General features: G+C 40.8%; 1 protein-coding gene across 2 annotated transcripts; it reads right to left on the bottom strand.

Annotated features, from left to right (window-relative positions):
* Window positions 1-20,131: 20,131 nt before the first annotated feature.
* Window positions 20,132-40,607, bottom strand: RAD21 (RAD21 cohesin complex component). Of its 2 annotated transcripts, none has more exons than XM_057367798.1 (14): window positions 40,401-40,607; window positions 34,517-34,690; window positions 33,014-33,143; window positions 30,785-30,884; window positions 29,853-29,959; window positions 28,775-28,978; window positions 28,252-28,377; window positions 27,929-28,051; window positions 26,089-26,312; window positions 25,605-25,764; window positions 25,138-25,289; window positions 23,513-23,662; window positions 23,006-23,089; window positions 20,132-21,152 (listed from the first exon to the last, which is right to left on the bottom strand). In XM_057367798.1, exons 2-14 carry the CDS (start codon window positions 34,658-34,660, stop codon window positions 20,961-20,963), a joined length of 1,896 nt encoding a protein of 631 aa, XP_057223781.1. In that variant the 5' UTR covers window positions 34,661-34,690; window positions 40,401-40,607; the 3' UTR covers window positions 20,132-20,960. The 2 variants fall into 2 exon arrangements, with proteins under 2 accessions (XP_057223781.1, XP_057223789.1); XM_057367806.1 differs by lacking the exon at window positions 40,401-40,607 and adding an exon at window positions 36,411-36,504.
* Between the last annotated feature and the right edge of the window lie 31,482 nt (window positions 40,608-72,089).

Genomic DNA, 72,089 nt, shown 5'->3' on the forward strand with positions numbered 1-72,089 from the left:
CAGACAGGTTATGGCCCCCGGGGACTCCAGGAGCTCACTAAAGCACCATTTGTAATGCAGCGTGACAAATCCCGGAGCCAGGGCGATAATCTCTGCAAACTCTGTACAAACAGTCCCTGCGCCTCAGCAAAAGTGATTAATGGGCTCTGCGGAATCAGCATACGGCCATGTGCATTAATTACTTCGCAGGGACGCTAATGGAAAGCCGGAGGTTGCGCAGGCTGTGAGGGGAAGCCGCGGGCCGGGAGGGCCAGGACTGCGAGCTGGGCTGTGCTGGGGAAGGGCAGAGGGGCAGCCCGGCTCCCTCGGGCTCCGAGCTCGGCTGTGCTGGGGAAAGGGAGCGGGGCAGCCCGGCTCCCTCGGGCTCCGAGCTCGGCTGTGCTGGGGAAGGGCAGCGGGACAGCCCGGCTCCCTCGGGCTCCGAGCTCGGCTGTGCTGGGGAAGGGCAGCGGGACAGCCCGGCTCCCCCGGGCCCAGGGCGGCTCAGGGGCAGGGCAGAGCCCGCGACACCGCTCCGCAGGAGCCGGCACAGCTTGGCCCGCCTGGGCACGGACGGGCACTGAGCCGCAGCTCTGTTCCTCAGACCCGTCCTGTGTCCAGCTCACGCCGGGTGCTGTGGATAAGAGAGARAGAACCTCCACCGAGCCCGGCTTTGGATGGGGTCAGGGACAGCAGCCGGGGCGGGACCGGGTCCTTCAGGAGAGTCAGCGGTTTGCGCTGTTACCTCTCTCTGCCGTAACTGCCGTGATTTAAAACGCACAGGCCCTTTGTAAATTATTGCAGCTCTGCTGCAACCACTGAAACTGTGCCAGTTTATCTCCAGGGAAGATCTAAGCCTAAACGTTTTACAGAGAAAGAAAGAAGATGAGGAGAGAAGCATGTATTTATCTTTCCAGTATGTTCTCTGGGCCTCATCCAAGGGGAAAACGTCTACATTTTGTCTCAAGTCCTTCAAATCCCAGCTAGGGGATTCTGGTTAGAGACCCCCACGGAAAGGTCTTAATGAATTTACCATGCATTTTTTCTAATTCATTAAAAATATGCCAAATCCAATAAAGCACACTAGCTTGCCTGTATATTTTCCCCTTCTCCCACAGAAGCCTACCCAGCCCTCTAGAGTTACTCAGCGGTGGCACAGYCCTGGTTGCTCTGCCAGATGTGATGAGTTTGTGCCCAGCTGGCTGAACCTCCAGTCCTTAGAGCGTAACAGTGATTTCAGCTGTAGGAATTCATTTGGGTAATCTGACTGTGATCCACTGACCACACAGGACTTCACTGCACTTGGGCAGGAACAATATTGGTAGCACCAAATCAGGTGTGGAGCCACCCTGACTAGGACTGGACTCTCTCGTGTCATATCCTGCACTGATGAACATCAGAAGGGGAACATTTCCCTGCCATATGTTATACACAAGAAAACAAAAGCAGAAGTATCTTTTCCACTTTACATATGAGGGATAAGAATTACAGTGTTTTGGTTTCCTTGTCTTGTGTTGATCATAATATCCTAATCCATTCTTAAAGTGCGTTCATCTGACGGTCACCCTCCTAACTAAAGTAATGCACCAAAATAGATAAACATAGGAAAAGATACCTATGGGTACACTGCACATCAGTGTGCTTAAGTAACAGAGGGGTTTGAAATGCAGGTAAATGAATAGGACAATTTTACATTTGCTCAAAGCACCCCCATCCTTCAGGTGTAATTTGGCATTATACCTGATTTCTGAAGGAACTCATCTGAGTGAGAGCTAGAAACTCAGAAGCTTGCAAATCAGCTGTAAAGATAGTATTAAAAATCCTGCAAGCTCTCTGCCAGGATATTCAAGCATCTTGAAATGTGGCTCTCTAAACTTTACCAGTGAAGCCTGAAACTAATTCTCCACAGGTAAAAGTTCACTGTTTTCCTTGCACTACTCTGTATTAACAAAAAAAGCGCTTGAAATGTTTGGAAAATAGCATGGCATCTAGTTTTACAGAGTATAGCCTCCTGAAGTTGCCTGGATAAAGACAGGGCAGCAATAAAGTCAGACACAGCAAGGAGGCTTAGTCTCTCTTCTGAGAAATAAGACAGCTTGAGTTTTAAAGGGATTTTAGATAAAATAAGCAATAAAATGAAGTCATTATTTCAAATTGTTCTTAAGTTTTGGCTAATCAGTGGGCAGAGAGGGCTGGGACAGCAGGGAGGCAGGTTTGTGTAGGGGCACTTAATCCTGAAGGTCTGAAGGGAGGGTGTGTTGTGACATCCATATGAGTGGCCTTCTGTGTGCCATAAACAATTAGATGAACATTTTATACAGGAATAGCAAATTCAGAGTCATGAGTATATAATCTAAGGAAAAGTCTCTTTAATCTCAGGTAACTTTTCCACTTCCAAAGCCACTCAGCTGGAGTCATTACTACAGGATTTGTTAAGCTCTGTGCTGGAATAGCCTTTCCACAAGGCAGATGGGTCATGAGAACAGTGCCTGGCAATTTGCTGATGGGAAGGTGCTTGAGGAGGGGAAAGAGCAGATAGCCTGAGGGCAGTGGATCSTCTTAGTAACATTTATTTTGCAACTCATGGAAGGAATCTTTTTTCATCTTCGGGAAGTTTGTCGTTTTTGTGGTATTCAGAGAGAGCAGTTAACCCAAAACCACTGGCAGCAGCTGAGCATGAAGAGGCYGTGTTGAAGAGGGACCTGTGAGAGCTCTATAAATTGGATTTCCTCAAAGTGAAACAGGATGGGATTGCAATGTCTTCTTGGCATGGCCCTGAAACTAAAATGATTCTTCATTGAATAAATAGTTTAGTGAGCTGGTTAGACTACAGCCTGCAGCCAGAGATGGCAAGGAAGCTGCCTTTTCCTTGAGTTCTGCTCCTATTTCTCACGAGAGCTAGAAACAGGACTAACACAAAGTAGTTCCTTTCACTGCCAACTCAGACTCCAGCCTGATTACTCACTGTATTAATTTACCGATTCCGTGATTCGAACCCATTGGTTTATTGATTTAGTCTTAATAGGAACACTGATGCRATCATGGGACTGTTCAGTTTTTAATTGACTTTGCAAAATCGTTACAGATTTACCCTTGCTGCTTTAAAAATGAACTCCCTTGCTTATTCTTTTGAATAAAACCCATTTCAATAAAACACACCATGCCGGTTTATTCTGTCAGACAGCTCYAGGCAAMTAGCAATAGGACAAGAGGGGACAGTTTTAGGCTGCATCAGAGGATGCTTAGGTTGGACATTASGAAGAAGTTCTTCACAGAAAGAGTCATTGKGCATTGGAATGGGCTGCCTGGGGAGGTGGTGGAGTCCCCATTCCTGAAGGTGTTTAAGAAAAGACTGGATGTGGCACYCAGTCCCATGGTCTAGTTGACAAGATGGTCATAGGTTGAACTTGATGAAGTCTCAAAGGACTTTTCCGATCTTGCTGAATCTGTGATTCTGTGGATCAGAAACACATATAGAATAAAGCATTTCCAAACTACTTGACTCTTCCTTCAGATTAGGATGAATCCCTCTTATAATACAGAGAAAGTGAGAGCCACAGAAGCTGAGTAGAGGAAAATTACCTTTTTTTTTCCATTTTATTTGTTTTTTCAGTAATATACTATTCAATCTCATAATTATTTCTAACTTAATGACTGACAGGTAKAAAAAGTTCAGAAATATGACCTATGCATGGACAAAATAACAGTTCTCACTGAGAGATGAATTTCCAGGTGTCAGACTATTCAGTAGGGGGACTTTAAATAATGGCCATAGGTCTTATTTATACCATACCTTCTGCTCTGCCTTCTGTCACATTTGATAAGGAAATAGTCCACTTAGTGTATTGAGATTTCAACTGCAAGCCTCTGCTGAGAGTAATCATACATTTTAGGGCATTTTGCATCCCAGCTATCTGGTGCTGCTATTGAACTTTGCAATTTGTTGCCCATGTTTTTTGCAGCATGATTGTATCTTTTTTTTCTTTCTCAGCACTCTTTCTGTTCTCTGTTGCTCACAGAAATCTCCAAAACTGGTGCCCAGGTGCAAAGTAAGAGAGCACAGTCCAGACCTGCAAATTTCACATCTTAGACACGGAGCTCATACATTTACTGTGTGGGCTCTCAGAAAAACTCTGCTTTTCTCTTTCAGTTTCCCGGCAGGCCCTACAGGTATCATATTTACATCTGGTGCTCTTTTTTATCTGAACCAGAGCCAAAACAATTAACCACAGGCTGAATATATGTGCCTGCAGATAAAAAGCTCTATGAATTGGTAATCCAATGTGATTTTCTGAATAAAAACATGTATGGAAAGTAGGRGGACAAGGGGTGTATTGTCTGCCTAGAAAAAATGGGATGTCTCTGAATTAAAAGATGGGTAGAAAAGAACCATAAATTGACAGAATATTGATACATTCCAATTTTAGTCTCCAAAGCTATGAGCAAGAAAATGAACTGCATCTCAATGACCTATAGAAGAAACTAGGGTTTTGACTACTATAGGCTTGAAGCTGATCTAATGAAATCATTCCAAGAGATGTGAGCAAACAGCTGGAAGAGGAAAACTGATGGTGAAAAGACCCTGGGATAAATTGCTAACCAAAGTAACAGCAACTGCAGAAATATGTCACATTTGTTCATGTTTCAAGAAGAATAGACAACTGCTGACCACTCTGGTACAARGGAAAAAGTGKCTGCCAAAAACARTCAAAGGTTATTAKCCATGAAAGATCCACAGCATCAACRAAGCAGATCCTCTCTTCTCAGCAGCTCTCACTGGGACTATTGCCCCTTCTGGGAGCTCACAGAATGGAGAAAAAWCAGTGACTGGAGGTTTTGCTGATCTTCACATTCACACAGAAGGAAGCCTCAACTGGCAAGGCTGCTCCAAGCAAGACRCTGCTGGTCCATCCCCTGTTGCAGCTGGGATGCACTGGGGAATTCTGAGACCTGCCCTRGGACTCTTCTGGTACAGCAGATAAGAGGGAGGTGTCATGGTTTAACCCCAGCTGGTAGCTCAGCCCCACACAGCCACTCAGTCATCCCCCACAGTGGGATGGTGGAAAGAAYAGGAAGTGTAAAAGTGAGAAATCTCTTGTGGRTTGARRCAAAGTTTGATAGAYAAAGCAAAAGCTGTGCACATAAGCAAAGTAGAACAAGGAGGTGATTCACTGCTTCCTATGGGCAGGTGGGTGTTCAGCCATTCCCAGGAAAGCAGGGCCCCAACACATGGAGCATTGACTTGAGAAAACAAATTCCACCATTCTGAATGTTCCCTCTTTCCTTCTGTTTCCCCCAGCTTTATACACTGATGATGACACCATGTTATGGAATATCCCTTTGGTCAGTTGGGGTCAGCTAATCCCAGCTTTGTCCCCTCCCAACTTCTTGTGCATCCCTATCCTCCTTGCTGAGTTTTATTCTCCTGTCCTTGATGTGTTACAGCAATGTTGTCAATAATTGAGAATTTTTTTTTGATGGAAAATATGCCCTACTAATGGAAATATTTATCATCATTATCATGCTTTTTGCAGTTTTCAAACTTATGCTGCTGAGATAGCTCCAAGGTAATCCTRTGTATCTTCAGAGTGGGGCAGAGCAAACAGAAAGACCACACCACTGCTTGCTCACCAACTCATCCCTTCACAAATCCATGCTTTTCCTGATAAAGTGCTTTACAAAGTAATATTATACACCAAAAAGATTAAGCTTTTGAAATGAAGGAAGTAGCTGAGTCACAGCTTGGTGAGCAGTAGGTAAACAGTAACTGGAAAAAAAACTGTTTAATATCAAATACAATATAGGATATTGTAGGAGACACTTGCATATTTTAAATACTGTGCCATGGACCACTGACACCCTATTCACATATACACACAAGTAAACTAGATGATACTTAATTATATCTYACAGAAGAGTTAGAGGCTGGATCAACTCACTCAGAAGAAACACGATTCCCAAGAGTATCCACAGCTTCAGTTCAAAGCTCAGATCAATAAGGTATTCCTGTGCCTTAGAATAAAGGCTTGTAAATGTGTACTTGCCACCTGATTCCCTTTGTAAGATAACCAGGGAGTATATCTTAACAAGTGATAATTGGAAAACACCACATGTGAGAAATCACCTTCCTCCAGAAAGGAAAAAATACAGCCAAAAATAGAACTGAGCAGACCACAGCCCAGGGCGCTCCAGGATCTTTCCACATGAATGAGAGCAAGTGAAAATGAAATGGCAGAATCAGAGCTGATGACAGCCTGTCTGCCTGCTAGTTGTGACCTGAAAATGGATTTTATAACATTTTCAACTACTATCAGAATTCAGGCTGYATATCTTTGTTACCTGCACACAGAGAAACATCTTAGAGGGAAAYGGGTGGCTCTTTTTCTGGCCATGCCTCTTAGTAGGCATGAGATATCCCCAAACCCTTTGGCTTTATCTGTAGTATCTGCTGTGCATCTTTCTTTGCCAAGCACTCCCATTTCACACTGAGCAACTCATTTTAGGAGTAATAAAACTGCCATTTCCGACAGACATGAATGCTGTGCCAGCCCTGGTTTGCTGCTGGAAAATAGGGTCCACTGTGCTGGTTGGAGCTTGGCTGGAGGAGGTGGGTGCAATGGGTTTCAAGAAAGCAGTGGGGTTTTAAAAGCAGAAGACCAAACCCAGCATCTGTTTGGTTTGGTACGTAGCTTTCAACAAGCACCAGGGCTGGGTGCCTGCAGGTTTGGGTAGGACAAGGTATCTCAGGTGTCTGGGAGTCTTCTTCCAAGAATGTGTCTGGCCATCAGACTGACYACTACACAGGTGTCTGTACATCGGGGTAGCTTATTTCAGCAACAGGAGTATTTTTGTTTTGCTTCTGATGAAGTGTGAGGAGAATCATCAGACATGGGTCAGAGACCCSCACCATACCTAGCTTACCTGCATATCTGGATCGAAGCGGGGTCCAAGGAAGCTGCAGCTTTGTCTAARCTTGTTTTAAGGAAAAACAAACATCCAATTCCTGCTCTTTGRCAGCAGCCAGATCCATTTGTCACAGGAGTTTTTCAATGCACCTGTTGAGCAGACAGCCTGACTAGAAGAAATCTGAAGCACCGGATTAGAGGACAGGCTYCTGTAACAGCACATGCCCAACTCACCTGCCTTGTCATACCAGTCACCTTGAGAGGAGAGTGAGCATGAAGATTTCAACTGGACATGGAGACAACAGGCAGACAGCAGCTACCATAGGACAGCAAAACAGGAAAACAAAATAACAAACTAGTGCTCAGTGCTGAACCCAGCAGCTGATCCTTTGCTTAAGTTTGTTCAGACAGCAGGTGGCTGAACTACCCTGAGAACTACCACCATTTTTTTCTGCCTTGTTCAAATGCAAAAATAAAGGGATAGTCTTTCTTCTCTGTACTAGGGCTTTAACTGTAATCTGGGATTTGTAGGTTTTGGTAGGCTTGTATTTCTGGGGAAAGAGATTTTTGGTGTTCCTTTCTCCAGTAGCAGTCATGGCGTGGGTGGTGGGTCAGATGAGGAGGTCCCTGCTTGGACTCCTTCCTTTGCCAGCTAAAACAAAATGGCAGCACAGCAGTTGACCAGAATAGTTAACCAAATTGGCCAATGACTTCCTAATAATAATGTTTGAATGTTACTTGTGTTCTCTCAGCATAAGSAATAAAGAGAGAGTGAAAGAGTGGCTGACATCAGTCCGGCACTATCTTCTGGGGTAACCACAGTGCTTRGCTGCAGAGGGTTGCATCTTCCCATGAGGTGATGAAGACCATCTCTTCACAAAAATACTTCTGTTTATTATGGTGCTAGAGTGAGTGGCAATGAGCAGTGACATGGCATCAGCTCCCATGGGACATGACTGCTGTGTTTTTGGCCAAGACCATGGAGTGACCCCCTGCCAACATCCCATCTTCTTGGCCCCAAACTCCAGCACCAAAGTGCCAATTTCACTTAAATCCATGGGGAATTTTTTCCCCTTCAACAGCACTGGCATTTCGGTAACTTTTTGCATCATGTGACAAAATGCCAAACTTTCACAGAGTGTTTTTTTTTGTCCCTGTAGCAAAGCTTCCACTAGTATGGACAGGCTTTCACCTGCCTTTGGCCTAGAGCGGTGAGGTCTCCATACCTGGACAAAGAAGAAGAAATATTTGTCCTGTAGTTTGAATTTAATAAAGACAAAGAGAAAGGAAATGCAAAAGCAGAAGAAATGGAGGAAGACAGGGCCCAAGCCTAGGGGACTAGGACACCTGGAATGAGAAAATCCCAAGGAGACAGAGTATTAGGAAAGCAGTAGATCAAAGCTGCACATTAAATTTATCACCAGGCTGTTATTTTTATTTAGTTGGGTCATCCATCACAGGGATGTTTTCTCTAAATGAGTGAAATGTGTGGCAAGCTGCCCTTACAGTTATGTGCACATACTGAAGTCTCCAACAACATAAGAACACAAGGAGATTTTTTTTTTCTGGCTCACTTGCTGCAGTTCCCTCTGTTTTATAATAACCCTGCATTGAAGGTGGGACATCAGTCAGATTCACAGCACGTCATTTATCAAGTTTGCAAAGATACACAGAAGACATCCCTTGAGGGATGGGAAGTTCTGATACTCAGAGAAATGAAAGTTAATATCTACTTTGCTGGTGTAATGGAAAATATTATTACTTTCAGAAACATATTTCAAGTTAGGAGACAAGAGTTTTAAGCAAATCTTTTGGAGAAAATTGTGGTTTATTGAAAATGGGAATAAAAGTAGATTAAGTTTCTTCCCGTACATTAATGCAGCATATTTTGGAGTGCTCCAAGAGGTCTGGCCAGCTTATGAAAACTCTGAGATTGTATAACTAATAGTCAAGTTTACCAGGGGACATTCTACAGGTGTTGCATTAAAGCAGCCTGAAAACTGGGAAGGGTATGTAAAACCAGGCAAAAGAAAATGAAACTAGACAATTTGAAAATCCTTTCTTACTGATAAAAATACATATGACAAAGACCCTGGTAAAAATCTCAAGTGCTGTAAAATGCTGTAGCAGCAGTAATTTTAGCAGACAAACTGGAACTGGTCTTGGAAACATAAGCCTACCCAGTTTTGCCTTCTGCTCTTTTGGCAGTGCCTAGATAAGCAGGTAAGATTTGACACCATTGCCTGATAGTTAATGTCTCAGAGAAAAATGCCATCCTCTGGTGTTAATGYTCTGCTAACTTGCCAAGCGACTTTCAAAGCAGAGAGGGCAGGATATCACCAGTGAACTTCAGCTGTGGTGAATCTCCTCCTTAGACAGGATTCTCATCACCAAGAGGGTCTAGATATCCATCTCAGGGTCAGGAAGAGATGCAAAGGTCCAGCAAAACTCTGACTTGGGCTGTAGCTGGCACTGCTGCTGAGGGGGTTGACTGTCCTGGGCGCTGCTCTGGAATGGTGACAAAGTGCATCAGACCTGCATGAGCCTCCAGTAAAAAACAGGTTGAGAAATGACAGCTTCCAAAAAGATAAATAGTCTCTTTCTAARAAATATCAGGGAGTGATGCTGTTTTTAATCTAGCACCATAAATAATAAAGTCTGCACTATGGGAAAACTGCTGCTTCCCCTCAATGTCCTTCTAAACAAATCTGTTATGCTACATATTCCCAGTGCTCACCAACATGAACTCTTCTACATATCTGTCCCAGCTCCAATGCATGTCAATGCCATGTCTTTTCCTCCATCTTTAGGTCAATCAGCATCTTCCTATACATCACACATAGCCAGTACATGAATAGCTCCCTCCCAGAAGGCTTCCAAAGCTGTATTGGAGCAAGATGTTTTCCTTTCTRCTGCTCTTAAGGCCAAAAGCACCAGGTTCTTCCAAGCGTCCCTAGGTTCCATCCTACAGACAGTATTTTGCACAAGAGAACAGCCTGTGCAATACCTTTGTTAGCAAAGACCACTCAGGGAGGCTTTCAACTTGATGTACAATAGAAAAACTGGAATGTCATTTGAACACTGCTTCCACTGAATCTAAAAGAGAAAACTAGAGGCAGTGTTTTATAAACGGAAAATGCAGGAGAGGATTATTTTGTGCTACTGGAACAGGAATTGTGATGCTTCACTAAGCTTAGCATTGCTGTGAATACAGGTTTGTGGCAGAAGTGACATGGGATAGGAATTTATGGGCATGGAGAGAGAAATTGTCAGAAATGGTGAGAATCATAGAATGACAGTCATAGAATGGTTTTTATTGGAAGGGACCTTAAAGAYCGTCTCGTTCCAACTCCCCTGCCATGGGTAAGGACATTTTCCACTCAATGCCTTGTCCAGTTTGGCCTTGATTGCTTCCAGGGATGGGGTGCCCACAACTTCTCTGGGCAATCTGTCTTACCACCCKCACARTAAATAATTTATTTCTTGTATCTCCTTCAGTAGGAAATTGGTATCTCCTGTCACTGGGAGCTGCCACTAGAGCCTGAATGTGTGGATGATCTTGGYCTCTGGGATTTCAAATGAAGACTTCAACAAGGCTAGTTAACCTAATTCCAAAATAAACAAGCAACTGGACAATTACTTTCAAAGTTTTGTCACATGTCTAAATCACATAGGAGCATTGTTTAGATGTGTWCTAAGTAGCAGGGTGAAGGGACCCCAGAAGATTCTTTTGCCTAGAAGACCTTTCAGATATGAGGATAGAAGAGAAAGGGAATARAAAGAGTCTCAAAATCTGGTTTGTATACAACTAAACCTCTCCATGGCAAAGAAAGCATATGGTATGAATGTACAAACTCATTAGTGCAGACCTTTGGGAGACACTRTGATTAAGCAAAACAGAGCCAGATGAACATTTGAGAGAAAAAACAAATTGCCAATGCTGGAGAAAAATAACTGAAAGCCAAATGACTACAGTTGCAGACTCACGAAAAGGATATTCAGGAATGTGATTTCTGGGAAAGACTTTTTCCGAGAAAGGTTTCTGGCTCTTTAAGACCAACCCAGACACAGAGGGAGTAGGTTAGCTCAGTCCTCAGTGGTGAAGCAGGGAGATATTTAGGTTGCTAGCAGGGAGCTGATGATATTTTTCTGTGGACTGTTTCCACCTCCTAGTACTTTTGAAATATTCCCTGGGTTGCTCAGATTCTCGGTCCCTCTTTTTACAATGCAGTCTTCCAAAATTAAAATACCCTTGCAGAAATGTCATGAAGACAACTTTCCTTCCCCTTGCAGAAGGAAATATGGAGTCACATCAAAAGATAAATGTGTATGACCTCACACATATCCTTCAGTCACCAGGAAATTAACTGCGTGAAATATTTTCTTGGCCTTTTGCCCATTGTTACATGGCTTTCATCAAGTACTCATACCTACCAGACTTTACTGAGCTTCTAAACCCCAAATCTGAAAAAGAAGATCTGATTTAGCTGATTGAATGAGAAAATTTACAGAGAAACTACAGTTTGTAAGGGACTATTTTAAATGCAAGCTGCTTCTATTACATTTAACTGGGATCTCTAAGCTGGTTATAGGAGATACRTTTTAAACATGTACAGACTATATTATGGTGATCGACTCAAATTATACATTCTGCAATCAAACATGTCCTTGCTACTTGTACCTTTTGGTTTAACTGGATTTCTCCAGCCTGTTTGGAACAGAATTATTTTGAACAACATGAATTAGAAGATAGAGCTTTCAAATAATACATGGTTTCTGTAGCAGGCTTGTTTAATGACCTTCAAACACTACTTTTTTGATTTAAAGTCAGACCCAAGTTTACTGTAGCATTTTAAGTTATGTCATTGGATTTAAAACCCAGTGCCAACTTAATACTTCTCCATTGGAGCAGATGGAAAAGAATCACGGATTCATTACTTACACCTGTGTAACATTCAGGTGAAACCAGCTTGATTTTTGCTTAGAAGTACTTTGCCCTGGTACTCTAGTCTAAACCCTTCCCAASTGATGAAGACTTGATTGTGCAGCAATGATTTTGGTGCAAGGACTCTGTTCTAACTGTCAGGGTCCTGGTGAGAGATGCTCTCTCCACCCTGCCCSTCACCTCTGCCACTGGCAGGTTGTGCTGTGGTGGGGAACAGAGTAGTGGCTTTCCTCTGCAGCTGGGATGTGCTTGAGGTGACAGGATGCAGGATTGGAATGTCAGGGCACACAGCTCAGTCATCTTCATAGAGTTCTCTCACACGGATTTCACCCTGGGTAGACACAATTGGGCTTTCTAGTAGGACAGGCTGAGAAACTCCTCTGCTGGAGGGGAAGGAGAGTGGAACTTCGCAGTCCAGATCGCTTGTCAAGTGCCTTTCATGGAGGAGTGTTTACACTTGTGTCCTTACACAGTGCATCCCTGAGGAAAATGTCAGCTTCTGTGGATGGAGATGGGAAACCCCAAATGCAAGGCTGCCAGGGAGCTCTTGGCAGCTCCCAGCTGACTACCAGACTTGGGGCCACTGTAGAACAGCATCCCTTTCCCCTTTGGGCAGAAGCACACTCAGGCCAAGGTTTTGACCTGTGTAGGCAGGAATGGTGTGTTTTCCAGTGGCTACATGCGGTGGTTTTGCTTGGTCCAGCTTTTTAGTGGAGGGGTATGGGACCATAAAACCACAAAAATGGCTCCTCTGATAAAGACTTCCTTCATCTTGTCCAGCAAAGGAGCCCTGCCCCCTGTGTTGTAGGGCCAATCTCTAATGGCTCTGAGGGTGATGGACAGGCTGCTGGCCACTTAGAGATATTGGTTACACCTCTATGATGACATCTGGTCTCATATTTAAGAAGAGTTCAAAACAAGTTAATTTGCAGCAGCTGCCATTAACCCTTAGCTAGAGGTAGGGAGGAAGTAAAGAGATGTGAAAAAGAAATGGAAACTCCAAGGTCAGTAGAGAAAGAGGGGGAGAAGGTGCTTTGCAAGCCATGGTGCTGACCACACCATGGGGGAGCAGGCTGTTCCTGAGGTGACTGTCTTCAGTGGGAGACCCATAGAGAGAGGCMCTGCACTTGAGATAAACATCCTCGCCTTGGAGAATGGGACTGATSATAGCCMRTGGGGGAAAGGTGCCCCCCCTGCCATGCCTGGAGGGAGTGGATACCCAGAAGAAACTGTGTKCTGGCGGAATATTTGAGAGACTGGCCTTGCTCCTGGAATGAAGGCATCCTGGCCTCAAGGAGACTGCTTCCCTTCTGGACAAGGACCCGCACCATCAGCAGGCTCCACAGACTGGYTGTTCCTGGGAAGACCCCCACAGTGATGCTGAGCAAAAGGAGCGCTTAAGCAACTGGAATAGACCTGTGGTGATGAACTGACCAGAAAACTGCCACACGCTGCCCCTGCTGCGTGCAGGAAGATGGGAGGGGTGGGGAGTGTAAGAGAACGGTGTCTTAATGGTCCATTTCTCTCCTTGTGACTCCTTCTCTTTACTCTGGGTTAATTTCTTTCTTCCCTTTCCGTGTGGTATACTTAGCAGTTTTAATARTATTTTTTTTTTTTTACAACTTAAGTTTTTCAGCCTTTTTGACCTTCATGGAGCATGAAAATCTTTCTCTCAATCCGTTAYCTTATCTAAAAGCCATAAATCTTGGTGTTAACTGGGGTTTTTCACTCCCCTCTGCCTGTCCTGGGGGTGGGGAAACATCGTGGGTTCCTTGGCATTCAGCCAGGGTTCAAAACATGACATTTTTGGTGCATTGGCTGGGAAAGGRTTCAAAGCACGACACTACACTACTGCAATCCAACCCTTCTCATACAGTGCTGCCTGCTCAACCATGCACAACCACTGACACCATGTCCCATTTTCTTCACAGATCACAAGTTCTGCTTTGCCATTTGTTCAGGCATTTTGCCACTCAACTGCTCTTACCATAAGCAAGAMAGTGTCAAGTTAAAAAAATTACTGGTTAGTTTTTAACGAAAACCACACACATTAATACAAAAATAGAAGTACCAGACTTAGGAACTAAGATCATACAACCATGAAAATCTAGGAAGAGTAGTGTTGCCTTTACTTCCAGTATGGTAAACATATTTTGATTGTGGTTTTCCACTGATGATGCCATATTTTGCATGTGAGATAAGAGTGCACTTTGCTTTGCAGTATAGAATAAGCACCTGTAGCCTTGGTTCCAGAAATCTCAGCACAGRATCAYAGSATCARTTAGGTTGGAAAAGACCTCTGAGATCATTGAATCCAACCTATGACCAAACACCACCATGTGAACTAGACCACAGCACTAYGTGCCACATACAATCTTTTCCTAAATACTTCCAGGAACCATGACTCCATCACATCCCTGGGCAGTCCATTCCAATGTTTAATTATCCTTTCTGTGCTTCAGTGGAGAAAGTCTTGGCCCTCAAATTAAGCAGAAAACTTTGTTACTGCTGAAAAAYGGGGCCTTGGGGATTTGAGGAAAGACCACAGGGACAGCATGTTCGTGTTTGGACCTGTGATCTGTTGAGCAGGTGGRTAACTTTCTCATATCCTTGTCCCAGCAGCCAAACTGCAGGTCCTATCTGTCATCCTGCTGACTCCACCTCCACAGCTGGCAGACCTTATGTCTCCACCTTGTTTGCAGTGAAAACTCTCACTTTCAGTCCAGCCTTAGGGATCTGGAGTCCTATGRTACCATCATATGTATGTCCAGCACATCAGGTTGGATTTGGTGCCTGCTGTATTTCCCTCAGGAAATGAATGGTCTGCACGTCAGTCACACTGAGCCAGAAGGGTCCTTTCCTAATAAAAATGGCAGTCCTAAGTCATAAGAATAAAGTGCCACAAATGCAAAAGCATTTCATGTAAGGCTCTATGTGCACCCCTCTTGCTGGACTTAACACTGCTCTCTGTGGACAGCTCATCCTCCCCCTCCTCAGCTCTGTCTGGTGAGAGTAACCTGCATCAGCCTCCAGGGAACAGCTCTGGGCCATYGGGTCAGGAATACAAGTGAGATCTCCTGCACAGCTGTGTGCACTGGGGCCTGAGCCGCTGGCTCAGCTGTGCCTCACCAAAAGCAGCCCCTTGGTGTCAGCAAAACCTGCCCAACACCTGCAGTGCTCCAATGGCCACGTCACCCTGCCAAGGGAATAGCATGGGAATGATGGTGGCTTTTATGCTGACATAAGGATGATTTAAATATTCCTGTTAGATTCCTCTTGCATGTGGTAGGTCTGCTCTTTTTGGATTTGGTTTTAAAACATTTTAGTATCAGCTTTGAATGGAGCCTCCCTATAATTCCACAGGCCCAGTGGTGAAGGCAAGAGATCCCAGAGACCCCAGCCCCAGCTCCCACCCTGGGGAGCAGCCTGCCACAGTTAATGAATGGGAACTGCTGCTCACAGATGTGAAGATGGAACTTTGCTCTGGAAGCACCCATGTCTCCTGCACTTATTTCAGTCTTGAGACATGATCAAGGAAAGCCTGCAGCTTGTGTTGCTAAGTAGCTGCCACCATAACAAATCTGTGTGCCTTTTCTAGCTCATTGCTGCCTCCCTCAGCATCAGCAGGACTAGGTACAAGTTTGCATTCATGTAATTACAAATGCAAAAGACGATTAGCTTATTTTCAGGGCYGCTCGTTAGTTACTTGACCAGAGAAACATTCCTAAGCATCAAATTTGGCTTTGAAATCCAAATGCTAAGCTGCTTCTCCTATTTTTTCTTGTAACATTGACTGTGGTTTCTTATTCTTTAAACATCAGCATTTCTTTTGTTTTGAGAATTAGTCCCATAGTCAAGAAATATGAGAAGCAGCTTAATTTGTACAAAGACAGATTTAGCTGAACTTTTCTGCAAAAAGGCTCAGYAGTGGAACAGTTTATGGTATTCTACTCCCTTCACTTCAGAGTTCGCAATCCAGTGCCATGTGTGGTACATGGTGCCTGTAAATTGACTCAGATTCTGGCTTCCTCTCCAGGAACGTGAGGACTGGTTATATTAACAAAATGGACAGAGAATTAGTGTGGACACATCCACTGGAAAAGGCTGGGCTTGGGCTCTATCAYAGAAATATCTGATTTGAGGGAGAACTTTGAACTTCTGCCTTGGAAAAACAGAACATTACTAAGTGGTGTGCAAGTTGATGATGAACAGGCCACTACACAGTTTTAGCCAGGGCCGGGACTCCTGAATTCAAACTGCAATTTTGTGTATAATTTTCTTAGACTGATTTAACACACATGCARAATTGGCACAGCCATCCAAAAAAGCAATCCTCACTCCTTCCCTTCTCTGTTCTCCTGCCTGGTGCTTCTTGTTATGCTGGCACAAGTTTCTGTGTGGCTGCCCGGTGCACAGGATGTAGGAATTGATCCAGCTGGAAAAAAACCCCTTTCTTTTGGTGGGTTTTACCCTGAATCAGTTTCCACTATCCCCAAACCTAGAAAACTAAATKGTACAAATAATTGCCAGCATTACCTGARCAATGCAAGCCAGGAAAGGAGAAAGTGTTTCAAGAAAGTAGCAGAACAGTTAAATTCAGAGAGGAGCTATTGCATGGAGAACACTACTGGCTTYAAACCCCCATCTGGCTCTAGGCTGCCAAGTGTCGTGAGCAACCCTGTGTTTCTCATCACATGTATTCTTGATCAGTGTCACACAACATTTATAAACATCCATGAYTGAAGGTCAACCACACATTCTCAATTCTTTAGTGTTAGTTTCAGGCTATGCTATGATGTTTAATGTTTTTACTGAAAACAAAAATAGGGCAAATAAAAAAAAGGTGGGGGATGGGGAAAGGAGAACATGTAGAGACACAGCTCGTGACAACCAAACTACCTCTTGTGTCCTTCCTGGCTGCTGGGGAGTATCTAGGGCCAAATGCAGTTGGAGGCTGTTTTCTCCCAGAAAGTTTCTGGCACTTATTCTCCTTATAATACAACATTAACATTATTGTTTGGTTAATATGAATATTTTCTCCTAGCTGAGATTTTGGATTTTTTTTATTCTGCACGAACATGTTTTGAGCTAAAACAAATATAAAACCAGCTCCTGTTGTAAGAACTAGGAAAAATCTTCCCTTCTTTCTACTTCCTAGTCTCGTCTCTCCAATGGCTTTTATTAGACATTCAGAGGTCAGCAAGAAATGCAGAGAACTATCCTTTATTCCTTATGTGTTGGGACAACCTATTTCTTAGCAGTTCAGCTTTTCTATATGTTCATGCTSCAGAAACTCACAGTATGTATTCCAGCCACTTCTTGGAGGTGAAGCAGAAGAAAGGTCTGAAAAAGCACAAAGATGAACRCAACCATTTGAGGAAAGATGTACAATCAATGAACACTTGAGAGGTTTAGAGCCAGAAAAATTTACCTTAACCCCACTCCMCTCCAGAAAGTCATATTAAGTACCATGACAGAGACTCAGGTRTAGCAGTGGGATGACAACAGGGAGTGAAAAATAACCCTTTGAAATTTGACTTCCTTGACTTGCCAGTATAGAATGTCAGCTGGAAAGACCAAAGGGGAAAAGGCAATTTTGTGCCTACAGAACATCAATGATCAACATCCTCAGCACCATATACTTCACCCTCCAGCGAAGTCCCCGAAGCAAAGTTGCACACAGCAGCTGCCAGGTCATTGCTTAACAAGCTGGTTTTCAATCATGTTTTGTCAGTTAGGAAGAATCCTCTACTCATACCTTTCCCAGAAACACAGCACTATTTAACCTCCAGCTGTAGATAACATCGCCTGTCTGACTTCTTCCCTTCCACCCCAGCTGGAACAAAACAGAGCAGTGTGTCTTCAAGAGGATAAGACACACAGAGCAGGAATTCATTCAATAACTTAATCTCATTGAAGAAATATCTYCTTAGATTCCTGAACCGTTCTTTTTCACACATCAGGGTGGAGTAATTTGGAAAGCAGGGTGCACATAGTACCCCCACTGTGAACAGTTAAGTTTTGCAGACAGAACAAAACTGCCACCAATGGGAAGATGGAACAYAGAGAAGCATTCACAGCAGTTCCTTCCCCTCATTGCTGCAGCGCAGCACTACAGCCAAAAGCACTAGAGACAGTCTGGCCTGATTGGGAAACAGTGAGGAACACATTTTACAGTAAAGTTCTCGATCAAATCTAAATCCCTCACAAGATGCTTTCTGAAAATAGATGTTACTCACTGAGCTGCAAAAAAAAARGCTTCCCATCTAGTAAAAACTAAGTGAATGCTTATGGTTAATTTCTATAAAATTATTTCGACATTCATTTGAGGAGGAACTATAATAAAATGCAGATGCTGTACTTCTTTACAGAGATATTGGAACACTTTAAAAAAACCCAACAGCAGTCATAGGGGAAAACAATGAATGATGTGCAACAGAGAGCTCTTCACCATCTCACATGTGTCTGTWACAGAGAAAGCAAATATACTTCTTGTACATACAGGAGTTATGCAGGAACACTAATGCTCATCACCATTCCTTCACCTCATTCAACAGCTGATCAGTGCATTATCACGAAGCCTGCTTTCCAAGAAATGTAAGCCTGTTAGTACTACTTGCAGACCATGGGCAGAACAAGTACCAAATCCTGCACATGACAGAGCAGAGCTTGCATTCAGTGCCCCAAATTAGAGTGTCATCAGGCATGTTTGAGCAAAATCAACTTGTCATGAGTGTTGATCACAATGGTGTTACAAAGGGCAGAACTAYAACAAAAATGTACTAATTATTGACAGAAGAAAAGCCAGAAGAGCTTTCATTCTAGWCTGAGAGCCCAAGTTGCCACACTTCTCTTTCACAGAACTTGAACCAAAGGAATGAAAGTCACTCTTTTCCAGGGCTGTGCCTACAAACACACATTTGGGCTGCCTCAGCACAGGCCAGCCTGCATCCCACAGGAACTACAGCACACACAGGATGGGCCTGGCTGCTCTCACTCAAAAGCAGGACAGTCCTGGTGCGTGGGGCCCAGACTGCCAGCTCTCTCAGCCTACTTCAATCAAAATTCACTGCTACTACACATAAGCTCTGCAAGTGACCAACTGACTCCATGGAAGATGTGCTGCAGSCACAGGCTTGGCTCCAAGTGTCTGGATCTACCAGGAGCATGCAACTCCAGAGGCACCGACATACATGCAGAGACAACTCCAGAAGCAAGGGAACAAAAGAGCTAAAAGAATTCAAGCTGGATATTTTCTGGCATTCAGAAGGGACAGGCATGTAGATGAATCCCATTTTATAGATAGCCTCCCATAATTTTCCACACAGACATTTCTAGCACAGAATGCTTGAACAAAAGCACAGTACAGCCAGCAGAGTAACACCTCCTTCCTAATGGCAAGAAACCTATTTACATATTYGAGTTTTAAATCTTCCAAAGAGCTAAATCTTTGCACACGTAATACAAAATAACCGACCTTTAAGTGCTCAGTCCCTCCAACATAAATGGAAGGTGTTCAAACAAGATACAGAGCTAATACATAACAGCTTATAACACAACTTTTATTAGAAAAGTTATACATAACAGCATCAACTATTTTCAAGAATATTAACCTTGAAAAGCAACAAAAACAGACTAAAAATGTGTAACAAGAAACTAATGACCTTTTCTATAATTAAACATTCAAGTTATCTACAATGTCTCTTTTTACAAAGGGGAAAATTATGGTTTTACAGGCACATCATGTTGAAAATAAAGCTGCAGTAACTTTATACAATTATTTTTTCARGGATTATTAAAACATGGTCATCATGTAGTCTCAGTTTCTTAAACATTCACATAATTTTACAGTTGAGTATACACTGACATTTCAGAGTCCCAAAATTATTTCACAAAAGTGCCAACACTAAAACCAGAATCTTCAGTGTGAATAATTTTGCCCTAAAAAAAGTTAAGACAGGTCTCCATAATCAACATATTCACATAATTTCTGGTGCTATMTGGTCTAACAGTAAAGCTTAATTCTTTAGAAATAAAACTGAACTTCTTTTGCAAAACTGATAAAATGTTTTGAACACGGGAGGGTACATGATCTGAAAAAATTGACACTAAAACCATAAATATATCCAAAGAACCATTAATACGCTACACAATTAAGTGGAATTATGCCCATTTGTACTCTATTTTCAAAGTTTGTTGCCCTTTTGGAACAGGTGTTATCTGAATTTAGCAATTTTTCTTATTGTCGGACGCCTGCTTAATAAAAAAATCAGATAATTTACAATCTAGAAGTCTGTTTTAAAAAGTCTGGAGTTTATATACAGCTCTAACAAACCTAAAGCATTATGATTTCTTAAAAGTTTAAATGAAATGACTAGTTTTCATTTGTCACTTATTAACAGTAATTAGCCATTATCAGTAGTGGACCATAACAAGGTGATCATTGAAAAGGAATGTTTCGTCTAAAATGCTTCACATGTTCTGTCCTTTCACGTATCACGTAGAAGAAGTGATTTCCACAGACACTCATTTCCCCTTAGCATCAAGGGCTACAAAAATCTGACTGCAAAAATGCAGTGACACAGCAAGCTGACGTATCAGGCACTACCTTTCATATTGGCAGCTTTAAGAGACCCACAGTATGCACAAAGATCTGGAGAAGGGGAAAAAATCTAACTACTGTGAGAAGCAGACTGAACATTTCAAATGAGTTTGGCAAAGTTTTTAATCAGACAATWGGTTGGCCATTCAGATTTACTTGTATAGGTTAAAAATATTTCTAYTGAATCAACTAGTCAAATTATTGTAAGACATTTTCATTGATACTCAACATCACATGCACCAATATTGCACACATCTGCTCCGAGCTGTTAAAACAATCTTTATCTGGGCACTTGAGATGTCTGGTTTCTGAAGCTGGAACTCAAGTCACCCACCCCAGCAATTTCACTAAAAATTTGAGTGGTAAAGTTAAAATACAAACCCCAAAATAACCCCAAGAGAAAACCAAGGACTTTATACAGACAATAAAATCTAAATTTTCTGCAATGGTCTTGTGGGCCCTACGGACGGGGCAATACACATACACACGCACTGGTGAGACGAGCACTAGCTCTGCTCTAAGTAACCATTCAGATAATGTGAAACCTGGGACCAGGGGTGGCAATGATGTCACTGTAGGGTTCCTCCTGYGTCAGCTCTATAGCTTGCTGCTTTTTCAGTACCAGGAAACTGTAGAACTTTGCAGCTGCTTGTTTTCTATTCGTATTTCTGCACAGCTCAAGCAAACTGATAGATTCTGCTCCAGTCTTAGCAAGAGCTCTCTGAAAAACACAGCAACGATACCATAAATTAAATAAAGAACTACACAGAAACAACGTCTCTTGGCAAGATTCTGCTTGTTGTCAACCCCAGGACATTCAGAAGGATGGGAACATTACAGCAAGTACATGAAAATTCTTTATGGATTTTAGCTAAATGAAACCTAGTAGGCTTCCCAGAGATGTGTGAACAATCATTCTTGAATCTGCTGAACGCATTCCAGAAACGCTGTTGTACAGCACAAGATTTAATTTCTGCGACAATAGCTAACCAGTCTTTTTTGACTACAGGACAATTTTTTCTTAATAGGAATAAAATTTAAAAAATCAAGTTGTATTTCCCAAAATAAAGGTAATTCCAAAAAGAATAAAACTAAATTTCAAAAGATGCATATTTTTTCAAAGGTGAAAGCTTGTTTATTTCTAAAACTCCTCTGTCTTAGAAACTAAGTACCCAAAGCCACATTTTCTCCAAGTCTTGGCAAGAATACATATATTAAAAAAATAATAATCATGAAAATACATCTTTTTGCTGGCCAGGACAACAAGTGAAGTCTTTGATTTAAAACASAATTGTCTGCCCTGGAATGTCTACCAGATGAAAAGATATTTGGCTGGCYGAGCCAATTACTTTATATTAATCAGATTTCAACTCCAAATCTTACTGCAGATTTAATGTTTCAGTCATCCAACGTGATGCTCTTTTGGGTACATGGAAGGAAGAATTGAAAAAAGCTRGATATGGCCAAGGAGAATTCTGAAGATCTTTTCAGAAACCGTAATGACACATTCAAAGAAGAAAACATTACACAACACTACCAACTCCACATCTTTAGAAGTTATTTTTAAGCTACTGTTGTACTGATTTGGGTTGGGACAGTTATTTCTTCACAGCAGGTCATATGATGCTATCTATGTTTTGCATCAAGTAGGCTGGAGGTGCGCAAGGAGTTGGGAGGGGACACAGCTGGGACAGCTGACCCTAACTGGCCAARAGGATAATCCATGATATATGCCATCATGCTCAGTATTTAAAGCTGGGGCAAAGAAGAGGGGAATGTGTGACCACTTGGGATTTGGGCATTCAGTGACAGCCAGATCTCAGCAGTTGCCAAAATGTTTAATGGAACAAAGGAGCTACAAACTAGGCTGAAAGGCAAAGGTAGTCAAAGAACATGTGGAGGACACACACAGGGGGATAAGCAAAGGAACAGTTYGCACTTCAGTTCAGGTGCATACTGGGGTGTTCAATCATTGTATCAAAAAAAAGCTCTTTAGTTCCATCGAGCAAGAATCTACCCTACAGACAGACAGATAGATGTCTGTGCAGACTGAAGCCACATGCTGGAAATCAGCCAAGGTCACACTTTCCCAGTTGTTAAAAGATTCAGCTTCTCATGGCATTTAAGTTTTCAAACTAGCCTAGCCAGGAAGCAAATATCCTGTACAATCATATTACATCCCTAGACCTTTATGGAGGTTTGCCTAAAGACACATAGCTCAAAGTCAGAGGTGCTATGATTTCATTAAAAACACATTCAACTCAATTATTTTATTCAAATTTCTGAGAATCTTCGTTGCACACCGAAGTGTGGATATAAAGGTTGAAAAGTGAAAAATTTCAATACAAATGTTTTTTGAAAAGAAGTGACAATTGTAAGAGCACAGATTTAATTTTAGTTATTTGATATAGATTTAACCAACTACACACATTCTTCCCCCTCTAAGACAACTGTTAATTTAGGCTGTAATACCTACTGCAAAGCAAGTTCTATCTTGACCTTTTAACTCAGGTCAAAAGCATCAGTGGGCACATTCAAAAGCTGCTTTACGAGAAAGCAAACGATCATGTGTACCTGAAGTCCATGGAGCATTTGTTGAGTCCTCTTGTTCCATCTCCTTTCTTCTTGATCCTGATCACCCCCTGTGCCGTCTTCTTCCTGCAAGTAGGTATAAAATAGAAGACATCAATAAAGTTTGTGCTGATATCCACAAAATATTAAATACAGTAGCTAAGAGACAACTTAAGTTATCACATGTTAGGACATGGGTAGTTTTCTTGCAAAAAGCTAGTTTCATTAAGTAGCACARGCTATTTAAAATGAACCACACCATTAAGTTCAAAAGTTCTTGTCAAAGGCATCGTAAATATAGAGTGGTTTAATCCAGCTATGTGTGAGAACAGGAGAACACTAATTCAAAACACAATGTATATGCAATCTATAAAATTAAATGATATTATAAAGTGGCCATGAAATAATTCAAGAATTACATTTCCAGGGCCTATTAATCCCCAAGGACAGACTGAATCTACAGTCAACCACTTCTGGGAAACACTYAAACTGATTCTACAGAGTTCTTACTTCTTCTTCTTCTTCCTCCTCTTTCTCCTTTTCCTTCTCTTTCTCTTTTTCTGGCAGAAGTTCTAGTTCTGGTATTARCTGGCAGATGTTTTGGGGCTCTTCTGGAGGCATTTCTACAGGTGGTATTTCCAGCTGTTGTGATGGTGGATGCTTCAAGAACACACAATACAGTTAAACAAACAGTATCATTTTGTYAGTGCTTTTACAATAGAATGATGGTGCTACAGACCAGTTAATAAATCCAAGTATCTAATTCTTAGCCATTTATCAGAATTTTTCATTTCTGAAAACCAAAAAGSAATTTTGTTTTGCTGTCCATATGTGTCTTTTCAATCCTTTAAAATTGTGATAGCCAGAAGTTATGGTACCACTATAAAGTAAAAAAGCTTTCCAGTAACTTCACTTATTCCACCATCCAAACTAYAGACCTCATTCCTTGGATCAGCACATGCAAATTTGAAATGCCACATAACCAGATGCAGTGCTACATGAACACACTTTGACTTACTGCAACAAGACATCTTCAAAATATCAATAAGCTATTCTCACCAACACAAACATGAAGGAATTAAAACATTAGTACCTGTATAGTTTCCAAAAATAAGTGYATGATTTTGGTGCTCAAGCATGTTCTCAGAAAATATTTATATCAAGGGGAAAATCCAGAAAAGCAATTTAACAGGATTTATGTAGACAGTTTCATTAAAATTAATATATGGTACTCTTCCCCTGAATCTATAAACAATTAAGTGCTTGCCAGTAAAGTTACTCTGACACCTGAAACTGTTTCTATAAACACCCTAAAATGGCTAAGGAATTTCTGATTTAGTCATGCAGGTTGACATGTTGCTGGAGGCCTGACCTAGCCTCTAAGATTATGAAAGAATTCCCAACACACCAAGAGCCCCCCAGTTACACTGACTTAGCACAGTCAAGGGAGAATTTCAGCCCATGATATGGCCAAGAGGAGCAGCAGCCACCACCCTGTTTAGTAAGATCTAACAGTCCCATTCTACCATCAATCTACCTGTTAGACAAGGAAYGTGAAAAGTGAGGTTAAAAAGTGCACAAATATGARACACAGCACAAACCAGGACTGTTCTCGCCAGGCAAGCATTCAGAAGAATACAGCTTTCATTTTGCCCATTTCCCTCCCCTACCCTTCACAACAGCTTCCTTTCACACTGCATCACAGCTAGTGTCCAAGTCTACTCACAACTCAACTAGGAAATCTCTCCAGACAATCAAARCTTTTCTTTGAAGCCTTAAGCTGAAACACTAATGTCTTAAAATACATTTATGCAGCTAACACAATCCTTGCTTCATGGAATCTGTTCATATATATTTGCCAAGCAGAACTTGATAAGCAATACACTAAACTCCTTGAAAACTTTCTTTGGAGGAAATAGTGTAATTTCTTTTTCCTACCAGCATTCTGAATGTTTCAGTGAGCTTTTCACCTAACAAAAACACCACAATGATTACCCAGGAACAAATGTTCTGATACTACTGCAGTGGATCTCCAAGGACCTTAAAAAGCTAAGTCCTCCAATCTGTGTAATTTCCTACTCAAACACACTACCCACTTCTTCTCCTTAAAAAAAACATAATAAAAGCTTACTTACGGGTAACACTGGCTCTGGTTCTACTTGCTGCAGTTTGCGTTTAACACCTGTCTGAGCTGGCGGGGGTGGCATAACAGATTCATCCAGGTTGGTTCTGCTGCCCTCCATCATCGACTCTTGTAAACGGCTTGGTTCTTCCAGAATAGGTTCATCTATATTCCACAACAAACTCTCTTTTAGATACTTTAGAATGTAATTAGAAACTGTACCAAAACCCCATCTGCTACATTTTRGAACTGAGCACTCTTTAATAGCCTGTACTTTTAATCCACTGATTCAAACARCTCCTAAGCATCTCCCATTTCTAGGAAAAAAAGTTGTTTTATGTCACAAGCTGTACATCAAGTCAAACAATCATTACAAAGCTCATTGCTTCATACATAATCTTTGATGACTTAATATAAAGTACAAATAAAAGGAAAAATAGGCTCCAAGGGAAAGGAGAGCACCCTTGGTAAGATACAAACCAATGACATCTCGTTGCTGCTGTTGCTGTTGCTGCTCCTCTCTAGGAACCTCTGGGTTTTCAAAGTCTTTAAGGAACTCATCAAGATTGTCAGCTTCTCCACCTTTCCTCCTCTTTCTCAGGTCTTCTGGTACCAGAGGTGTAAGACAGCGAGTGAAGAGCTACAGAGGAAAGGTTACGTTATTCATTATTGCAGTTCTTAGTGTCCTTTTATTTCAATTCAAGTAATTATGGGCTATTTTGCTTTCTCAATTTATAAGCTCCTCTCCAACAGTACTAACATCTAAAAAAATAATTTATTTCTGTAACTGATAAGGTAAGTATTTTAAACATTGCTGTTAAGTCTTCACTATTTTGTTTATTTCAAATTATGAACACTACAATCATTKTATCACCATTTATACGATGATGTTTTCCGTTTTCTATACACGAGGCACAATACTGAACATAGGCCATGTAAAAATGAACTTGCACAAAAACATTACCTTCAGTACTCTGTTATTCCACAAAGGCTGTGCAGGCAGAGAGAAAAGCTTTTCAACTCCACCAGTTTCTTTCCACATCATCAATTTCTTAGTAGGAGGTGCCAAATCCAAAGTAGTAACAATATCAGAGTAGTCACTTAATTGGGCTCGAATAGTCTTGCTGTCCAGYTCTTTCACACTGTCCACAATCAGCTTTCTCTTCCTCTTTGCTTTGGTTTCCTTGACTGTTGAGATTTTTAGCAAGCAGTGAAGGTTAGCACAAACATGTACCATGCTATAGAAGAATCTTGCAAGCTCTTTACAGGTCTTGCCAATGTATAAAGCTGCCTCAAGAATCTAAGGCAATGCTAGCTTTGGGAAAAGGATTAAAAGTTATGTGCAGTATGAAACGTTTTATACTATGAATGCTGTCCCATAACYTACAAATTCTTCTGCAAATTTAAATCTACCTAAGCCCTAATACCCTCAGCTGCATATGCCTCTCTTCCCCATGGCTTCTTTATTAAGCTGGTGCAAACACTGGCCACCGAGTTGAACAGAGGATGAAGCACCTCTCATATGAAGAAAGGATGAGAGATTTGGTTTTGTTCTGCCTGCAGAAGAGGTGGCTTTGGGGTGATCTAAGTGTRGCCTTCCMRTACCTGAAGARAGCCTACAAGGAAGATGGAGGAGACTTTCTACAGGGACATGTAGTGACAAGGTAGGGAGATGGTGCAAACKAACAGAGAGTAGGTCAGACWAGATATTAGGAAGAAATTCYTTACTGTGAGGGTGGTGAGRCACTGGGACAGGTTGCTCATAGAAGTTGTGGATGCTCTATCCCTGTCAGKGTTCARGGCCAGGCTGGATGGASCCCTGACTAATGGGGTCTAGTGGAAGATGTCCCCGATCATGAAAAGCAGGTTGGAACAAGATTCTCACAATCCCCTCCAATCCCAGCCATTCTATGACTCTCACCACAGATTCAAAATACCACACTCAGTTTTTCCCCTAAGCTCTACCTGAGCTTTGCTGGAGTTAATRTAGGCGGTTATTTTAACTGCAAACTTCTGATTCTTCTCTAGGATGACTTTACTGCACATTTCTCACAGCCTGGTACTCTGCAGCAGACCCTGAAGCTCTGGCAAATGCTGTCTTTGCGGGTCCCAGCAGATGAGCTGGACCCCTGCTGCCAGCCCRCCACGAGAGGGCAGTGCCACAGCTCTCTCACTAACCAAGCAGGCAATAAGGRCCTGGAGCTCAGTCTAAAAACACAGGGCAAGCTACTTTCCTTCCAGGTATTAATTTTTTTAATAAAGCAGGGGTCTGTAMAATGAGTCAAATATAGTATCAGTTAAAATATGCAAGTTTCTTGCATTAAAGACAAAGAAAATGCCTACTTAGTAGAAATTCAAATTCAAAGGTGCACCTTCCCAAACTCAGCAATTAACTAAAGCTACAAATCACCAGAAGAGCACTCATTGTCAGTGTAAACAGTCACTCCTGCCCTTGAAACGTAGCAAATAAAGAACTGAGCAGCCCTACAGATACCACATTAAAGACATGATGAATTTGATTCCAACTCAGTGCATTTTAACTATGAGGTTTATCCAAAGCTACATGCTGTTACWCTACTGACTGCAGAAACTACAAACTAGTATTTTCTGAGACCATCCATGTAACATATCTGGGAATTACTGGAAGGCTATTATTCAAATAAAATGAATTCAGCACTTGATCCCTGGTTTCTCTCCCTAGTGAGAAGCAGAAGCAGCAGCAGTACTAGACATTCATTTCCACTCCATCAACCTAAGGTGGTCTCCGACAAAGCGTGCAAAACATTTCCAAATGGCTCACTCACCAGTTATRTCAATAGGCTCCAGAGCAAAAGCTTCCTCTTCATTAGGAACAAGCGTTGTCTGATCAGTCATGGTTGGTAACGGTTCCACAGGATCSACCGAGTCCGGGCTGTCCGGTCCTCCCACTGCCAATTACAACAAGTACCTTGCACTAGGTCAAAACATTAACAGGCTGTGCTACCCTTCCCATTCCTTTCTCCACACCTTCAAGTGGTTTACCACATTTCACACTTTTGAGCTTATTATGCTTTTAAGGAATTAGAATCCAAATTAAATTAGTTGCAAGTAACTCTAGATCTAGTCCTAGATCTAGATCCATACTCACTTGATACATTATCATCATCATCCATATCATCATGGGGAGGCTGCTCTGGCATCATAACTCCACTTTCTGAGAGTGCAGGGGGGTCATCAAAAATACCCCCATCATTATTACTGAGAAGTTTGTCATCTAAAGGAACCATATGAAAGGATCAGTTTTGCATCCACAAATTCATGATATAAGTATAGACAAATTTACCAAGAAGTACAGACAAGTTTATTACARTGAAGATAAAAGATATTGCAAAGTTAGAAACCAGTACTTGCAATGCTACCATAGAAGAAGTAGCAGTGCTCTTTCAAGGTTCAGGTCTAATTCTGAGCTTACAGGTAACATTTATTACAATATACTTAGCACGCTTATCTGAGTCATCAATACTGCTGTMGTACCCACAAACTGGAATTTAAATTGTGCACGGTGTAACCTTGACAGGGATCTTGGCAACAAAGGAAATTACTTCCCCACATACACTCAAAAACTTAAGGCAGGAGATAGGATATAGCAAAAACAAATTTCTCAGACTTACCCAATATTCCACCATCATTTCCTTCTCCAAAATTATCATCTTTGTATTGGTCTTCATATTCCAGGTGATTAGATTTCTCATTGAGGTGACTGGTGCTCTGTTCAGGTTCCAGAAGCAGATTGGAAGCACTAGTGCTCACTAGCATGTCATCCTCAAATGCACTACCTTCTCTCATCATCTCACGATCATCCATCCCAAAGTCACCTGCAAGAATACAATWGCACTGGCTCTAAGTGCTAAAGAACCAAGAAGCAAGAGACCTACCTAACTGATCAACAAAGGCCCATATGTAAGACCAAACTTTAATTCAATTTATCATACTTGCACAGTTAATGACAAGATGTAAGGAATTGTGCCTGGCAATACCATAGCAAAAAACGCTGTTCAAACAATTACAGAAGTAACTATTGACTCCTCAAAGCATTTTATTTTACTTATTTTAATTGATATTAACAAGATCCTACTAAATTTTAGCTCCACAGAAACCAAAGAATTCAAGAAAGTTTACTTTATGCCTCAAGGCTGGGCTACATGTACAGGGAACAAACCAAGTCAACACCATTCCTAGGTCAGTCTTTCAAAACAATTATTGAATTATGGATTACAATACTGTAGGCTGGGAATCAGACATTCAAATAAAACTGTCTTTGGGCTTTGATTCAGATATTTAAACACTGTCCTTGTTAAGATACCCCAAGTAGAAAACTCGTCACCAATAACTGATTAAGCTTTAAAAATCTCCCAGTGGTTTCTGACTGAGAACATACTTAAGATTAAAGCAGCAGCTCRCTTCATATTCACACCACGTTTTGGAAACTGTAATTGACATAGGGCTTCACTGATTAACTTGACTGAATATTCTTCAGCTTTTTTTTCTGTCTATTCTAGGCAGCTAGAAGTTTGATGAGCATTAGAGGACAGACTTTCTGGAAAAACTGACACTAACAAACTAAAAATTAAATGTACAAAATCACAGCATTTGTTTTGTGCTTAGTGGGCATTCCATAGTAATTGCAAAACCGTATCTTACAGTAACTGAAACTAGCTAGTAACACAAAATAACACATGAGATCTTTACCAAAGTCATTATCCTGGAGGATACTGATGTTGCCTACTTCTTCTCTCATTGTAATTTCTTCCACTCTACTCTGGTTCAAACTGAACTGCTGAGCCACATCAATATCACTTAAACAAACAGAARGCAATTATTAAAAATCTCATTAAAAAATTAACAACAGACAAAGCCTACTAAAATAAATGTGACATTATTTAGTAAAAAGCARTTTTACTTTCAAGTCAATTATTGAACAACATAATGATGAACACTGAATGGAAACAACTACTTAAAACAGTAAGACCATTACTGGTTCAAACCTATCACCCAAATTGCATTAGCTTCTGAGAAATGTATCAGCAACCTCTCTTACTCCTTGAYTTGGAGGAGTAAGGACTCCTTGATACTCTAATTTGAATATAAACTAAATAGAACACTGAGTAAGCTGTAGTCTAAAAAATCCCTTAYGAATAATTCAAATACAAACATAAAACAATAAAACCCATCTGTTTTTTAAAGATTAAGAACTATTCAGGTTGTATAATGGTTATATGTACAAGTAACTCATAAGTATTATGAAGTTTTAAGAATTAACAGTGACACTTCAAAAGGTCAACATTTTCATAAAACAAGTCTTATCTAACCTAAGGATATATGTGATGTAGAATGTCTTTGCATAGAAGAAAAGAGGAAGTTACAATAGATATCTGAGTTTTTCAAAAGCTCATGTAAGGATAGCTTTAGCTTCAGTTAAAGTCAATGCTACTCTGAATTTAAAATCAATACAAAGATGACTGCACACTTCCTTATTAGTTTATTAAAAGACCTAAGAACAGAAGTTTCCTACAGACTTTTTTTTTTACATTTGGCAATGAATTAGCTGTTGAAAACCAGACTCTCCCCAACTAAAACTAACTACCATTTTCACGGAAATAAAAAAAAAACCCCAAGCTTACTCTAGATCAGGAAGTGGTTGGTCAAAATCATGAAACTCCTCGGGCAAGGTAATAGCATTGTAAGCAGCCTCTCTGTTTTCCTCAGGCAAATCAACAACTCCTGCAAAGAAGAACACCCAGACATGAGTTCCCATTCCTTACAGCATTTTTCCCTGTACCATTAGCATTTTCTCCCTGCATGAGMTTATTGTCTTTACATTTGTTGAACTGAACTGATGCTGAGAAAAGCACAAGGAAACCCCAGATAATGTTAGTAAGTGAGATTCAAACTAAATTCAAAACATATATCCTCAAGCCTTTGCACTGTCTGTATAATCCTGGAAGCCTCAAATCGATCARTAATGTTTGTGTGGCACTATGCAGAGCTGTGCAGCCAACAAAGGCAACATATGTTTCACACTACAGGTACCTGCTCRAAAATAATTTTATCATGATATACAGAATGAACTGCATGGTTCTGCATCACAGTGGGACTACTTTGCTACTGGTCCTTCATCCAGTTCCATTGGCTCCAGAACTCCTGGAACACTACTGATTGCACTTGGGCACACTGACTCAAAGGCTTGTGCACATAGAAGAGTTGTATTACCAAAACCACACACRTACCTTTTCTTATCTTCTGGAGATGCTTACTCTTATTCAGCAGGCATTCTCAGAGCATGACTATCAGACTGAGCATCACAAAACCAGTGCCAGTAGTTGGTCCCTCTCTKTTATTCAAAGTCTTAAAAGTCAGGGCACTTGAAAATGCATGGGAAATGCAGGTTCAATTCCTTCYGTAACTTGCAGAAGATTTGAGCTTTATGCTCTGCCTTCTGACYAACACACACAACACAGGCAATTCTGAGGTACAGATACTTCAGAAACATTCTGCCCACAGTGCTCCCCTCTGCAATGAATAATCGAAGAACCACTGTCCATAGAGAGCAGGAACAAGCATGAGCCTGTAGCTTACTCATCATTGTACTTGGCTAGCAATGRAGAAACCTAGTACATCCTTTCAGGGCTGTTCAATATTCTCACCTGTCTGCTGCTTAAAATGCAGCATGTAAATGATTCTCAGAACAGACAGACTCAAGACAATGCCTAAGGCACAAAGCTGATAAACTGAGAACAAAGACCAATGCCTCAGCTTGCGTCAGGCCAGCGTGCCACCTTTTGTAAATCTTGATTTTAAGGTACTTCACCTTCAACATGCACTCTGTTAGAAGCRGGGAAATTGGGAAAACAGATTGCCTTGTATTAAAACAAATGTATGTTCTTATCACCCAGGAAAGTTAAACACAGTAGTAATGAAAAAATTTGCAACAGTCAACAAATTACCACTGAAAGCTACATAGAATTCAATGCCTGAATTCAATGCCTGATCACAACCTAGAGATCAGGAAATTTAGATAAAGGCATTACATACCTTAACTTTTCTCAAGCTACTGCTGCACTGGCTTTCAAGAGTTGCCATTTTAAAAAACAAAAAGTCTTCCTTCAAGTTCAGCTTTTAAATCTATTGCACTAACTTAAAAAGGTAGAATATGATTTAGCAGCTGTGAGCATCCCTCAGCATCACTGCTACAACTACGTTTCAGCTGGAAAAAAAAGTTCCCCAGGCCAGAACTAAAGAAAGCTTTCAACTGCATGAAAGCCTAATATTTGACTGCAGGATGGAAAAGTAATTTCAGGTATTAATATGGCAGTCGATCTTAATGGAAAATATCTAAGTAAACAACTACAGAGAGGGAAATTYTGTTCACACATACAAAGAAGGGAAACTACCTCTGATGCACACATTACAGTTCACATAATTTTCAACAATTAAAGTGGTAAAAACCAGCTTACTTCTATGTTTCTTTTGTAACTCATGGCAAAACAATCCTCACCCTTGATGGAAACCAGTCCCCTTCKGCACTTCTATGCAGTAGGACACTGGCCTTTTTCACACAGAAGGTAAAAACCATGTAGTGTATTTCCATTTAACATCAYACACCAGCAACAGCCAAAATCATAAGTAGGATTTTACTGAATCAGCATAAATAGGASAAGTTTTTGTTCAGAATTCAATGAAAAGATGTTTTTCAGAGGACAACTCAGTCAGCCAGCCAGCTGCAAYAATTACCTCTCCTATAACCTATACCTTTATGTAATTATACTGGTACAAGACAGAATTGTATGCCTTTTTAACAAATACATTTATCAATGTAACTTTTCAGAGAGTTCTTTGATAAAGACAGATACCTGGACGRAAAGCCATCTTAATCTTAATGAATGCCTCATTACAGTCTGCAAGAAGATATTTTGCTTTCCTGTGGTAGATTCTAACAACGCCTAGTAAGAGATGTCCTGAGGTTCGAAGTGCCATCTTCACCTGAAAACACATTGCACAATCACTGAATTAGATGTAACCTCATTTTCCCTTAAATGAAACCTCAGTCAGCTTTATGTGAATTTTTTCAATAAAATCAAATGTCTGAAACAAACATAAAAACCAGCAGAAATCTGATGAAACAAAGAATGCAAAGTCTACAGTTCAAGATGATACTATTTACAGATGACCTGGCAAATATCAGTAAGCTAATAGCAGCTCACTCCAGGAATTCCTCTGTCTAGTTAAAAAAAATAAGTAACAAAGCCTATTTCTRTATTTTTTTTCTAACACCATTGCTACTTTAATTGTGGAAAAAGTGAAAAATACAAAAAGTTGGACAGCCATAAACAGTGATTTGGTTAAGTAAAATCAGGTTAAAAACTGTTAGCTACCTCTCCATCTACTGTCCTGCAGTTAGAAAGAAAATCAGAGAGAAACAGTGGAACATGTGGAGTGCCCCTAAACAAGCACTGCTACACTAAAAGAAGCACTGCCACACTAAAACGGTTTTAAGCTCCTTTCCTCTTCAATCTCAGTGCTTTACTATGTAATGAAGTATCTGCTGTGGGAACACAAAAYGAAAAAAAATCAGGGAAGGACTCTTCTTTAAGTACTTTAGGCTGAAAGAGCATGAAATTTGTGTTGAATGGTACATGGAATAATTTTCTCAGAGAAAGAGTAAACCATACAGGATTTAACATCAACCTTTTAAGAACTGAAAATTTTTACTGCCTACAAAGTCTTTTTAATATTTCAGCTGATGGAACTGCTACACAAAGTTAAATATATGAAAGAATGCCTACTAGTTTCTTCTTTCTCTAAAAGAATCCTCCATCTCACTCGTTTGTTTATGAACATTATCTTCCTCTTCCTAAATCCTTCCAGGGCTGATAATGAAGCAAATCACTATTCTGGAATAGTAAGCATCTCTGTGATTGTACAATCCACTTTTTGCTTCCACTTAGCAGCTCCTCTAAAATCTAGAGTAGCATTATAAAAACTGTTAACATTTATATCAACCAAAATAAAAAAAACATACATAAATTTTCTTTTGTTTTCAAATAGTTGCTTCTTGTATAAGACATTCAGATATCTTTTTAAAAGCCACAACTGTAGCACTAGCTCTAAAATGAACAATTTCATTGTCATGAGTAGTAGAGAGGAAGAAAAACAGAAACATTTAAAAACATCAAGCTACTAAAATTTCCTCCACTTTCACAATACAGTATTTCACATCTAAACAGACCTTTCCACCCTTTAAAATAGCAACATTAAGAACTTTATTTGCTTTAGAGACCCAACTAGTAAGTACCACCTGTACACACAAGYTCTTCTCACTACAAGGTAACATAACGTTAGTGTAAAATAGATACCTTTGGGGAAATGATACTCTCCACGCTGCTCTCCAGATTACATTCAAAAACATGGGCTTTGGTCAGCTTCTTATCCCAGTGGGCCGCCAGCCAGATTTTGGCCAGCGGCCCACGCTTGCTCAGGACAAAGTGGGCATAGAACATGGTCCCAGATGTCTAAAACAAAGTGCAAACCTGTAAAGAGAAAGGCAAATACTTCTTTCCATAATTTTTATTTTATAAGGAACATCCTTGTAAACACTCCCTCATCCTTAGAGGAAGCGCACATGTTTGCTTTTCAACCACTTAGGTCAGACTATTTGTTTACTATGTTTAAGAAGCCAACACTTACAAGTGGTGTCCATGGAATAGCATATACATGTATTTATTACAGAGGAATTATAAAGTAGAAATAACAGCCACTAACAGCCACATACACAATTTTAAAATGTTTACCATCCCTCARGAAAAACCAGTCTTGAATCTTTTAAACTTTASGGTAATGATACCAAATTCTCCTAAWGCAAAGAAGCACRYCTCAGTTTTCAGCCCACAGTAGTTTTCTGCTACTTCTATTTCTTTCTAYTCTTARTTCACTACCAGTATATATTCTATAYTGTTCCAGCAAAAGGTTCATCATTTTAAAATATACAGCCCTAAACCYTTTTGGACCTTGTGATAAATTCCTAAACAGGAAGAACAACTATGTCTTCATTTCTGAACAGACTGTTCTCCATTTCCTATTTTTTTAATCAAGTGTCAATATAAACTGTGAGAAAACTGACTGCATTATCCCAAAATTCCTTAAGATTCCATTTTCATTTTCTTTCACCAGAAAAAAACCCCCCACACTCTTTTATCTATTTATCTAGCAACTATCTTCTTATGGCTGATAAGATGCCAATATATCAAACCATGGGGAATCAGAAGAGCACAATGTCTTATGAGCTGAACATGCCAGTTTCCTGCATGCAGTAAGGATACGATCCATTAAGTACAAGCTGAAGTGGAAAACCAGGTATCTTTAAAAAAGCAGAAGAATCTCCACAAAGAATTTTTGCAGTAATTCAGATTTGAAGGAATATAAAGGATAAGAAAAATTACCTTTGCAGTGGTACCATACTCCTTACTTGTACACTATTCATAGTTATTGTTCAATTTGCAAGACAAAAACTTTGAATTTTAGCTGCATTAAACAGAGAAGTGCTGTTTGGATAACAGATCTCTTAATGACAGATTGGCCACCRATTCCATCCATAACCAAAACAGTGGAGAAGATTTAAAGGAAATAAAGGCCATGTTCAACTTTAACTCAAATTAACTCAGTGTACAGAATTAAAACGACTCTTAGGAGTGAAGTTAATAGCTTTTAGTCATAGCAAAGCAGCAAACTGRCAAAAAGTTAAAGTGCCATTTTTATTTGCTGAGATTTTGTGAGGGTTAAGGACACCACTGCACAAAGATGGACATGAGCAAGTTTTTCAGGAAGAACAATGAAATAAATTTTGGATAAACATTATCTGAAGAAGGTATTGTACCTTCCCCCCCCAGTATTTTTTAAAAGACATCACACTGTCTTAAGGCCAGCAGACAATTCAATGCTTGCATATTTCTGAAGGCCTCAGTATTTTTGTGTATGCAGAGACATAACTTTGCTGCACAGCACTTTGGTATCTTGAGTTGCTACCACAACCATGCAGTGCTCTGGCAACAGCAAGCCTGTAAATTACCCCTGAACATGAGGAACAGGGGAAAACACAAACATAGGGTAAACAAACCCACTTGTCTTAGTCCATTAAAAGAATTCAACAACAGTTGCAAAAGAATGTACTTTGATTAGTGGAGTTTGACACAATTATTAAAATAGATAGCATGGGTTTCACAAAACTTCAAAGATAGTTACCTGGAAACATACCTAAGTTTCCTGTTAAGAGTGAAGCCCACTATTTGGACTACTTGGACAAAAACAATTCATCTATCCTTTTAAATCTGTTTCTCTTCATCCATCACGGAAGCTTTGCCATGCTGAAATACTAAGGAAAACTGTGACGATCAGACTACAAATAAAGTGTGTTTCAATCAGAACTGTTATTAACAAATAATGATTCTATTCCCTAAAGCAGCAATTTCTTGTCACAACATGGAAGTTTCTGCCACTTCAAAGTTCCAGTAGATGCTCTGCTCTGCATGGCAAAATAACTGAGTTACAGCAACTGTACAAAGCCCACCTTTACAGCTCAGCTGTTTAGTGCCKCAGCACAACAGCTCAAAGCAGGCTCCAATGGCTACGCCCACTTTCTCCACATTTTTTCCTTTCTTTTTTTTTTCAGATACTCCTTTTCTGTATTTCAGGCTTTTCGTCTGATCTTTAATTCCTAGGRCAGTGCATTGATGCAGTGGCATACAAGAAATAAATTTTCTGGCATAATTTGAGACTGGGATGAATGTTAAAGGAGCCAAGAGTTTGTACAAGTGGCAGAGTGCTCACGCAGACACACAGAACATGTCAGTGGCTGAAAAAGCAACTCATAAGAATCYGTGAAAGAAAAAGGGTAGCTGATGGCTCTTAAAAATCTTGTAAGGTGAAATATAATTGCCCATTTTTGAAATTAACTGGATATGACACAGTTTCATAAAACTTGTTCTAAGAACTCAGGCATTTTTCTGTCTTGCTTGCATTCCTCCAAGAAAAATTGAATATGTACTCACACAAGGCCAGGCAGTACAAAATCCTGACCTTGCAAAATTGAGCTCTTAAAATACTTGAAACTTTTAAGCAAATTCAAAGTTAATGGCAATAATGCGCCATAATTGTCCTCAGGTTTTCTCTGCCTAACTTGGTCAACAATAGCACATTTTCAAAAATATTTTTCTTTCTATAGATGTGTAAAAAATGCTTTAATTCTATATACAAAGTAAGTGAATTGTAAAGCAGAAGTAATATAATACTGGTAGCATACAGAGTCCGATTCAGAATCTGCCTGTTTCATTCCCTCATCTGAGACTCTGGTAATTACTCCTTCCAAAGTGGCAGTAAGAAAATTTGGTAGATGCTAACTAAAATTTGGTAGATACACCTTAACCTTCAACTCAGATATATTAAGRCTTAAAATCCCTCTGCATATTAGAATGGCTAACTATCTAAACTCTGGCATAGTTAATCCCAACTTTCAAGGCACACAGAAAGGTGGTTACTGAACTAAGAGTTGAMAACAAACAGAACATTTACCATATTTTGACTTGACTGTGGTTCATTCTAGCTCATTAAACCCACTTGTCAGCTGCTCTGCCTAGGTTAGGTTATGTGCACACACCAGTACACAACTAAAGTTCAGTCTTATATTTTTTTTAGTGCCACATACTTTTGTTCCTGTTGTAAAGCTAGTCCAAAGCCACAGGTATACAGAGATGAGTAGACAAATTCCATACTACAGTTCAAGAATCAGCCCATCATTTTAATTCATTTGTCCTTATGCTATCCTACAATCTCTCTTCTATGCTGGTTTTCCCCCACACGCACAATTTTCTTCTATATTGTTTACGCTTTGCAGGCAGCCCTGGGTGAGAAGGGCGAGATCACCCTGTGCACCTGCATCAGCCTGAGTYGGCCCTACCAGACTTCAGAAGARSTATCCTGACCCTGCAACTGTACTYTGAATTCTTCAAYTTTAACTCATAACCCTTYAGTCTCCAGTCCTTCTTACAAGAYTAAACTTTCTATGTTTGGCACTCACCAAACAGGTTTCAGTACCACAATGAACAGATGGTGCCACTGAAAAGAAATTCATCACAAACTCCACTGACATCACATTACAGTTCCATGACTTTTCACCACTACCTTMTCTGATCTCCTTCCTTCAACCCCTTTTGTAATTGTCTGGTTAATCCACTATTATCTGAATTTTAAGACATTTCTTTGTGGCACCTGCAGCTTTACCAAAGCTCAATGACAAGTCATCTTAATTTCTTATGTTCACAAAATCAATTATTGAAAAAGCYGGAATGGTACTGGTTCAACTTGATATATCCTTGATAAATGCATTCAGCATTTTCCATTTGTCTCCAGGTCTTCTTTTTTCCATCAACAATTTTTTCAGAAATTCTGTGGCTGAGGTTTCACTATGATGTCTATTAATTACTCAAACCACACCACTGTGTAACAGGAACTCCATTCACTGTTCTCTAATTACAATATACTACACACTACACAATCAGATAGAACCAGTATCCCACTAGGATTACTAATTCAAAAGGCAGATCACTCACAATACTGTACAGAGCTGGAGATTACCGAATATGAACACTGTCGCCCTCCTCCCTCAATTCCACATTCATACCTAAGCCTCAGCAGGTATCCTGCCCTTACCCCTACATTCAGCAAGCTCAACCAGTAGGAAAGAAATCTTTAATTTAAGGTCCTATCTCCATTATCCCAACCTGTTTTGTGCAATTGCAGATCCAAGTCAAACTAATAAACTTGCAAAAACCATGTACTAACACACTTTTTAAAGGTATGTAAGCTGAACAGAATTCCTTGTTACTCCATTTTTTGCAGCATCCCACTTATTTCTCTGTACTGTTCATCCAAAGCTCAAAAGCAAAAAGCTTTTTAACGTTTTACCTCTAAGAAGCTAAACTGATGTAGGTAGTAACTAAAGAAAGTACTCTAATTTCTGTGGGAAATTCCACGCTGTAAGCAGGACATGATTAATTTCTGTAGTAATTTAAGTTTATTGTAGGTCTCACCAACTTTTAGCTCCTCCTTTTGTTACCCCTACCACACTTCATCTCTAGTTAAAACGTTAGAACAGTGGGCTTTGCTTTTCCAAGTTTCGCTGAACATCAAATATTTATAAATGAACCTTCATAAAATAAAACACAAGCCTGACCCGAATTATGCTGTKATATCCCCCGTTTTTGATAATGGGAGTTTTACGGAGTAAAAGATTAAGGAAAGTCTGCTCATCACCCACGTTCACATAATGTGGGCCTAAATGGTAACTTGTCCAAATTTGCAGTATTTTTTCCATGAGTCTAAATTCAAAGCAAAGCCATTTTCACTGAAAGATGCCAATAAGTCACAGTGACCCCAAGTTTCCTTTGTTATTAATGGGAACATAACGCCCTGTTTTATATTTAATAGAAGCATTTATATTCAGGATCAGAACAATCTTAAAAACTACAGCATGATTTCTAAGTGTCTGCAAGAGCAGGACCTTGGTTCTTCAAAAGGCCGGCATTTTTGAAGAGCCCTTTTATTTGCAGCTGGACAGCCAGAGYGTCCAGAAGACCGTTCTTATGCCACCAGCGAGGCCGTGACGACATTCAGTACCCTGCTCCATCCATAACAAAAAGCAAATCACATTTAAAAACAGAAGACCGGCAAATCCATCGCTCCTGTCCCCCTCTCCAGACCGCAGCAGCCCCGCTATCCGTTCAGCGAACCCCCAGCCAGGGATCTGTTACACCGGGCCGGCCCCCGGCCCTCCCCACAGCCCTTGGCTGCCCCGTGACCCGKCTGCCCCGGGGAAACGGGAAGATCCCTGCGGATGAGCGCGTGTGCCCGCTCCAGGAGCACGRACCGCCCCCTCCAGCTCCCCCCTCCGCCCCGGCCGGGCTCTCCTCGGCTCCTGCCTGTGCCGCGCTCCGGGCCCCGCTGCGCCCGGCCTCGCTTCACATCGCCCCGATACCCGGCCCTGCGCAGGGCCCCGCGCCGCCCGGCCGCCCTGCCCTTCCCGGGGAGCCCCAGGTGTCGCGGCGCAGCAGGCGGGCTCTCCCCACCGGGAGGGCTCGGCCAAAGCGCCGGCTCCGATCCGGCAGCGCCCCGAGAGCCGGGCTGCGGCTGGGCCCGGCCGGGCCCCTTCGGGCGGCGGCAGCGACCGCAGCGGCCACAATCGCTCCTTACCCTGCTCCGGGCCCGGGGACCGCTCGCTGCTCCTGCCGAGCCGAGCCGGGCCGGGCCGWGCCCGAACCAAGCCGAGCGGCGCCGGACCGAACCGAAGCTGAGCCGAAGTCAAGGCGGGCCGAGCCGAGCAGAGCCGAACGGAGCCGAGCCGCTCGCCCAAGCAAACAAGATGGCGGCTGCGGCCCTTCCTGCGCGCGAACGCGCCGTTCAAACTGCAGGATGTTTACGGTCAAATTCCCCCCGGCCCCGGCACCGCCACTGCGCCTGCGCGCGGCCTGCGGGGCCCTGCACTGCGCGTGCGCGCGGCCGCGGGGGGTGGGGCAGGGCCGCGGGGGTGACGAGCGCGCGCTGAGTGACAGCGGCGCGCGGCTCCGCGGGGGGCGGGGCCGAACGGAGCCGAGCCGCTCGCCCAAGCAAACAAGATGGCGGCTGCGGCCCTTCCTGCGCGCGAACGCGCCGTTCAAACTGCAGGATGTTTACGGTCAAATTCCCCCCGGCCCCGGCACCGCCACTGCGCCTGCGCGCGGCCTGCGGGGCCCTGCACTGCGCGTGCGCGCGGCCGCGGGAGGTGGGGCAGGGCCGCGGGGGTGACGAGCGCGCGCTGAGTGACAGCGGCGCGCGGCTCCGCGGGGGGCGGGGCCTCAGGGGGGCGGGGCGGGTGCGCGTGCGCGGCTCCTCGAGACAGCGGCCGGGCTGTGAGGGGACCCCGCCCTCGCTACGGCTCAATGGGGTGGGAGTTCTTCGTTAGCTCGGTTTGAAACGTGTGAAACAAACCTTCTCTTCTTTTAAAGCCTGCTCSCCGTGAGGCGGTGACACGCCAGGTATTTCTGATCCCCGACTCCGCACTGCCTCGGGCGCTGCAGGTGTYTGTGCTGTGGCATAGCTTGTTGACATGGGGAACAACTGCGGGCATCACTCACTGTCTTTGTTCGGAATAATTCGATTTCTGCAGTATTTCGAAAGTTTTTTTTGGTCCTAATTTACTAATTTATGATGACCACGTAGGATGTAATAGAGAGGGAAGTATGGCTTAACTGGACTCTAAACAGGAGTCAGTTGCAAGGTAAAAGCAATAGAATGGGAAAACAAGGACAGGTTTGGGGTAAAAGGGATTTCTCTGGTCTCTCAGGCACTAGGAAGTCTGAARCTATAGGTGCATACCATTCTGGATGAACAACAAASAGCCTTTGGCCCAAAGGGGCASAAAATACACTAATACCTYATTAAAATAACCTCTGAAACAATGGATCATCGGTTTACAAAGGCAAGGTCAGAATACCAAGAAAATCTGCCTSTTGAGGGTTTAAGGTGTATTACTGCTATTTGTGATACTCAGATAATATAATTTAGGGGATGATAACATCAGCAAATAATCTGTAAAAACACGCCAACTGAGTCTTCTGGTTCTCTTCCCTTAGGTTCAATTTAAAAAAATTCAGCATTCATTTTCGTTCATAATGTCTCACTATAACCTTTATTCAGAATAAACACTGATTCTCTGTATGTCCCRCATGGATTTCTACCAGGTATAGTAATATGTCAAGTGTTTTCTTTGGCAAAAACACATTTGCTCTATCACTACTCTCCTGTACTATATGGAATTAGAGGTCCAGGCATTGAAGCTGGGAGTGCCCAGGCCATCGACCACTGATAAGACACTTGCATTAGTTTAACGGTGCTGAGACATTGGATTGCATCAAAGTCCACCAAAAGTGCAGACCAGCAAAGGTGCATCATTTGCTGCTGTAGGAAAACTACCACTCACAGTAGGGGAAAAGAGCCATACATGGGTAAGTGACAACACAATGGTGTGAGTCAGAAACCGCAACACTTCAGGCRCTGCCCAACATTACTGCTGAAACATCCATAGCACAGCCTGGCTCTGGCTCTTATGCTGCTCAGTGCTTATCTTGGGTGCATCCATTTCAGTATGAAATCCTTCTTTCTCTGGCTCAGCATGTACTGAGGATTAGTGGCTTTCGGTCAAAATTGCCTTTCTAGCTAGTATGGGCCTGTGTGTGCCAGTTGCCTGTTTAGAAGCTCTTCATCGTATTGCCATTGGCTGAGCAGAAATTAACCATGGGAAGGGATTATGGTTATTTTTTCTTTGGTTGTCACTACCGATTCCTTAATAGCTACCCATTTTAAAAAATAAAATAATAAAAATATGTCTCATTTTTCTCATGCTCTCTACTGTTTGATCAAGCAATTCTGTCTATAAAAGACATCCTTTTTGAAAACAAAAGTAGGAGTTACACTTAAATTTTTTGTAATATCTACCATGTACCTAAAAGCATTAAGCWAATACATAGGTCCAGTCTTTTCCAAATGACTCTCTGTAGTCAGTTGTCAGTTTTTCCAAAGTTTAGTTTCCAGTCTTTTTGTTCTTTGTTATTATAGGGCTTTAAATATACGTACTTCAAAGAAGCAAATATATGCAAATCCCAGAGAGTTTATAGTCTAAATTTGGCTCAGTTTAAATCTAAAGGATTTGAATTGTTATCACATCTGTTTCTCATGGCAGTATGTGACTACTGCGAACATCAGAATGTAATCTTGTCCTCTAATTTATTCTTGAATGTATTCTAAAATTATGCCAACTTAATATTATTTATTTTTTCCAATGTCTATTTAGCTCAATATGTTTCTGTTTCATCTAAAAAGAATGCTTTCTTCTATCAAAATTAAAAATCAAGACAATTCATTTGCATGGTCTAAAATTAAGGTTTATTGCCTGATACAAAAATGATTCATTTGTGCTGTGGAGATGAATRCACTTCATGGACAAGTTGATATTTAAACCTCGGCATAATTTTCACATATTCTGCTGAGAATTAAAGCAATTACAGTACAGTAAATAAGGAAGATCAAAAYACAGTGTGTGTTGGAACTCATGTTCATTGAGTTTCATCCACTGACCTATCAAACACCATAATAAGTTTTCCTCAATATTAATAATACATTCAATCATTGCATGAGTCTTTCAAATATTTGTGATTAAATCAAATATTTTTCAACCTTTTCATTTAGGTTCTTATGAACGTCATTTTTTTTCTAAAAAGATATATTCTCCATTACTATTTTTTTTTTTCAGTTTTGGGGTTTTTTTAATTCAGACTAGAAAATGCCCTGAATGCCCTGGCCTGAGACAGGCAATGTAACTGATCTTCCTGTTCCCATTTTTTTTTTTTTTTGGCTTTCTCAAGAGGTGCCACAAGCACTGATTTGTATGCACTTTATACTTTTCTGAGTTTCTCCTTGGGCTCTGCTCAGACACACACATTCCAGATGGTACTTAAAAAAGCAARTTTGTGACTATGATGCTCTTGCTAGCATATAGCAGATCACATTATGCAGTGATATTTGGGAAGAAACTGAGGCAAAAAGCTCTTTTTTTGTTTTCAGCTTTGGTCARGTGTATCTGTCAGGCAATGAAATCATAATTTGCAAATGCAGAACAACTTATTTCATATATAAATAACTTTCTCTTAGGAGAAAGGAAAACACATTTTAATTACTTTTGATTAACTGAAGTGATCATTTTTCCCTGACAAACATTCTCCCTTGAAATTTGAGATCCAAATCCACTCTTAAGTCAAACACCCATCCTCCAGTTCCTTCCAATCTAAGCTGCTTTGCTCAAATTGCTTCCAAGTATTGGCAAYAATAAATTGCTTTTTTGAGCCATCAAACAAGAAGTTCAGGACAGTCACAGTCATACTTCTACCATGTGAAGTAGAAGGAAAAATACCATAATTTGTGATTTGATTAGAATCTGTATATTCTAAAAGCTTCAGCATTCCATGGCAGATAATCCAAAGTTTGTCCAACATGTTGGACCTTCTCTGAGGAGCAAATTCAGTCTCTGTATGCAGCAAGTTAGCTTTGGTGCGGCTGTAAAAAGAGAAGAATGTGCTGGAAAGGGACCTGCTGTGCAAGTGCATGTRGGCAGAAGTTTTCAACTGTAAGCCACGAGCGTCCTTAGGTGATCCATAAGTGTAATGGTTTCTGAAAGTGGCATTCAAAAATACCACAGAATCACCATGGTACTCTGCTCTGAGCATTAGAATACAAATATTTGCACACAAGCTGGTAGTTTTGATTCCTGATTTCAGTGTGGGCCATCTGGTACAGATCCTATGTGAAGTACATGAAAGATGATAATAATAACTGAAAACACTGATTTCTTGCCACTTGGCCTTTAGTTCACAATACATTCTTTTATCAAAAGCTCTGAGCAGGAAAGTTTTATATTTGCTGGGAATGATTTACATGGCAAGTCAAAGATRTTCCCTACCACTGTGTTTCATTTGAACATGTTCTAGTTTTGGCTGAGATAAAGTTAATTTTTTTTYCCCAGTAGTTAGTACAATGCTGTGTTTTAAATTTATTATGAGCATGATGTTGGTGACACACTGATGTTTTGATTATTGCTAAGTAGTGCTTACTTTAAATCAAGGATTTTCAGTTTCCCATTATCTGCCAGTGACCAGTTGCGCAAAAAGCTTGGAGGGAGCATGGCCAGGATGGCTGACTGGCATRTTCTATACCACAGAAYATCATGTCCAGTATATAAACTGGGAGAGTTGCCCAAGAGCCAATGATCACTGCTCAGGAAAGGGCTGGCATCAGTCAGTGGGTGGTGAGCAACTGTACTGTGCATCACTTGTTTTTCATGGGTTTCATTCTTCACTCTCTCCTTTTCATTACACTCTTTATTATTATTACTATTATTACTATCACTAATATTACTATTATAATTTTTTTTTGTTTAAATTATTACACTGTTCTTATCTCAAACCGTAAGTTTTACTTTTTCCAATTCTTCTACCCCCTAGTGTGGGGAATGAGCAAGCGACTATTTGGTACTTTGTTGCCATCTCTGATTAGACCATGACAGAGGAACCAAAGAGATAAAAATGAGGCAAAGAAAGTTTGGATTTCTGAAAATGCTATGGAAATTCAGCTTTCAATGTTTGCTAATCCTGGGTAGATGGAATGTTGTTAGGATCTGACACACTAAATCATGCACCATGCAGTCAGTACAAGTAAACTTGTTTGTATTGGGGTTTTCAAYGTTTCTGTAATTTTGTTTCATAAAAAGAGAAATATTTTTTCCCAGTTGAGGAGAAATAATGTAAGAATTTCAAACTATCTATTGACTCAGCATTCTTGTACTGGCCTTATTGATTCCATTATGTATCAGACCACTTCTGTTTAACTATTTTAAAAATATTTAAGTTTGTGGTTATTCAAGAAGAAAACTTTGGAAACATCCTTCCTTTTCCTTCCTAGCACATTTTGTTTCCAATTAACTGAARTATGTGTTTAACCATTTGCAACCAGTAAATACCTGTAATGCTTTCTTGGGCCTAAAGGTTTCAACTTGCTGTTCAATTGCTGTCTTCTCTCCTATCTTCTTCCTATGCATTCCTGGCTTTCTCCTCCCCAGCTGTTAGCCACAATTTGTGGTCATTTTTAACTTCTAGAGCTGATAAAAGTGTGGACCTACTGAGGAAGCTGCCAGRTAGTAAATGGTCTGGGCAAAAGAGCACAAGGAAGCTTTGCAGGGAAGGGAGACACTGAAGGCAAGAAGCAGAAATACAGGAGACACAATGATTTTWAAATGAATTTTCAGTGAAATATGCCAATTTTGTACATACTTTGAGTGCTGATGCTCTACAGCAGTTTAGTTGAGAGCAGACTTATAGTAATGTAAACTTTGCAGTAATGAAAGTATACATCAGATCTCCATCAGTATAGTGGTATTCATGTAGTACTTGCCCTGGGAGTAGTTTGATACTGAAATGCAGTTAGGATGGTTTTACCTGATCCATACAGAAAGGCATGTATTGCTGATGAAATWATGTATATGAAAATTATCTGTTATTGATAATGTCTGAAAACATTYCCAAAATACAATGCACAAGGAGTTTCATCATTTCTTACCAATTATAATATACCATATATTTTACTAAATAGAGAACTTTTTAAAAAAAAGACTACATAATGTAATTAATTAAGGCATCATGAAAGCTTCTTTAACTGTGGCTCTGAGGCTAGTAAATCTCTGAAAGATAAAACACAAATTAACTGGATTTTGACACACTGTAGCAATCAGATTGATTAGAAAATTTTAGAATTCACGAGATTGTTAAGTTTATMTTGTTGGTCCAGTTGTTAGGCAATTCAGTTTGACCTCTCTTTCATCTGACTTCTCAGGCTTCTGTGATGTCAATAAATATAATTATTTTTTATGTGTTGACATGAAAGCTATATTTACCTCAAAACTACTGTTTTACTAATCTACTGTACTTACAACATGTATTGGTAGGCATAAGTATTTTGAGTTAAATTTGTCAAAGAAGACAAATCTACTTCTTTGGCAAGTTACACTTGTCAGCTTTCCAAATTATGCTTTTCTGCATTCTAGCAGTAGCTCAGAGTGATAACCACAGTGCAGGCAATAACCGTGGAGTGATCTCCCTTCTGGTTGCATTGCAGCTCCTGTACTGACTGTACCTGTCAGTGTTTCACRAGTCTGGAAGCAGCTTTGCACAGAACGAATCTGCTCCAATAGCTGCTCCCACTGCTGTCCGTCTCTGACACTGCAGGAGTTAGAGAATATTTTGAGCTGGAAAGGACCCACAAAGATCATAAAGTTGRATTCTTAAGTCAGTGGCCCATAGAGGGATTGAACCCACAACCTGTGCATTATTAACACCATGCTCTATCCAACCGAGTTAATCCCAGGGTTAACATGTAGGTGCTATTTTGGAAACCACCATTGGCAGCTGTGTCTGGCCCCCAAACGTGCAGTCTGCTCCTGATGACGTATTGGAGACAGAAGGTACAAGTTGTATCCTTCTCTCAGATACTGTTGTTGCAGCACAGAAGACTCTTTTGAAGGTGTATGAAAAATTGTATCAGGATTATACCTTGATACAATTGTCAGTGATGTCTGGAAACAAATCCTGATTTCTTACTCAGAATTACATTGCCTTCCAACCTAGCTTGTTAAGTGTCCTCTGGGTCGTCACTGAAGCTGTCCCCCGAAAAAGGGGTGTTTGAACGGGGAGTGAAGAGACAAGCAATCCTCTTCCCCAAGCTGATCATGTTATTCAAAATAACTTCCATTCTCTGCATGCAGATGCATCATGGCAAAGTTAAAATCATCACACTGAACATGGATGAAACAACCCCATTAGTATGACATGAATAAAATGAATATTCCTACTGCAAGGTAACCTTGCAGGCAAGGCTGAAGTCTTGAGAAAAATTGTAGAATAGAGATTCTGAGTCAAATATGTAACATTAATGGATGGTGAGCAAGGTTGACCAGTGGCATAAATCTGTCCACCATTAAATCAAGTACTGGAAGTTAGTAGAAATACAGTATTTCATATCAAATATCAGGTCTTAAAATCTTTTAGGAGCAAAAAGCAGTTTCCTCACTGAATTTATGGGGTTTTTTTAGCTCTGCATTTTTTCTTTGTGTGTTCATACATTTCACCATTCCTATTTGCAGTTGCTTTACACTTCAAAGTTATAATTTAAATGTTTTTTGGTACAAATTGTCTGGGACTACCTATCTGTTGAAATTTTGTCCTGGATATTTTACTTTTATATATAGGTATGGCTGTTTTTGTTTCTTTGATTAAATAGGACAATTAATTACAGCATTTAAGTGGGTGACGTGATTTATAGAGAGTTATGATGGAATTTAGGGTGACGTGGTGGATGAAAATAGCTATTAAATAAAGAATGAAGCCAAAAGCTGTTCAGCCATAAAAGCCWATATATTATATATATAGTATAATAGCCATACTACTTAATTTCTAGTACTATTAAACATGTCAATGTAGTTTCTCCATCTTCATAATCATGAATGATTTTTACAGGATGTTGTAATTTCATTYGGTTAATAATAAAGATCTATTTTGTATAATATAACTCCACAAACAATAAATTTTTTTTTGTAGATGAATGAATCATACTTTATATGAAGGGTGCATTTATAAATACTTCATGTAAAATTAATAGATGATCAATAGATGTTATAAGTGAATTACATATAGAATAATCTCAAGGTGCCTRGAAGCATGTAAGTGGAAGATGTTAGAGATTTTCATATACCAAGGTCATAAGGAAGCCACAGACATATTGCCTGTTACRACAGTCTTGAAGAGCAACCAAAATGTGCTGTGATGTACATTTGTAGACTGATGAACCAGAAAAGCCTTCTCTGGTTGTCACGCTTCTGTGGACAAATSACATGACCTGGAACAGATCAGTGATGGTAATGGCAATCAAGGCAGAGATGCTGGGGAAATGGAGCATCTCTTTTTATTTGTCCTCTACTCATTCAGCCTTCATTTACRTTGTCCATTTTCCCTCTGTTTAATGCTGGTGAGGTCGCGTCCCAAGCACTTTATAAAGGCTGAGCCCTGGCCAGTACCAGGGAGTTGTCAGCAGACTGCAAAGGACTTCTGAAYCCATTGTTGTGGGAGCTGGAGTCTGTGACATATGAGGATAGGCAGAGTAAAGTGGACTTCAACCAAGGGAGTAGCAGGTTCCAGTCAGCTCCAAGAGCAGTCTTACACTGTTGGAAGGTGCTTTAGAAAAGACAGGGTAGTGAAAGAGCAAGAAGCAGCAGTTGCAGAAAAACAGGATTGGAAGGTGATTTACTTTAAAACGTTGCTGATTTCACACATGCCCTCTCAGACTTCCACAGACAAGCACCAGGACATACATACCCAGGCAGTCTGTCCAGCACATRGGTCAGGATGCTTGAATACAGATGTCCTGTTGAAGGACAATGACACTGGCTGTTGAGACTTCATCTTGTCTCCTGGTCTCTTCTTAGGTTGAGAGCTAAAGCTTATTTTTACACATGCTTTTTTCTACTCTTTAGGGCATCTAAGGAATGAGTTTCTCCATCCTATCCCACATCTCASCTCTATGAGCTGTCAGCATTCACTCACTCTTTTTTGTGTCTGGTRTGAGTGTCCTAAGATAAGCTGCTGTGTGTTAAGATCATAATGAACTGCTAATMTCTAGATGCCTTCAATACATTCAGGGCACAGCCCGCTGGGACTGTCCACTCATCCAATCCAAACTTCCTGAGTTTGCCCATGAGGGCATTGTGAGTGACAGTATAGAAAGACTTTTTGAAGTCAAGGTAGACAATATCCGCTGCTCCCCCCTCATCCATCCAGGTAGTTGCTTCATTGAAGAAGGTAAATCATTTCCCTTAAGGTAAGCCATGCTTGACCAACCTGATTACGTACTTGTCATCCATGTAGATAGAGATGGCCTCTGGAATCAGGTGCCACATTCCTGTTCCTAGGTCATTCCTATTGCTCTTCTCTTGCCTTTGATACTTCCTGCTGCTGCTTCCACAGCCTGTCATCTGTCCTTGCCTTGAACAGCATGGTTAGATTTGGTGATCTGGTTGGATTTGGTGATCTGTAGCAASTTCTGCAGATCGCCTTTCCTATAATTATGTGACATAAGATTTGGGGATATCCATCTCCTAGAAAATATTTATTCTCAATACTGAGCACCAGGGATACCAACCTCTTGGGAGTCTCTGAGTGATAAAGTGAGAAGAATTGCAAGGAGCGGAAAAGACATCTGGTTTTACCAGAAAGGAAACAAAATTTGATTGCAAAGTACATAGACAAACAAAAAAAGAATAGGTAAAGAGTAGGAAATCATTCTTATCTAGAAGGATGTATGTATATGAATTACAAGAAGATAKAAGTGGACACAAGGAAAGTGTCTTGTCTGAGAATTTTTCTACAAACAGTAAAAAGCAACTGAAGTATCTATACAGTAAATATAAGGGGTTTGCACTAAAGCAAGAAGAAAAACCAATGCAGAATATGAAATAAAGTGTTATAGGAACAATATGAACATAGTGAATAGCGATTGTCTTCATAAACTATAAAGTGTATGGAAATAAATTACCTGAAATCACATTTTCAGAAGAAATGTTAAAGGTAGTTTGGAGTGGAACAGACAGCTAGAAAGTGCCTAAGTTGTTTCGGCATCATTTAAGTATAAAAAAGCATTAGTCATTTTTCTGAATTGTAACTTTTTCCATACTCATATTGTGATGGAGATTATTATATTTGTTCCTAAATTATACTCTGATAGGCCTAGTTCTGAACWGCTTTCTCAATCACTGCTGCCTGTAAGCTGTGAGAATCTAATCAGCAAAGGAGCAAAGCAATCAAACTGGGATCAAAAGACAGGCAGTTTGGGTCTGAGTGGTGGTTAGGCAAGTGATACAGGAGGCAAATACACACTATTAACCAAGTGCAGACCCAGGGTGCCAGGAAACAGAAAGGGTTTTTTTATGTCTCCAGCTACTCTCCTGAAAAATCAATGGAACAAGTCTTATTTACATCATTTGGATTTGAAGTGTCTGGTAGAATTTATTTTCCTTAAGTTGTCTTAGACTAAATTTCTAGCCTTCTAACCTAAAATAAGCTCAATAAAGGGGCAAGATTGAAAAGGAGATGAGAATGTAGTTTGCCTCTAATATGTAACAGGCTGCCAAGTTTAGCCACTAGCAAAAGCTTGCAGTGGAACCTTCCATACAATTAGAAGGCAATATTTATAAAATTAATAAAGGAAAACATGAAGCACCTAATTCAAGGACTGACCCAGGGCATCCATGGTCACACTTAGGTCAAGGGCTGTGTAAGATTTGTGAAAAACTTGTTATTTATGTATATAATATGCACACATTTCTACAGCTTTTTCTGCTATTATAAAGCCTGTATATCACTGCATAAAGCCACTACTCCTGTGTTATGAAAGAAAGGGAACATTTTCTCCTGTGTGCAGGTTTGTCTCCAAATTGTCTGCCCCACAATTCTTTACTGCAGGGCTTCCAGTATTTTCTATTGACAATTATTACTAGTCAGTGTTTTATTTTGTGATATYATGATAACAGATTTTAATATGGCATATACATTATATAGTAGAAATAGCAGCAACATGAAAGCAAAAGGAGGAAGTAAAATATGATGCACAGCAATAAAAAATGCAGTAAAATAAATGGGCACTGCCATAGTGGTCTCCCTTTCTTGTTGGTATGCAAACTCGTATGTTACATTGCAAAACATTTTTCAAGTTTGCTTTCTTTTGAGATGATGCAAAAGATAAAGCAATTCCTGACTGATGATCCTGTAAGTATTTTAGAATCAGTTGGAATTTGACAGAAGAGCTTTCATGCACACTGAAATAGTTATATAACAAAAACCTACAAGTAGTAATTTCAAATCCAAATACTGTAACCCCAAATTTCATCTCACAGTTAGGAGAGAAAAAGAGGGTTTTCAACTTTACCTGTTATTTCTTCCTTTTCCCTGAAGTGCCCTTTCTGCAACCACTAGAAATGTCTTTATGTGCCTGATGTTGAGATAAAGTGGGGTCAATCAGATCTAAATACGTACATGTATAGATGTATATGTATATAGATGTATATGTCTGTGTTTATTTGCAAAAGTTCCGTTCCGTGAAAATGCTTACGTATGGTGCTATGATGATTATGTTTGATAAGCAGGAAGCCAAATAAAAAATGCACATGCAGAAATACTTAAATCTCATTTCCTATCAATTAGTGTCTCTGTTACTACATATTCTCTCTACCCTCACCTGAGAGAGCACTAGCCTTCTTCACAGCCCCTAGCACTTCCCCTTTTCTCAAAATGTTGCTCCCTCATTTCCTTTAAGCCTTTTTTTTTTTTAACCCACTTTGTCCTCAGTTTTCTCCCKTGGGCAGGGCAACAGAAAATGTGTACTGTGGCTCATTCTGAGCTGCCAGGATGCTGGTTTCTTGGATAYACTGGGATGCTAATTCATGGGATGATATTGTAGGTATTTTCGAATCAGTTTTCATTTGCTGGAAGAGCTTTCATGATCCCTGTAAAATTACATTAAAAAAAAAAAAAGGCTGCACGCAGTTATTTAAAATCTAAATATTGCTGMTGAGGGGCTGCCAAACACAAGTAACCTGAGCTCACTTGACTTCTTCACTGGCTATGCAATATTTAATTCTTCCTTCTTTTTGCATTTGCTGCTTTTCCAAAATCTTCCAGGAACTTTCAACTGCAGAAACTTCAGTCCCATTTACCTTTCTTTTTTTTTTCAACTGGCCATCTGGTTGAAAACTTATTAGGGAAGGATTGACAGAGAACCCAATTAAATAAGCCTCATTTCCTTTCAAATTCAGGCGATCAGCTTGCTCTGCTCTAGGCAGCATTTCACAGACAAAGCCAAACACAAGTCAGTAGGATCATGCTTATATTGTGCCAGACTCCAAGTTCCTGCTTCAAGCCAYTGGAAAACTAAAGCTGCTAACCACATCTGAATTGCTTAGCATATAACAAACGAGCATTTTTCCTATCTTGTGACTCCCTCCGTTGCAAGAAAGAGACAAATTGACTTTGCATGAAATCACCTGCCTACTTACCTATGTTCAGTTTAGAAACTCCTGCTTATCTCCAACCAGTATATAACAGTCTCAACATCAAGAGCTGTTTTGCAGTTATTAACTATATTTATTAGTGTGAACATTTAACAAGCTAACCGGGGCACAACAATCCCAGGGTTTTTCTTGCTGTTATCATTGTAATGTTTTGAGAATGAAAGCCATATATGTATACACACCCCTCACATCCAATTCTGAGGTCTCTATGTAAACCCAGAATAAAGTTTAGCATAAACCTTTTACTATCTTCCAGCACAGCAGGGAAGTTTGTCTAGTCAGCACATTATTTTTTCATAAAAACGAACTTTTTCTTATATAGGAACAAACCACAATCATTTGTCTTTAGTGTGGTAATATTCCTTTGGGGATAAAATTGATGTCACTAAAACCCACTTGAGTTCTGATTCAAAATCTAAATATTCCTAAARATGTCATAACTAATATGTAGAAATCCCTGAGCTCTGAGCTTTCCAGTAAAGTTTTTGTATAGAATATCCAGAGCTTCCAGCAGTTAAACACCACATGCTGTTACGAATTTGGGTTTAATGCTCTTTCAAAGTAAGGTAAGTTTACCTTAGCATGGAAAAAAAATCAGACCGTAGGAAAGCACTTTGAAATCAGTGGTGGTGGAAAAATATCCACAGTGACTCAGGGAGAGCCCCAAAAGTCAATTTCTATGAAACCTTATTACAGTAATAATATTATTTAGAAGCAAATAAATCTCCACCATGTGTGGGGAATGAAAAAAATAGCTATTAGTCCTATTCACTTGCATGAATTGTAGTTCTTCATATTCATAATTTATCTTTATGCATTGTTTGTTTATGTTTTCCTCAAATATCAGTGGAATCCTGTTTTCATCTTAGTAATGGAAGAAAATGAATGAACAGGTATATGGCATTAAGCATCTCCTGCGTGACTGCATGGACAGTTTGGGAAAGAGAAGGAGAAGGARGAGGTGGGTATCTGGTTTTAACTAACGAGGTTCACAGAGTTAACCTGAAGGATGGGACTAAATTGGCCATGGGTCTTTGCACACCGGAGTCCAGTCTAGCTTAGCAGCAGCATTGGTTTCACTTTTATGATCCAACAGGACTGAGATAATAGCAGTTAAACCAGTAATAGCAGAAATAACCAAGGAGCTGCACTTCAGAGTAGGTCTTGGACTAGGGAAGACTGGGGGAAAAATGGTATTTCTGCATTCAGCTGAGTATGCTTACTCCTGAGAGTGGTTTCACAGATGAGCAGAGTTTCTGGGCTGGACAAGAGCAAGAATGCTAAACCATAGCAATGTGAAATTGCAGTGTTAGCCAGGCTCCTGCTGTGTTAGTTTGAAACTTGCTTGGACTCTTGACTTTGATGSTTTGAGCCAGAAACATTTCAGTAGCTTTGGTCTGACACACAAGCTCTTTGCATATCTTCATGCATCACACTGCTATGAGCAGATTTATCAGGGAGTATGGTGCACAGACATCTGAATGTCAACAGACAAAGCTAAAATTAATGTATTGAAATTAATAAACATAGCAGGTGACCACTTGGCTCCAATACTTCATGCTGACTGACGTTTTTAAGTTGCCAGTTAAAAATAAGCAGAAGCATAGTCATTGAGGGCAGATTCKCTCCTTGGATATATACAGATGACTTAGCAGAATCTGTTTGAACAGCTGAAATCCTATTGTACTGTGGCTTTKAAAACAGTTTATCACCTCCATAAAGCCAACATCTGGTTTCTGTGCTCTCTAAGAGCTACCATTTCAGGCGATTATGAATTTGCCTTATACTTAGTTATGTATTATCTTACATCAAAGTATGACAATTTGGTATTGTACACTGTCCATGGAAATCCAGTTTTGTGGGGTTTAGGCTAGGATTCATGACACATTATGCTAATCCCTTGCCCAGGCTGCCTGAAATGGAACAGGGTCACACTTGGTTCAGCTGTGGTCTCTCAGCAGGCGAGAGGCCTGAATAGAATTTGAGTGTTTTTCTCACATTCTTTTGTGCAGCCCTGTGGTATGGMTCACTCTTAGGATGGGTCTGTCATTCTCCAGTCTTTATAGAAAGTCCCTCAGGCAAATGACTTCTCCCACAGGTACCTTGGAAGGGAACCTAAGCAAGGATGGAGTGAATCTGAGCCTTAGAGCATCTCCAGTGCAAGAGTACATTTGTGGTGAGCTTTATTTCACATATATTCAGGCATATGGAGGCTGAGCCTGTCTCAGCTGGCTGTCTCCACGTTTAGTGGGCTGACACAGGGTCATGCAGAAGGCAGTTCCTCTTATTGGTTCCAAACACACTTCTTGAGGAGTGAATCTGCCTTGTGAAGACACTTGTTTCCCTCCTCTGACTGGAGAAGTTCCCTGGAAAACTGTTTTGGGCTAGATGGTCAACTTTTAGATAAAAACAAGTGTGAAGATAAACGCACCATGGATGACCATATAAAGGTCTATTTGGAAAGTTTAGAGAGACATTACCACTGATACTGCTGGGTGCAGATTACATTTTAGGAAGAGATCTCTATGACAGGCAATGAAAAACATAGCTGAGGAGATCAATATAGAAAAAGACTGTTCTCATAGCAGCTGTATTTTCCTCAAGTAGATCTTGATTTGAACATCTACCAGAAAAAAAACATGAGTACAGAAGAATACATATTGTTGGGCCCTTTAGCATATTTTTTAGTGTATCTTTATGAAAAAGTATATATCTCTACAGTTTGCTTCCCATGGCATTTTTTAAATCTTGGTTTTTTTTTCCCCTCATTCTCCTGAAAGGGTGTAACACGCCTTTTAAGATGATTGTTGAATATAAACTATTATCTGACTTCAGCTCAGAAGATTCCTAAAACTGTGCTGAAGTAGCGTGCCACATCACATCCCTGACGTGCTATTACATTGTTAAGATACCTCTCCACATCTAGCAGAAACAAAAACTGAGACCTGAGATATAAGAGATTTAATGGGAAAAAATGCAGCAGAGTCCTTTTACTGAAAATTGCAGGTTTTTAAAGGTGACTGTCAGGGAATCTTTTAAATGCTGTTTATAATCGTACCATTGTTTGTGTTTGCTTACAATGTGCWAAGAAAGCTTGAAATGTGTTATTCTTCTCAAAGCTAGTAACAATTTCAAAAAGTATCTTTTCAAACAGTAAATTTCATGCCTGCTAGGGAAAATGTAACAGCTGTGGGAAATGCATACCCATCTCTGAACCCCTTTATGCCAGCAGTTTGTACTTCCAGCTCACTCATCAATTTAACCACAACCACTTGMGCTATCAGCATTTTGTGTTCAGAGGGAAGGATCGTGGCCCTTGATGTTTTGTGCACTGTTATTCTGCAGCATCAATAAAACGAAGAGAAAATAATGTTTTCACCAAGCATCCAACTGTTTTTCATTGAACTTAAGAGTTGGGAAACAAGTTCTTGCCCAAGGTTATGTTTGCACATCCTTTTAGAAACYAGGAGAAAGCTGTGAGGTCTGGGGCTGGAGGGAGGTGTGGAGTCAGCTTTATGGGCCCTTTTTTGGGCAAAGAGAAGTGATGAGAGAGAGGGGAGAGCATGGGGCAGAGCAACAATTTCTCACCTTTCTGGCCTGTGCTGCTGAAGGCTGTGCAATGCCTACCTCACTGGCCCAGCTTCCTGGGAACTGTGGACCACTGCTACAGCCTTATTGACAGGACCTTTGCTAATGATTCAGATAAAGTCCTGTCAGAGAGGTTTAATGTGCTTTTTCAGTAGAGCACCACTACTGATGGTACTGGTGGTGCTCCTGGTCACAAGTCAAATAACCTTAAGAATTATATCCAAATTAACCTCTCCATCACCTCCAAATTCATTGCAAAGTCTTCACTGAGGATGATTTTCTTCACACAGCTATAACATTTGGATATTATTATTGTTTTGGATTTTTTTTTTTTTTTTTTTTTTTTTTTTTTTTTTTTTTTTTTTTTTTTTTTTTGCGATTACTGTGTAATCTTCTGATCCAATAAGCAACAAATATCACAAAAGCTGAAAACACATGGTCTTTCCGCTCCCTAGGGCAACTATCCAAAGGAGATAACAAACACAAAAAATGTGTAACACATACACGGATTTTTTTTTTCTGTATCCAGGCTAACATCGGTATCTCAGAGAGGCTGGGGACTTAGTTCTCTATTGTATCAGTTTTACACTGGAATAAATCTGAGTGAGTGAAGAAGRAGTCCCAGTTTACACTACATATGCCAGGCTGTGCCAGGGTTTATCTGAACTGTTTTAGCCATTCCTGATGAAAGAAGTTCAGAGAATCCCTGTAGGGCTGGAATAAAATGGCAGCTATTTAATATTGAAGATTATGATAATGTGAGGGATTAATGTCGGAGTTTATGCTTTAAATCCTTGCATAGTAGGACAAAGTTGGTTTTAAAACTTCTTTGGTCAGTGAGAGGTTGTACAGCATGACAGATCTTCTTCAACTGCACAGTGTCCCTACATGCCAGCTCTTCCCACTGCTGACAGCTTGGCAAACCTCCCCCATCTCCTGTCATACAGTTCTGTGCACACACCCATGCTTTGCCCATTGCACTCTTCCAGCAGTCTCTTCCGTGTCACTTCTTGGGAATAAATTGCCTTGCTCTCAGCTCTGCAATGCCAGTAACCCAGTGCAGCCAATCTCAATAATGAACATCAGCTCCATGAAGTTCTGGATCACAGTTTTGGGGAGTACATGTGKCACGATCCGCTCGAGTTGAAGCGGGGGTCCTGATAGGTTCTTTTTGGAATCTCAGAGTRCAAAAGAAAATGAGAAAGGCAAATGTGTATGCTTCAAATAATCAGGGASAATTTATTTGGGTATTTTGCGATAGAAGAGGGTAAGAGAGAGAGAAAGAGAGAGAAAGAGAGAAAGAGAGAGAAAGTGGGTTATATAGCTACCAGCAGAGTTAACGAGGTCTTCCAAGGTCCCACGATGGTCATCAATCAGCTGGTAGAGAGATCTCCGGGTGGTCTTCTCGGGGGAGACTTTTTATAGTCTTTTTCAAAGCGAGTGGCTGCAGGCCATGCAAGTCATGAGTTGGCCACGTAGAATTGGCTTGGACTACCCCAAAGCAGGTGTGCAATATGGTGAGCATGGTGACCCGATGCAGATTCTTGGGGCATGAAAAGAACAGGGGGTGTTCTTCAAACAGAAGCCAGTGATGCATGGGTAGGACGCGCTGTCCCAGAAGCTGAACGGCTCGGACCCCACTTAGTCCCCCTCCCTTTTTCTTCCACTCAGGTTTTTGGGGTCGATAATCGTGAGACAGTCACGGATCTTTAGTACGGTCTCTTACAACATGGTGCGTCTGTGTATGGTATCTGTGACCAGCTAGGGATGAAGGGAAAAGCCCACACTGCTGGTCACTGGGGTCTGCTGACCTGTACAACCCTGAGGGAGAGTTTTGTGGAAAGCTACTTGAACTGGCCTTGCAGAAAATGTTTGTCTGGCATTTGGTGGAGGCCTCTATCAGCATAACAGAAYTGGCACAAGTGGTTTGGTTGTGAARGGCAGCARAGCAAAGTACCCTGGKAMAAGTRATGCTGAGATTATCCACTAAGCCACCAAATCATGGCAGTATCCATGTGATATCCACACTCCTGATCCTTTGCCCAGCTCTGCATTGCTRTGCTTGCTCCTTCCTYCTGTCCTCAAGGCATGCTAGGAGTATTGCAGTTCCTCTCTGTCTGGGGTTCTCAAGCAATGCTCTTTCTCCTCTCTCCTGAGAGAGGCTCTGGGGAGAACTGCACTGCATCTCCAGTACTCAGGTGGGGGTGTGGAGGGGAGCTCCAATGTYACCTTACAGGCTAAAACCTCCCTGGGATAGCTCTTAACTCAGCCAGGTCAGGTCAGTTTGAATAAAGGGTTAGTAATAGGAARGAAGCTATAAGCACCAAGTAAAAATGAATAGGTTCCACAAAGATTATGATGTTAAAAATAAGCATATCCTCATTTTTCAATGTGTRTAATTAGACTTAAGTAGAATTTTAGCCGTTAGAAAATAAATGAAATGTAAATCCCAGGATCCTGAGTTCCATGTGTTCTCCCTGGATTTACTTCTTCTAATTTGTAAAATGATCATGTGCAGAGTTTTGTCAGTTAGCTGCYAGCTAAAGGTGCTAGCATAAGGAAGTTGAAGTGCAAAACCCTACAATTATTCATAGAACAAATACAATAAAAGTTTCAAAACTGCCAGATACCCTGCGCCATTAGTACAGATGCCCTCGTAGTATTATGTGTGAGAAAATCTTGCAGCTTTGGAGCCCTGTGGTTCTTAGCTCCTGGAGGGCCACCAGCAATCACTGTTGAGTACATGGTCAAATGTTGTGTTGGTTTATCCATAGAGGAATAAACTCACAGGGACTTGCAATTGGACCACTTTTTTTTTTTTTTTTTTTTTTTTTTTTTTTTTTTTTTTTACCAGCCAGCCATAATTAGTGAATTTTGGTCATTAAAATCCAACCTGGATTTGTCCTTGGATTGTGTTGCCCAGGATATTTTTAAGCTGAGATGACTGGTTTCTGAGTCATGGGAAAAACTACAGGTTTGTGAGTACTGTGAGTACTGTGAGTATTGTGAGCAATGCATCTTGTCTCTAAATTTCTGATAGATCTCAGGATGCCATGTCTTTTTATCAATCATGCATGCTTTTGGCTTTCAAGCACTTTGTGTCAAATCTCATTTGCCAGATTTTATCATCCTCTTATGCTTCCTTTACTCTTCTCAGAGTGAGGATTTCAAAAGCAAATTAGAAGTTCTGTTAACGTCTAGATGAGAGATAAGAGTAAGGAAATAATAACTTTCTGTATTTCCTTCTAGGTCAGACTGGTGCAATTGAGAGAAACTGCATTTTTTTCTGGAAAGTGATTCTGAGTCTTCTTCTGACTAGACGTGTTACAAAAGCTCTTGCCTCATAATAGATGTAAATTAATTTGAATTGTGAGAAATTCATATACTATTAGATGTATTAATGTAGAGATTTGTATAGATCCTCTGAAGTTTTTGTCAACCCAGCTTYCTAACATGGCTAGGTTGTTTCTGTGATAAAATCATAAAGAATATGGAATCCTTGGAAAATGAAACAAAACCAATCTGAAAGCTTCCTCCTATCATGCTGTTTTAAAGTAGAAAGCTGACTACTGTGTTGCTGATTTTGTCTTGCAAAAATAATTCATTTTTAAAGCAGATAAAATTCAATGTTTTTGTCTGAGTGACTTGAAGAGTGATTGCTTCTTAAAAATGTTTTGTTTGTTTAACATCCTTACCAAGATCTGCAAGAGGTTCRTTAGAAGAGGTAAGTCATTGCCCTATTAAATGAACTTATTTATACTATGGCATACTTAAGCAGGTGAACTTTTTTAAAAGCATTTTTTATTCTCATATAATTTACTATTTGGTACTCTTCTACCCAAACAAAAGAGAATAATATGTTTAGAAAGTTCATTTTACARTTTCTTTATCTTGTCCTGTTGCAGGGGAGTTGGATGTAATTTGCAAGGATATGTGGTTGGTTATGGGGAGAGTGCTCTCATATTTTCTATGCTGGACAYGTAAATTCATTTTAATATTTCAGATTAAGACATAACAGCCTTAGCCATTGGTTCAACRTGGGTCAACAACTCCTGTACTCATCTAAAGCAATGCTGTTAGCCCTGCTAACATGTGAGGGTGTGACCAACAGCAGCTGCTGGCACTGCAGGGATGGATATTTCAGTGTCTGAGGCAAACTTGCTGTATTTGCCAGGGGCCTGTAGCAGTCCAGGTAGAGCACCCAAGTACCAGCACAGCACATTGCATCATTATCACACTTTGCTGTGCAACCAGGCCAAAGGGAATCAGTGCCAATGTACAGGTGGAGCTCATCTCATCAGCAGTCCTTCAGAGCAACACCATCTCTTTGGTAAGCCACAAGTAACTTGGAAACTGGKAGCTGGACTCACTTGTCATGATTATTTAATAACTGAAAAACCATGAAAGATCTGTTCAGGCTTCCTAAATCTAGGCACAAGTTCTCCATCCACCCCATGCCAGGTACAAAACCATCCTGCATTGATACTTGGCTGGTATAGCCCCAGTAGTGTCCAAAAAAAAAAAAAAAAAAAAAAAAAGCCTGAAAATGGAGGTTCCCATAGAGTTTTATTCTGCAATTCCCAGGGCCATAATTCTGTTATTCAACCATAATCATTCTCCAAAATGTTTTCACCCCAGCATTAATGGCTAGATTGCCCCATAACTGAGGCAGATTTTATGATATTTTCTGTAGTTCAATTGTACTTTTAGTGGCTGGAAGGCTTCCATATAAATTAATCTCTTGTCTCTCCTTCAGAAAACAAGGTCAACTGTAGCATCAGTTTAATATATGGCTCTACATCTATTGAGACTTCTGGATCTTGCAGTTGCAAGAGAATTTCAAAGTGTGCAGTCCTTTGCTAATATTAAAGWGCAAAATCTGCTTTAAGACAAGTAAAACGACTTTGATTTTCCTACATCCGCTGTTTACTCTCAATTAAATCCAAACTCATATTGCTTTCTCTGTCTTGGAGGGGAGGATTTCTTTGGTGTTTCCTCTCTATTCCCTGTTTGACACAGTCCTAATGCCCTTTTTTCTTTTATTCTTCAGCTGTTTCTCTGTTACCCTGCCTCCCTTTTTCAGCTTTTTCCACTCACAGCTTGCAACACTTTTCCCACCGAGCTTTTCCCACACAGCCAATTAGAYTTCCAAGTATTCATYCCTGTCTAGTTTTTGTCAGACTTTYRGTTTTATCTGGTTTCAGTATCTGTGGAGATCCCCTTCACCTCCGTTCTTTCCTAGCCAAATCAGAGCTCTTCTTGCAGTTCAGATGCCCTTTAATGCTATCTTCATGACYGCTGGCACTTCCCCACATCTTCTTCCTTTACTATGGTGAGCCTGTGCTCTCTGCTTTTTCCTTTATCATCAAACACTGTTCTCTTTGGTACCTCCTCTGGTAGATCCTCCCACTCCCTCTCCACTCTCTGTTGGCACCCTTCACATTTTCACCCTCAGTCCTCCTCCTTTTATCTTTATAGTCTCTATTTTGACCACCTCAACCTCCCCAGTCGTTTCTGTTGCTAACAACCTTTTTTCCTCCTGTTGWAAATTTTTGTCTCTGACATAGCTTCTTTGGTGTTACCTTGCCATCTTAAACTCTTTCCAGATGAAACTTTTTTAGCTGTCCCCAGGATCTTCTTTTTTCCCTTTCCTGTTTGGTCCAAATTTTACTGTCCTTCTTATCTTGTAGACTTATTACCTTTGATTTCTCATTCTCTCTGAGTCTCCATTTAATCATTTATTAAATATAATTATTTTATTTGATGTGGCCTTACCAAGCCTTTTTATGACTATTGCCAAAATGCTTATCCTTTTCTACCCTCATTTCTAATCATCCTTTTGCTGATTCTGAAACAAATTTGCTAAACTCATCTTCACCTTCTCTTCTAACCATATCTTCATCCAATCTGAATAATTTCCCTGTTTCATGAGTCTTAATCTGTAACCCTTTTGAATGCTTTGGATAGTCTGTCCCTCCAAGACCCTCTCTGAATTTATGTACTAACTGCTGCCCATTCTTCATCCCTCTCCTCTGCATTTTTTGGGGTTTTTTTGACCCGCAGGCTCTTCATTTCATTGTCCTCTCTTTCCAGGCTTMATTTAGGGAGAAGTAAATATTCTAGGTCCTGTTTCTTCATCCTGTCTCTGACTGAGCAGGCAGATGAGTGCCTTTAATGCTGTTGTGATACTCATACCTGCCACCAGCAGACATAATAGGCATACTATAGTCTAGAGGGACTATGGAGAGATGCAATGGGGTGAGGCCTCTCAACTAAATATATGATGTCCCTTTGATTAAACATTGATTTATTTACACTGCTTTCCAGAAAGTCTGATATCAGTGCTAGTGATCTGCAATTAGTATACCTTTGTCTCACCAGCGCAGGGAGATGGGGAGCAAAAAGATAACAGGCAGACAGCTTTTCTGCGTTTCCTGTATGAATTATGTTAGATGAAGGTATAGTCTCATTCCTGCATGAGAAAAAGTAAGCACTTCCCTGTGGAAGCCAGCTGGGAACATTAAAATAGGGCAATGGAAACCTGGAGCCAGCATTTTAGCTCTGAAATAAGCAGTGTGACAAGTAATGTCTTTGTCTTTTTTATGTATTGTTTATAGGACTGTCTTTCACTTTATCTTACAGCAATAATGTTCATGGCATTCCAGCAAAAATGGCTTTTGCAGTTGTTAAAATGCTGAGGTGCTTACTTTTAAATTCTGTGTTACAGCATTTTTTTTTTCTGAGGCACCAATCTTTAAAGAGACACATCAACAAAATTCAGTGGTACTGACTTAATTCTGTTTCTTTCAAATCATAATTGCTCAGGTTGGTGTAATCCCTCCTTGAGACTAAGCCTCAACTGCATTTCTAAGGACTCTGTGAACTAGCACCGTTCTGAGGCATCTCCTGTCAGCCTCAGAGAAAGAAGTTTAGGTTATTACCACAAAAAAATGCACAGTGCAGATTTCCTGGTGCTGTGYTACCTTACTCTGACCTGCAAATGCTGTCACCAGGAGCTAATGCAATAGTTGTTGGATTTGCTGCTGGGTTTGCCAACCAGGCTGTAACCTGTAGATCGGCTGTGATGCATGGTTTTGTGATATAGATACCAGTATGCTTTAAACCAGACAACACTAAAACCCTTGGACTCCTTGTAGGACAACTGTAAAATGATAATTTCCATTAACAATTAGTCTGTTCTGGAATTTAATGGGGGGTACTTTGGAGGAAGAACACTGTCATGCAAGATCTCTGGCTGCATGATCTCTCCATTCTCCACTGCATTAATTTTGCTGTACCTTCAGATGTTGCCAAGATCATATTTGATTTGCTTATGGAGCAGYATAAAGTTGGCATAGCAGAAGTGGATTATTCACACATTTTCATAGCTTGTGACTAAATGACTGTATAAAATAGCAGTGAAAGAAAAAAGAATTAGCAATATGTAATATTAGCAAGGCACCTCCCACATACCAGCCTGCAATAATTGAAATTATTTTCTCTCCGTTTTGGAGGGAAAATAACTTCTATTTTACATGGAACATGTAAATGGTTGTTTCCTGTTCTGTGTCAATAAAATCACAGAATCATTTAGGTTGAAAAAGACCTCTGAGATCGAGTCCATACTTCGAGCAATCACCATCTTGTCAMCTACACCATGGCACTAAATGTCATGTCCAGTCATTTCTTGAACATCTCCAAGGGTAATGAGTCCACCACCTTTCTGGGCACCTGTTCCAATGCTAACAACCCTTTCCAAGAAGAAATTCCTCCTGATATCCAACCTGTATCTCCCCTGGCAGTTTGAGGCTATATCCTCTCATCCTGTCCCCTGTTCCCTGGGAGAWGAGACCAACCCCAGCTGGCTACACCCTCCTTTCAGGCCATTGTAGAGAGTGATAAATTCTCCCCTGAACCTCCTTTTCTCCAGGCTAAACACTCCCAGCTTCCTTCCTCARCTGCTCCTCATCAGACTTGTGCTCCAGACCCTTCACCAGCTCCTTTYCCCTTCTCTGGTCACTCTYCAGCCCCTCCATGTCCTTCTTGTAGTGAGGGGCCCWGAACTGGACAYRATTTGAGGTGYRGCCTCACCAGTGCTGAGTACAGGGGGACAATCCCTGTCCTGGTCCTGTTGACCACAGTTTGTGATACAGGCCMGGATGCYMTTGGCCTGCCTGGCCACCTGGGCMCAGGCTGGCTCACATTCAGTCAYTGTTGACCAGCACCTCCAGGTCYTTTTCCAAGRGCAGCTTTCCAGCCACTGTTCCCCATCCTGTAGCACTGCCTGGGGTTGTTGTGACCCAAGTGCAGGACCCAGCACTTGSCCTTGTTGAACCTCACACCACTGGCYTTGGCCMATGAATTCTGCCTGTTCAGATCCCTCTGCAATSCTTTCCTACCTTCCAKYAGATCAACACTCCCATCYAYCTTGGTGTAGTCTGCTTAGTATGGACCTGTCAAGATTAAAGCCTGAYAAAAATCTGAAGGGAAGAAATTATCAGCCACTGAAATTTACTGGTAACAGACAATGRAAATTGTTAACATTCAAGTGTGAAAAGTTCACCCATTTTTAAAATTTATCATATGCACAAATGTTAATTACAATTTTAAATGCCTGAAGCCTACAAATTTTGAGAGCACAAAAGAAACTATAGTAACCTGTTAGACCCTTGTCCTTTTCTTTCACTTTTCTTTGGCAAGCTCGATAAGTGAGTGCTAATGGAGGGGCTGACAACCCAAGTGCATTTCTGATGCAAAACACCAAGGACAGGGTGAATGGTCAAACCTTGAAGAAAAGAATGGACCCTTTTTGTTGTGGAAATGAAACTGTGATAATGTTCCCAGACTATAAACTGGCAGCCTGGTGTGGCAAAAACCATAGGAGCTTTTTCAAAATCTTAATCAATGTCAGCAGATTTTTTTCTTCCTGTCGGGGTTTTAGTGAAGAAAAAYGTGAAATTTTATGTGAACAGTTTGTTACTCTATATAGCTCTTAGCAACAGGGCTGGGGAATATAAAGGCMAAGATTTTATTGTCCATTCATGAGCCTATTAGCTCCATTAATGAGATAAAAATTCAGTGGACTGAGGTTTCCTCTTTCCAAAAACTAAACAGCATCTAAAAATCAGTCTGTCCAAAAAGTCGGCTGTGAACAGGAATACTTAGCAATCTTTACATGACTTATATCTATCTGCTTTATACACCAAATGAAAGAGGCAGAACAGCCTGTAGCACCGTTTGTCTAAGGAACTTGGTAATTTAATGCYACCACTATTGTTAATATGTGTATTATATTTCTGTCAGTATCTAGGTGTCATGAGTGTCTTCTGTGTCAGCTCAGTGGACTCAGAGCTGGGGTGTGTTGCTGGCCTCTSCATCCCTGCTCCTGTGAAAGTCTCCCTCTCTCCTGTCTCCCCAGTCCCCTACAAGGACAGTATGGAATCTTCTTTGTATTGTCTCCTTGTCTCCAGCTGTGGGGGAGAAGGTWAATTTTCCAGAAAAAGGAAACAGTCAGGGGGAGATACAGATTACCACCAAGATTTATTGGAACACATTTTATAAGTGAAGCARTTATTGATAAGAGAATAAAGCAGTCACTGTTAACAGCAGGTAATTGTTGGTACCTTCACTCAGTTACCCCTCTCAATCGTTCCTTTTACCCAACTGGAGCTGCAGTGGGGAGGCCAGCCCTGGGTATTCACTGAGAAGCAGAGGTTCATACTAATGCACCAGGAGCTTTTAGGAAGGTTTTCAGAAGTCCCTTTGTTCCCTGGATCAACCCTGTAGACTGTGCTCTGTGTCTACACACAGCAGCTACCACCTCCGTGACTCCAGTGTGAGTTACCAAGCCTGATACTGATGCTCCTGTGTGCTGATGGCCTTGGACACTCTGCAGGCTCTGGCTGTTCTGGGTTTATCAGCTGTCTCAGAAGTACCAGAGCTTACCACCTTTTGTGAGTCTTCCACACACACACTCTCCATATGTGCTTTTCCTCTTGCTGTTTCCTGGTAACATCTCTGTACACACACRTGTATCTACAGAGCCCATTCCCCAAATTCACCAAGAGCAGCAGGTTGTGACAGGGATCAATAAAGTGTGAACAGCCCTTCCTGTGTCCCCCTGCAAAATGAAGTGAGTGCTCTGTTTATACCATCCTGTAGAAAATTCCCACACRGGGATAGGTCTATGCTGAACATTGCATCATGGCTCTGAGCTAACTCAAAACATTAYAAGGGTCTCCACCAGTTCAGCATGGTCCTTCATGCATCTCAGAGAAGCCTGGTGACTTTCCTGTTGGAATGGYCTCTGTAATGAGGCCACATAATTTAAAGGTAGCAGTTGTCTCTGTCCTGCATGGTTACTGTGCTGTACCCATACAGCCAGATAGAGCATTTGCCCTGAAGAAAAACAGATTTGGGGCCAGTACACAATAAAGAAAAATGGCAGAATGGATGTAGAGAASGACTGAAATAAACTGAAGGTCTCTTAACCCAGCCTGCATCATGACCCTACAGATCACACTGCAGTSAATCAAACATCTCCATTTTCTTAACATTCGCTTTACTGATTTTTTTTTTTTTTACCTGAAAAACATAAAACAGATCCACAAGATGTAATCAAGAAGTTGATGACAGATCTGGGCAAAAAGCCCAGAAATTGCCTGTCCTGTGCATTAAAAATTTGTTACTGTTTTTCWTTTCTTTTTGCTGAAATGAAAACCATTCTTAAATTCAATATGAAAGAAACTTCATTGCTAAAACCTTCTGCCTTGATTCAGCTGAGATGAGGCACAGTCCCTACACAGAAGGTCTGAATTTGGTCTTTCTCCTTTCCTTTGTTGAATTCTTTYTCCAGAAAGTTCATCATACATCTAYCCCATTAAGCYGGAAACATGAACTTCAGATTTCTCAGCACTAATTACCCAACCAGACTTACCAGATCTACTGAGCACTCCTCCATTCCCTGCAAGTATTTAAAGACAAGATCAAATCCCTTAGCAGTCAATAGGATGAAAATGTGACTGATTTGCATTTGTCTAATATTGCCAGTTGAAGGATGAGCTAGCTCTTCATGCATTTTTGCACTGGAGGTGGCCAAGAAGTGATAAAATATGTATTTTACTAGTAATTTTACACACKCTTTTGCAGGTATGGCATGGCAAAAGATTGAAAATAGCTGTAAGAGATTGAAAAGCATCTTCCCCCAGCAGTGCACTATTGTTCTCTGTGTCTGTTATTCAGGGACTGAAATGAGCAGCATAACCCTCTCCTTTTCCCATCTCTGCCTATGAATAGTCATATTTTTCACTTGCTTCTGTATTTGTAACATTTTTGACCTAATCATCAAGCAATATATATGCAAGGAAGATAAAATACAATKTCTGCTCACTGACCTTTCAGTCCCATAACATATAAATTGTTTAAGAAAGCCTGCTGAATATTTTCTTATCTCGTGTTGCTGGAAATTTCACGCTCCCTGTGAGACTCGGTAGGATGTTTAATATAGACACTGTGTGGTGTGCTGATTGATGGGACAGGCTGCAACCCCGACAGCTTTCTGTGATTTAAAACACAACAAACCGCAAAAAAAAAAACAAAACCCCAAACCAATAAGCACACACATTTCAGAAGCACACGTTTTTGGAGCCTCTTTTCAACCCTACGATGGTCTGGGCTCCTCTGGGGCTGGTTTCAGGGTAGGGAGGAGGKCTAGGTAGGATCCCCACCCCTATCCCTCAGGGCCATAGCACCAACCCATTAATACATCCTTCACACTTAGGAGATAAGAGTGAGAGAGATGGTGCTCTGTAAATGTGGGTCTCCAGGGCCATATTCGTGTGTGGCAAAAAAGCACSAAAGGTGAGCTGAAAATGAGAGAGGCCAAGTCCTGGAGGCAAATTGGTTGCAGTAAGTCTGTGTTTTACACCAGTAGTCCTGAATAAAATTGATGTGGARCACTCTTACAAGGCAGCAGTAGCGTTTCTCTAACTTATATTTTTCTTTAAAAGTAGCACAGGTACCTGCATGTCCCTGCAGGTGCTGATGTGTGCTGTGAAACCACTCAAGGTCCGTGCAGCTGCCTCAGTTAACAAAAGAGAGAGGCTGGACTCAACTGCTAAATCAGATAAAATGACTTGAACTGTGGCATCCTGCTAATTGTCTTAGTTTAACCTGTAACTTYTGTCCATCTCCTACTAGCAAAAATCATTATCAGGGGATGTTTTGACTTCAAGGCAGCTGAGCTGTTGAGGAAAACCTCAAACCTAATCAGCAGCTGTAGTGAGAAAACATTGAGATTACAAAACACTAATGCCAAATCCAAGAATCCTGGTTGCCTCTAAATTAATTGGTGAGTTGATCTTAGTACTTGTGAGCTCAGCAGAGGCCAGCTAGAGGAAAAAGCTACTGTCCAGGTGCAAAAGAGAGGTTTGGTTAAAGTGGAAGCAGCTGAAGAAGGAGCTGCTGTGCTCCCCAGGTCTCACCCCCTCAGAGGGAGCAGGAATCCCAGCCCTCCCCAGCAGAGATATCTCAAGATTAAATATTGCGAGCTCAGCACAGGGCACATCCTGCAGCAACAGGGTTTCAGGCAGCAAAGTCTGTCATGGTGTGCTGGGTGAGCCCTGTGAGCAGCTCTGAACAAACCAAAACTCCTTTACCAGCACTGCTTCCTTCCCATCTGCCTGAGGCAGCTCGCCTTTGGAGACCTGTGTTGCAAGAAGGTTGCCTTTACTGGATGATGGAATTCTCCATCAGGAAACATATTCAATATGGTGTGTGCTTATGGCATTTATTCTGTATTTCCTTGGTAGTTTGTTATGGGTTGGTTTTTTGTAGGAAKCTGTTCCATGTAAAATATAAAAAGGAGCTAACACAGACGTTGAAATGCAAGTTTCTTCAATAATGCTTCCACTGTGTTAGGGAATGTTAAATTTTCAGCATATCTCTCTGCTCTTAACTTCCCTTTCAAGAACATTCTGAGAAAGGTAAATGTCTGTAGCATTGTCGTATTAAAAAAAAAAAAAGGAATTTCAATTTAATTTGAAGCAATTATTCAAAGAAAAGTTCTAATAAAAAATTTATAGACACTAGTTAAACATTAATAATATTCAATATATTAAATACTGACAATGATTTATAGTCCATCATAAAATAGAAAGAAGAGTCAAGTAGCATCCCTATCCCTTTTTGCAGCCAATTTCATAAATCTACATCACAGAAAAACACATTCCTAGTCCAATTAAATRTGTGTAATGAAATATTTACATGTACTTTATGACTTTGGGTTATTGAATTTTTAGGAGTTAAATCCAAAGCTGGGATTGTATTTCCRGTACATATATTTTATTAATTGTGCCTACAAATACTATGTATTTTCAGAAAGATACTTAGGATGGGAAAAAGAAGAATAGAGACTACAGGAAAAAGCAAAAGCTGGAATATATAGTCTGTAGAAATCAGAGATGTCATTTGCATGCCCTGATTATGATACATATGATGGAGTCTCAAAATTAATCTTCTTATTGTTGCCATGCAGGTTGAAGATTTAATCCTTCCCTTCTGCTCAACCCTGGAGAGGCCACACCTGGGGTGTGCTGGACTCCCCCAGCACAGGAAGCATGGACATACTGGAGAGAGTCCCATGAATGGACATGGAGATGATGAATGGCCTGGACCATCTTTCCTACAGGGAAAGCTTGAGAGGGCTGGGACTGTTTGAATGTGGAGGAGAGAGGGCCTGGAGAAGAGATGAGGGGATTTTATCCTGTGTATAAGTACCTGTAACAAAGAGATGAGGGGATCTTATCCTGTGCATAAGTACCTGTAACAAAGGGTACCCAGAGAAGAGAGCCAGGTTCATTTCAGGAGTGCCCAGTGACAGGTCTGGAGGCAATGGRCACCAACTGAAAGGTGAGAGGTTCCCTCTGAACATGGAGAAACACATCTTTACTGCGAGGGTAACCAAGACTGACACGGGTTGCCTAGGCAGGGTGGAGTCTCCAGCTTGGAGACACTAAAAACATCTCAACACAGTTCTGGGCAACCATGTCTAGGTGGCCTTGCTTGGGCAATGGGTTTGGGCCACATGACCTTCTTCTGACCTGTCACTTCTGACCTCAACCTATGACTCCTTGAAAGGGACAGGAGCTGAATCACTCACTCYCATGTTCCCAAAGACCTAAATTCAATGAGTTTCCTCTGTTCTCCTTGCAGCCATRTGCTAATTTCCAGTGATTCCTCTCCATGAGAGTGGTGGTTTGCTCAGACAACTCTCGTGTCGATGCAGCTTTCAAGTGAGAATCGCTATTGCAATCTCATCCACATCAAACCTGCAGGGAGACACTTCAAGGTAACAGGGATAACACAGAGCTCACCAGCCYATCACATCTTTTCCCAAGTGACAGTTTATAAGGAACAATGTTAATTTTAATATTTCCTGTTTTGGAATACTCAGTCTTACAGACAATATAGTCTTCTAACATTTTCAATATTCCTTAAAGAATTTATTTTACTGCATCTAATTCCATTTAGTAGGTCTGCAAAGGACAGTCAATAGACATTTAGTTACACAGCCCAGACTTCCATGAATGAATTCATGGATGAATTCAAGAAGCAGTAGGTATTGCTGATACAGACCAGCTGCCTGGCTAAGATTTGGAGGACAGCCTGGGGGTTGCTGAGATCAGTGTGTCAGTCATGGGCAGTAACGCAGATMATAAACTGTGAGTTCAGTTCATGGTTTTGAGGTGAATCCTACTCTGATTTTACAGATAGGCATGTAGTGCATTTGTGGTGTTATTTTCACAGCATAGACTCATTTCTTTTGGAATCATATGGTGCTGAGTCCTCTCTTTTCAACAGAGGAACAATGAAGTCAGCTCTTGCAGTTGTGCAGTGGCCCTTTGAGGCCCTCCCAGGAGTGCTGTGGGCTGGCAAAATCCAGCAGGTCAGGACAACAGGAGTGAGATCCGGGTGAGAATGCTCAAGGATGTGCACTGTGCTTTGTAGCAGCAGAGACTCAGAGAAGCAGATTCCTTAGACCTAAGAAGGTTTTCCTTCTGCCCCCAGTACAAGTGTTTGTTTTTCCTGGTCAAGAGTGATTTCTGAAGTGAAAATTCACCCAGAGTTATGAATCTTCCCAATGGTATGCTTGCTATAACTGGTATTCAGGGACATTTCGGGGAGGATGAAGCATGCTCAGTGCAGGTGGGATGCCCAGTGATATTTGCAGCAAACATCTGCTAAGTTCTGCCAGTCACCATCTCCACAAATCTGATCTATATATATATATATGTATATATTGACACACACTCATTGTATTTCTATATATAATGAATATATAGCAAATGTGGGTAGAAAAGACACACTATATAGATTTAAAAATATGTATATTTTAGAAATTCAATATTTGGCCAAAGTAGTGGTTTTTCATGGGCATAGCACAAATTTTGCAAAGTTGCATTTCCCTATTGCTGTGTGTAAACATAAAGAAMATGTAAAATGTTAGTTCAAGCTGTTGCAGAGTTATTGACTCTTTTCCCCAGTTCTTCTCAGAAACAGCTGAACTAGCTGTTCAAAATCTAAGAACCAAAATAAAAACA

This window comes from Malurus melanocephalus, unplaced genomic scaffold, assembly GCF_030028575.1.
Source record: "Malurus melanocephalus ecotype Western Australia unplaced genomic scaffold, MMel_1.1 scaffold_3, whole genome shotgun sequence".
In the NCBI taxonomy this organism is placed as follows: Eukaryota; Metazoa; Chordata; class Aves; order Passeriformes; family Maluridae; genus Malurus; species Malurus melanocephalus.